The sequence below is a fragment of the Taudactylus pleione genome, unplaced genomic scaffold, assembly GCF_031769625.1.
Source record: "Taudactylus pleione unplaced genomic scaffold, aTauple2 ptg000041l, whole genome shotgun sequence".
Taxonomy (NCBI): domain Eukaryota; kingdom Metazoa; phylum Chordata; class Amphibia; order Anura; family Myobatrachidae; genus Taudactylus; species Taudactylus pleione.
The window spans coordinates 12,397,685-12,469,773 of NW_028284443.1; the positions used below are offsets into that span (position 1 = coordinate 12,397,685).

The following is a 72,089-nucleotide window of genomic DNA, read 5'->3' on the forward strand; positions in this document are numbered from 1 at the left end:
CCTCATTCATAGCTTTCTGTAGAATTTCCTTAGGGTATCCCTGTTCTAAAACGGACTCAAACAATGCCTCTGTCTGTCTGTTATATGACTCTCTGGTGGTGCAATTTCTTTTTATTCTAATGAATTTTCCCTTCTGAATATTTATTTCCATGTTTTGGCATGTGAACTTTTAAAATGAAGATAACTATTTTGATAGCGCTTTCTATTTTTCCATTTTGTAGTCTATATTTACGGGGACCGAGTAATCCCCCTGTTTTTGAAAGCAGCAAACACTTCAGTTCTGTGTAAATTATATATTGGCGCCATTACTACACATGTTGTATTTTTTTTGTTATTCTCAGTAATAAGAGCCTGATGACGGCCTATTGGATTTTTAGTCTCTGTGAGCACAAAAGCATCTTTCAGGGGATCGGGACCCACTGAGACCTGACTGTGAGGGGAATTACGGAGTGCAGCTGCCGCCATTTGTATAGAAACTAAACAATAATCGTCTCCAAGGAAGATACATACCAGGAACACAGACGTAATGTACCAGCAATCAGTGTGGGCACTGGCACCATGCTACAAGTCTCTCTCCCGTGTCTGAGTCCCGAGGATAAGAGATGTTCTCAATACACGTCTACCTGCTGAGAAGACCATCTGGCAGCAGGTTTTTCTGTAACCTGGGTGATCTCACTGTAGCCCCATAGGGTCTTATTTAGAGATGATTGGTTCAGTTCTACTCAGAGCCATAACTAGACTTTTTGGTCCCCTGTGCCAGAGAGAGCATTGGCACCCCCCATCCCAATTTTTTAATAGGGACATAAGATAGTGCACCTGAAAAAGGGCCATAGCCTCATGGGGAAGGGCCAGGGAAGAGATAGGGGAGGCCAGGAGATGCTGGGGATAACAGAAGAGGAAGCTACAAGTAAGAATGATAATGAACAGTAAAATTGACAGGCCCAAACAGCACCCTCTGCCCTGCGGTGCCTTGTGCCATGGCACAGATTGCACCACCCTAGTTATGGCCCTGGTTCTACTCAATTACGTTCGTATCTGAAAACCGGCATTTTATGGGCTATTTGTCTCTCAAGTGTTTTGGATAGCCAATCAAATAAATCTGAACTTGTGCTAATTTGGAAAAAATAACCAAGTAGAACCGAACTGCTAATCTCTAATTTAATTCCTAACTCACCAAGAAAGTGAGTAGTTTCAAGTATGAAGCATTCTTTGCTGTTGCATCGATATTTTACGTTGCTCTCATGTTTCCCTAATTTGTTTACTGAATATGATTATTAATATAAGATTTCATCCAGAATTTATATAAAAAAGAAAGTTTTCAAGGGACACCATTTCTTCAATTTGCCCTGGGCGCCATCAACCCTATTTAGTCCTCTGCTCAACATTTGATCATTGAAGTCTGTACCACTTATACTGCTGCAGTTCTCATACTGGTCACTAATCTGAGGTCTGTTCAAACTGAGGAAAGCAACACTCCATTGCCATGTATGCATTTGTCTGTGAGTACATACTGCTTAGGTGTGAGCTACCTTCCACGGTGTTACACTCACTGCTGGGCCAACAATGTGCAGAGATGGGCAGCCGCAAAAATCTTGTTGGAAAAAGAGCCTCACATCAAAAAACAGTCAGGAGCATTTTTCTAATGTCATTCCTAATGTTGCTTATAGAGCCATGCTATAATTGCTATTTATATTATTTATAATCTTTTAAAGGAGCTCTAAATTATTTGTAGAAATAAAAGTTGGCAATTACTGTATAATTGTGTTACACTTTATATTAGCAAGATTAATTTGGGGCAAAAACAAACTGCTATTTTTTTGCGAGGGCACAATGCAAAGGTTGAAGTGGAACTGAAGAAAGCCTATGATGCGTTCATCTGTAGAGTAAATTGCCAGAAAGATTACAGTGCTCTGTTTGGTAATCTTCTGTGCAAAGATATTGGCCTACTTTCATCAGAGTAAGCTGTAACATTCCTTATTTCCCCAAAGGGAGAGCAATGAGTGCCTAGCTTTAGCATGATTTAATGAATCTAGGCCACTGCTCTCGCACACCAGAAAATGGAAAACAAACAATACATTGGCTGTTATTGTACATATAAGAGTATGAAGGCAATTTATCCAATACCACATATACAAAATATAATACTGAATTACAATGTGTGGGTTATTTGATGAATAATTTGCATTAAAATGACAACATAATAAAGTGAAATACTTAAAGAAGATAAAATATACACGTAATACTATTGGTTGCACATAACAGATTGGTATATATTCAGGATCGCCTAACTATTTATCACATCTGTGTAAGATCAGAACTATGGGGTCTAGGTTTCATGTCATATATGGAGAAAGGAGCAATGTATTTCCACTTGTTCCTCCGTATTTGTCTCTTGATGCCTACTGCACCTTGTCCGCTATCCATCCTGTGACATAGCAGGAGGAGGATGCTGATAACTACCATGCAGTGTGTTATACAGCTTTCTTACCTTCTTATAAAGCTGAAAAGGGTATACCAAATCTCATGTAATAACTGTATATTACATATGGCACTGCTCTGCTACAGCACAGAGCACTGGGGCTCTATGTCCACTAGTACATACTACTGGTACTAGTAGTAGTAATACACTGTGTGTCAGCCTGCAATATGTCTTTATAGCTCACTTCCTCCACCCCCCTGATAAAGTGAATATTTCTAATGTCAAGTATCACTGCCTATTTCAACCTGATACTTATAGTAGTAACCAAGTTATGTAAGGGAATAAAGTTTCTGAACTGGTTAAACCCTTTAGTTACATGTGTGCATAATTATCCTTCATTTACTTTTCCCTCATGCACATTCACATATTCCACTGAGACCTTAGTGAATTCAGCTGCTTTCCTATTAAGGGATGTACAATACCTTTACATCAGACTAAAAGTTAAAGGGAGAGGGAGAAATGTATTAGGGTAAGTGCAGATTTTGCAGCTAGACACTTTAGTAAATATACCCCCTAGTGTCTATAAGCCATATGGCATGCGACGTTCAAGGCGACTGAGATGCTCCCATAGCAGTGTGCTGTATTTTTCTTTCAATTATTTGCATTGCAGACACAGCGAAACACCACTCACAAGGTCTATTTATCAAGCAGTGAAAAGTGTGGAGAAGTGGCCCAGTAGAGAAGTTGCCCATAGCAACCAATCAGCTCCTACCTATTACTTTATAGACTGTACTTTATAAATGCTACTTCAAAACTGATTGGTTGCTATGGGCAACTTCTCCACTGGTTCACTTCTCCTCACTTTTCATTGCTTGATAAATAGACCCCACAGTGTGCTAGAAACAACTTTAACCACACAGGAATTAGTTTTAAACATGTAAAGTGTCACAGATGAAGCTGTGGCCACCCACAGCTATGCGAGCGGCCAGGAGGCCGCTCCATTTTCATGGAGGAGGGCCCTGATTCAGAGCGAGCGCTCTGGTCACAGCGTTCGGCTCTGAATCAGGCCCAGAGCACTAAGGCATGGGCGTAACTACCATAGGTGCAAGGGGTGCAGCTGCTATGGGGCCCAGAGCTGAGGAGGGCCCGTCTTCCTTGTCAAAGTTACATGTGTTATATACATGTTTCACCACTGGGTTGTACATAGAGCCCCTTACAAGCAAATACCTAGGTACGCCGCTGCACTAAGGATCCCATTTATTAATAAATATTTATGGCTTATTTCCTGAAAACACCCATTTTCAAGGAGAAATGCAAATAATTAGAATCCCCCGAATGTATGACAGAGGGAGAGCGCAGCAGATATCTCCGATACCTGCTGCAATCCCTCCTTTCCCGCCAGCAGCTACAACCCCCATAGGTTTTTATGGTGACGCAGTCACTTCACTCCCTACACATTGAGGGACGGGCACCTTTCGGAGCCCCTGTCCCTGCAGGTACTCAGTAATACATTCGGCCAATATGATCACATACTGCAATGCAATCATGGGTGCTAACCCAGATCACATTACAAATGCGATCATTAATAAATGGGCCCCTTAGTGCTCTGTCCAGAATTCCCCTTATATTTCTGTTCTGTCTTGACTTCTCTCTTATATCACATCCACAGCACAGAGCAGACTTGACACATTTAGCGTCCAGCTCTATTAATAGACTGCAAATTATGCAAAGTAAAGAATGTGGAATTTACAAATACAGAGCTGAATGTATATTCCACAGAATGGCAAAGGAAACACAGAACATACAACTGTAAAACATTGCATCTCTGCTGAACTTGCCACAGCTTCGCTTACCTTAGGCACTGACTGACCATTACTGTACACACTACACACTTGAACATTGACATATACTGTCTGCATACTGTAAGTGTTTTAAGAAAATTCCAAGATGATTATTGTCTTATTGCCATGAGACCACTGAACTTGCTCATCATCACAGTGTAATTTTCATTTACTGTCAGTATCTGTAATGTCATATATGTTTTCCCTAAACTTTTATTTTGTTTTAGTTGCGGTCTTCGCCTGGCAATCTTGCCGATGGTCGGAGCGATTCACCTTCGCCCCAAACCATGCAAGAATGCTGATACACACTAGAAGATTTAATGAACAACGGAACAATCACTTGTTCCCTCCTTCATTAAACTACAGCCCAGCATGTGATATCCTGTGATTGCTGGTGCAAGCACGGCCAATCACACAATGTCGCATGCGACCTGCGGGAGCAAGCAATCGGGCATACACACTGCACAATATGGGCGATTTTTATTCCAATTTGCCTCAAAATTACAAATCGGCCAATTTATTGTGTACTGTGTACCCAGCCTAACATGTTGTAGTGTTACCGCTAGGCTGTTTTAGCGGGGCGTGGCGCACTGCCCTCCTTCTGGAGGGCAAAAAGCACCCTGCCCTCCAGAAGGAGGGCAAAAAGCGCCCTGCCCTCACAGCCTGCGGGTGCCGAAAAGGGGGCGTGGGCATTGAAAAGGGGGCGTGTCTATAAGACACATCCCTTTTTCATCACTCTTGGTGGCGTGCCCGGCACTTACGGACATGCTGGACACCTCCCAGGCGCTGCCGACAGGGAGGATAGATGCTGGGCTCATGCGTCCGGCCTCTATTCTCCGGCGGTGACCGGGTCACCGCACATTTCCCCACCCGCGGGACACTGCGACTCGCGGGTGGGGAAATGTTTGGTGACCCGGTCACCGCCGGAGAATAGGGGCAGGGCGCATGCGCCCGGCATCTATTCTCCCTGTCAGCAAAGCTTGGGGGCTGCCCGGCGTGTCCGTAAGTGCCGGGCATGCCCCCAAGAGTAACGAAAAGGGGATGCGTCTTATAGACACGCCCCCTTTTCAATGCCCATGCGCCCTTTTTGGCGTGCCCACGGAAGTGCCCTCTCTAGCTCCAGTGCCCTGCCTGCCGCCGGAGCTAGAGTGAACACTAATGTTGTTACTATTTTCCAGCCTTGTTTTACTTATAGCAGCATCATTGCACATTAGGGTTGTATTTGCTATCATTGTCACTTTGCATGCACATGATTATCAAATTCTTGTCTGTGGCACTGCCTCTAACAAGGGAATTTATTAAAGGCTTCTTTGATGTCACGTTAGATATGATGTCTTAACCTATGACACCAAATCATCCCCACTCTTTATGTGCAAAGGACATGTTTTGGAAACAGAAAGATATATCACATTTATATTTATAAAAAATTACTTTATTTTGACATAGTGGAAAGACATTTACATTGTATTTTAAAGTCAAAGTGAAGTGGAAGACGTCTTTGACTGAAAGGAAATTCTTGATTTTGTTGTCAGTTAACCAAGTCAATACATATTTCTAAATATTTTCTTGAGGGAATGAAGTCAGGATCCCCATGGTGAGAATGCCGAAGGTCACAATACCGACTGCAGCATCCCAATGGTCACAATCCCGACAGATTCAGACGGTATCAGGGTTAGGTTTAAGCACTAGGGGGAGGGGTAGGGTTAGGCTGGGGGAGGGGATGGTTAGGGTAAGGCTATTGGAGGGGCGATTAGGGTTAGGCTGCAGGAGGGGATGGTTAGAGTTAGGCTGCGGGAGGGGTGGGTTAGGGTTAGGATTGGGGTTAGATACTTACCAAAATCCGTCTGGATTTTGACCATCAGGGTGCCGCTGTAGGTGTTCTGAACGTCGGTATTGTGACCGTGAGGATCCTGTACCCAACCCTTGCTTGAGTGATATTATCATATAAAACAGTGATAGACAATCTGATTCACATTAAGTGCTGCATGCGTGGCCCCCTAGCTTTTAAGGAGCTGCACACTTCTCTTAATCACAGTGACATAAATGAAAGAACAAAAATACATGCGTTACTGTTACAAACAATTTTTTACCCACTCCACCATTTCTTTCATACTCCACTCCCTTCTTTCTCCCTCTTCTCAATGCACATTTCCCAAAATGCCTCTCAGACCTTCCACATCTGACTCAGTAGCCTGAATATGCCCAAACATGCCCTTATAATAAATATATTACAAAAAATTCAGATTTGCCAAAATGCCATTTAAACATCCTACCCCCCCCCACCCTCCAACCGAAAATGTTCTGGCGCCTCTGGTCACAGGTGAAGTCTTCCCCTTGTTTCCATCACTGCTTGAAAGTGTGTGATGCTAGCATTGAGGAGATTGAGCAGTGTCCACAGAGCATTGTAGTGACACAGATAAAATGGTAGGGCTGTGTAAGAAACTCAGGAGTTATTATAAAGGCACTGACAGATGTGTCTTCCCTCACGCAAGAAGATAGAGTGAGAGAGAAACCGTTACTTGGTACTTTACTTGGTTTTTCATGTAAATAGCTTTTACTGTAATTGGTTTGATTCAGGAGGTGTTTTCTAGTCATTGAATCATGTCTGGATCATGCTGATCTGGGAGTTGATCCTATTTCTACAAACCTATACACATACCAGCTGCATACAGCCAAATCACTCATGTCTAGCCTCAAATGATCAATTTCTGACACCACTTAATTAACAGATCCCCACCAGTGAGTGACCCATATTTCAGACCATTATACTGCATCCCACATTCTCCCTATAGATGTATAAAGCTTTATCTCTTACCCAATGACTGTGAGTTCTAAAACAGAAAAGATGTCATGCATTACAGCACACTAACATAATATTCCTTAGCTATACCACGGTAACACATTAATATTCCTTAGCTACAGTATACCCAGAAATCATCAAATATACATCCAAGTAGGATCTGTAGCCCTCTGGTATATCTTGGTTGTAAAGCAAACTCTTTGGACAAAATGTAATTTTATCTTTCAATTTATATTTGTATGTGAAGCACATACACCCTGCGACCGCCGGCTTCCTAAACGAATCCCCTACAGTACCCCTACAAATGTACTTGGTCATATATGTTTTTCAAATTGCCAAACTTCTTGTGTTCCTCTATGGCACTGTGTACGATTTCAATGTCAATGACAGCAGAATAGATGAGACACCATCGGTATATAGGTCTTGTGTATAAAGCGAGATGAGATGCTTGAGGTGACTGGGGTGGGGGCTTCCTATGACAAGCACAGAGCACGGTACACACAAGGAGGGGCACTGGATGCGCTGCCAGCCGCCTGCTCCCGTTTTGCACCAGAACACAGATTACTACTATGCGGCTCTAGCACCTGGCAGCCCGGCAACATGGGCAGGAACCAGGGTGCCTGGCGGCGTCAGGTGGTCAAAGCCCGGGTGAAGGCTCCGTCAGTGGGCTCCTCGCAGCCCCTGCCCGTCTGGATGAGGCTATATTTCTATGGCATGCACGGCCGGCCTGACCCTGGATGTGCTGAGCTCCTGCGCCCGTCGCTTCCCTCATAGTCAGGACTACAGCCTTGTGGGCTTCTCCTCCCCATCCCGGTGCCTGCTGCACGCCGCTGCCCAACTCGCCCTGGAGAAGATCTATCTGCAGAGGAAGAGCTTCCCCGCCAACCACCTGGCTTTCCACTTCGTCTTCTACCCCTCCGTCTTCGTGGGCCTGCAGATCCTGCTGCGGAGGACGCTGCTGCATTGCTGCCCCCAGGAGCGGGTGCTGAGTGCGGCAGAGCTGGCGCTGCAGTACGGGCTGGCCGTCTACTACTCGCAGGTGTTTCTCCGGAGCTTCCTGAGACTGCAGTATCAGAGCTGGGAGGGGTCGGGAGCTGCCTGTGCTAGTGCCGGCCGCCGGCTGCCACTGCTGCTGCGCTTTCTCTTCTTCGGCATGCACGGCTTCATGGACGAGGTCTTCTTCACATCTGCCTTCAACGCGCTGGAGAAGCCGGGCAGCCCGCTGAGCGGACACACGTCGCTGTGGTCCTTTCTGATGTACGGCAGCTGCAGCCTGGTGGTGGAGAGGCTGTACTTATACTTGTGCTATAGGCGGGGATGGAGCGTCTGGCAGCGGCTACCTGTCTACATCCTCTTCGTGTACACTTGGGAGTTCTGCTGGGGATTGGGGCTCCGCACATGCAACGCTTGCTCCTGGGACTATTCCCACTATCCTCTGAATTTCATGGGGCTAGTGACCCTCATGTACTTACCAGGTTGGGTGTTTCTCAGTTTCTACCAAGACCTGCTGTCCAAGGTGCTGCTGCGGGTGCGCTATGTGTAGGGAGTGTATGACCCGCAGCCAGAGCGACATAAGGGATAGATGTATCAAAACATCCAGAGAGTGAAGAAGTTGCCCAAAGCAACCAATCAGTTTCTAGCTATCATTTAACTGGATACAGTTAATTGCAAAACGTTTCATCACGAGTAACGGCAGTGACTGTGGGGTTTATTCAGCAATTACTTTTTTACATATAAAATGCAGACCCTATGATTTCTGTATTTTTTATGCAAATCCCCTATTCAGCAATGGGATAATGGAGAAGATAACGCAATTATCTTCTCCAATGATTCCCATCTCACTGAATACCGCACTGTAGGGATCAGCCATTGATCTCTACAGTGCTTTAACGCTTTTTGCTATTCAGCAAATCAAAAAGTGTTAATTCAATCTATAAATCATTACTTTATATAACACCATCTCAGAATGTCATTATACGAAGAAAATACTTAAACATCCGTGAAAAACTGCAGGGACAGAGGGAAATTTTCCCCTAAGTCCCTGCAGCATCTTGTAAGCCCGCTCAGTCTCCGTCCCTGCTTTCCAGTGATCGGTGGCAGGTAAGTCCACATAGAGCCTTTTAAATCTGCCGAAATTGATTGACATGTGTATACAGGCTTTATACTAGCCTGTATACATGTATATTTATGTGAGATTATATTTAACATATATAAATGTTAAATATAAAAGCACATAAATATACAGGGCAGTATAAATCCTGTATACACATATCAATCAATTTCGGGAGGCTGGAGATGTACTTACCCCGTCGGCGGTCACCGCAAGCAGGGACGGAGACTGTTCCCGAATGCATTACTGAGCATGCGCAGAGGAACAAACAGAAGGGTTTGTTTTTGCAATCCCGAAAACACTCCCTTCTGTGACATCGCAGGGACAGCATGTTACCGCAACCGCTGTCCCTGCTCAAAATATTGCTGCAAAGCTTCCATATTTTATCATAATTGATAAAATCTCGTGACGATGTTGCCCGATAACATCGTCACTCTTGCTGAATAGACCCCTGTGGCATCGGACACTAGTCTGTTGGAAACGTCTCCACGAATTTTGATGCCAAGGCTATAGTAGCGCAACTCAGATCTTTGGGTCTGTGCCGTATTCAGTGGAGTCCTTTTATCCCCATCATAACAAAGGTTGATACTGTGTATGAACAGTAAGTAGTTCACCAAAACCTGGCACCATGTATTGGACGGACTAAGGTGGTTTACAATTTACCAGCTTGTGATCTACCAAATCATATTTTTCTACATGAACAATCATTAAAATGCTTTGTAAAACATATATAAATATTTTGCTTATGCATTAAAAGTGAGTCAATTCTACAGTTTGTTTTAATCCTCATGCATTAACCACTTAACTGGCTAATAAAAAAAAATGTCCCCAAAATTATCCAATTTTTTTATTAGCAAATCATATAAATAAGAGCTATTTAAACCGGATTCAATATAATGTTTGTTTTTATTTCAAAAAAGTGTGAAATCACTTTTAAATAGCTATTAATTACATAATGTGATATTAAAAAAATTACCTTTTTGGGTAAGTTTTTGGGAAAAACTATTTAGTTTAAAAAAAAAAAACTATATGTGTGTGTTTGTGTTTATATATAAATGTATTTGCTATATATATATATATATATATATATATATATATATACATATATACATATACATACATGTGGCCAGCAGTGATCGGGACACAGCAGCAGCCATGGCTACAAGGAGCCGCAGCTGCTGCTTCTACTGATCGGGACACACTGGAGAGGCCGTCACGGGTTCAGGGGGCTGAGCAGGTCCCTCTAATGTAGGCAGCTGCTGAAAGACTAGCTTTCCGCAGTCACCTAGTGGGCATTTCTGACTGGTCGCATCAGACACGACCATGTCAGGGAAAGCCCAGTCTGGTGTGGTTGCATCTGATGTGACCAAGCCACGCAAGTGGTTAAATGAAGGTATTATGACACTTTGGTAATAAGAGGTGAAACATTGAATTTACTTGAGTAAATGGGTGAATAATAGGCCATATTCAATCATACTGGGCTATGAACCTCTGTCCACCATAATCTTTTGCTGAATATACATTTTTTTCTTTTAGTCCCTCATCACTTTATCTTGTACTATGGCTCAGTATTTAAAATATTTATATTTATTCTTTTTTTCCCACCTATGGTCTATAGTTACAATTCTAAAGTGTATTGTTAATATACAATATAGCCAATAAATTATCATTTGTTCATATTATTATTATTATTATTATTATTATCAGCCTTTATTTATATGCAGCTGCAATACTACACATTAATGCATTAATGGAGCTTATAGTTGATAATTTGTTCCCATACAAAAATAATAACATTCACCTACCAGTGTGTATTTTGGATTGTGGGTGAAAAGACCACCTGGAGAAAACCCACACAACATGAGGAGGACATAGAAACTACACACATATTGGGGCGAAGTAGAGTTGTATGTAAGCGTCTTTTTCAATTAAAAAAATATATTTTCATACTGCACATGCACAAAATTGTTATGCTTACATCCATATGTAGATTCAGTAGTATTTGTGGGAGGTACGGAATGTGCAAGTATTGCCAAGTACAGTACGAGTTTCGCACAGAAGTGCCTCATGCAGATCACAACAAAGATGAATATAAGCTATCAGAAGGTGTATAATTTGCAGGTGCTCGAGCACTGGTGCAAAACATCAGCCGCTTCTGATTGGCTGAGTGCATCTTTATCCTCCTAATGATACTGTTACTTTTACCAATGTGGTTATTGCAATCTTTTTTATTTTTTAATTTATTTATTAAATATTTGCATTCAGTTTTGCAGCAGTAAAGCAGATTCCCTTTTGAGTTCTTTTATTTTAAGTGAGTGTTTTGGACCCATCATTCACAGGGTTGCTAGTTATTGTAGCTGCTATAGTGTTTCATCCCCTTGTGTCTCTCCAGCCTTAAGCCGCCCCCCATGTTCTCCAGCCCCATCCCTCAATATTCTAACAGGCCTAAAGCCTCCTTGTGTCTCTCCAGCTTTATGCCGTGAACTGTGCTGCACTGACTTCTGCTTGTATGATGCGTGCACCACCACATGTGCACGCTGTAGTGAGTGCATTGCGCATTCCTGTCAATACTGCATCTGGCAGATGTAGGCCATGGCAGGTCTACAGGTAGGTGGGTGCATCCTGACCATTGGGACCTGCAGTGAGAGGTACACCTCCATTTGGCTCTTACTGTTGCCATTCACTGACGGGGCAGGCCCACCAGATATGTCAGTCTAGCATTCACTAAGAGCTCTGAAGGGAGAGCCTTCCCCAACTCTAGTGTGCCACCCCACTCATATCTAGAGTGCAGCTGCTAGACTTGACATTAGGCTTATTTTAAAATAAATTTGTCTGTATTTAATTGTGTTTTACATGGTAAATGCGACTTTATTATTTATTAATAACATTGTCCAGACAGAGACTGTGTAATTTCCACTATCAGCACCGGAATCGCGTACCCAATTCTTCATATCATACCCATTTTTCTCTTTTAATTCCTCATCACTTTATCTTGTACTACGGCTCAGTATTTAAAATATGCTATCACACAAACACATGCCCTCGGTACTCATAAGGAAGGGGCATGGATGGAATATGGGAGTACGTTAAGTGATAAACTGAATTACTCAACATACAAACACCCTGATAACATGCACCCTCCTGTCAGTCATCTCCTCTCAGTGATCTACTCATATAGGGATGTCAGCATCCCGGTGCACAAAATACCGGCGGTCAGAATTCCGGCTCCAGAATCCTGCCAGTATTAGGTTTGGTCAGGGTTAGGCTGTGGGAGGGAAGCGTTAGGATTAGGCTGCGGGGAAGGGTGGGTTAAGTTTAGGCTGTGGGAGGGGAAAGTTAGGGTAAGGCTGCGGGGAAGGCAGGGTTAGGCTGCAGGATAGGTGGGTGAGGGGAAGGGTTAGAATACTTACCTGCATGTGTCAAGATTTCCACCATAGGGATTATGCTGCCGGAATTCGGGCCGCCGGCATTATCAGCATTGGCATCACAAACCCAACCCCTTATATCATACCCTTCCATGCATTGTGCACAATGCCACCTCCTGCACACATAAGTCACCCATTGACACACCCACAGCAGTCACTATTTTTCTTACGCACACACTGCACCCACCCCATGACCCCACAGCAGTACTCTAACCTAGTGCCACCTCCCCTCACATGCTTTGTGCAGCTGGCTGTGATGGCCTCTCTTCCTATCCTCAGGATCTTCTCCAGGGCTCTGTGGCTGATGCTGAGTTTGCTTCCCAGGGAACATTATTAGAATGAATGCTCAGGGAAGCCCGGCTCTACTGGCTATGATTAAACTTAGGAATGACGAGCAGAGGTCAGGGGGAGGAGCCTTGGTGAGTTCAAGGGGACAGCATGTACAAAAGAAGAGCTGTGCCCTCGTGTTAATAGTAGGCAGACACTTCTCTCACAATGTCATGCCCGCCGCCTATTACTATCAACAAGTAAAAAAAATACAGATGGCCCCATTTTGGCGCTCCCACCAGTCGCTGGTGTCCAGAGCACTTGTCAACTGGCTCCACTCACATTAAACCCCTGAGTGTAACTATTTTTGTTTCTACATATAAATATAAGAGAGGTGTTTGACCAGCAATACAACAAATGCACATTTATACTTCTAAGTGTGTTGTAATGATTTTCACTTCCACATTGGTCAGTTTCTTCTTCAACATTCTTACCTTCATGCCTGTTAAAGATGCTACATCACTGTATGAGCTATTTCACACACTCCGGTTCTGGCCGGCCAGGCAAGAACCGGACGGTAGCTGGCCGGGGTATTTCAGGCACTCAGTGCCTTTCACAAGCAGCAGCTTTGAGCCGCTTTTATTTATTTATTTATTTTATCCTATTGGGCATGCGCAGCAGCAGCTGCTGCACAAGCCCGGCCGGCAGAAGCCAGTGTGTGTGCAAGGAAACATTGTTTCCTTCACACTACTGGCATGCAGTGACAGCACGGCACCGTCCTGCATAGTAGTTTTTTACGGCTATAACACGGTGACCGTGCCATGGCCGTGCCCTGTGAAAGGACCCGCTGAATTCCTGCATGTACTAGATTTTACACCAGGCTGAAAACCGGGCCGCCCGGTCAAAACCAGAGTGTGTGAAATAGCTCTATGGGAGACCGTGCCTGAAAGAATTGCTTACTGCATACAACCACCTCCTCAGCAGGGGATGTAGTTATGAGACTCAATCCCAATAGTGTCATCCCGGCAAGGGATTTAACATAGGTGTCGAAATACCAATGCCTATGTTAATCCCGACGCCGGAATGCCGAAGGATGCCAGGCCGATCGTTCTCCTGCCAGGTAAGTATGCACTTAGCCTGGGGATGGGGGGTTAGGTTTAGGGACCCCCGGGGGGACTTAGGGTTAGGCACCCCCCGAAGAAGGTTAGGGTTAGGCTAGGGAAAGGGGGTGAGGGTTAGGCACTAGGGTGGGGGGTGAGGGATTAGGCACCCCCCTTGGGAGATTTAGGTTTAGGGTTCGGGGGGGGGGGGTTAGGTTTAGGCACCCTAAGGAGGGTTAGGTTTAGAGGGGGGAGAGGGGAGGCTTAGTATACTCACGGGTGCCCGTTGGGATCTTCATCCGTCGGTCTCTCACTGTCAGGATTAGAACCGGCGGCTATTAAGGTGTCGGTATTTCAATCTCTGTGGGACACTAATGATATCATAAATTATGCAAATTGACTCATTCGTGTTATGTTTGTAGGCAATATATATTATATCTGTTTCAATTCAGTAGTTTTATTGTCAGTTAGAGCACAGATCAAAGAACAGACAGTGGTGCCAACAATCCGTAAATATGTAACTATATGGCATAGAAAATGACAGCCAATGATTCTGATATATTATAACCTTGTAAACCACTTTCTCTAATAAGCCTTTATCTAAAGTTGTTACAGCATCAACGTTTAGAGACTGTTTGGCCTAATGTAAGTGTGTCAATATATTTAAGTTAATTTGACTAGAATCAGAAAACGATATTATATTCAATCTCCAGGATGTCACTCATTTATTATGTAATCCGATCATCTAAATATTCACAGAAGAACCAAGTATTTAAGGAAAGTGAAGACAGTGCTACATGTGACAAATGAAGGGTCATAATGTTAGGAAGATCCTGGAGGTAGTAGATATAAATACACTGTACCACTGTGGATCCTATGTCAGGTGTATGTACAATTGAATATACAGGTAAATAGATAAAAAGTAAAGATACAGTAAGCTTTGTGTTATGGGCAATGTTAGCAATTTTTGTTCTGACCACATCATCTTCATATTCAGCAAATCTTGTCCTCTGCTCATTAGAAGATAAAGAGGATGGTGTATTAATAATAGCGAGAACTTCTGTGATCATTAAGGTTTCTGTATTGTGACTGTCCCTACAAGTTATATCCCCAGCATTTTATTGAAAGTTAAAGACTTCTCTAAGGGAATCTGACACTGCGTTGGCTGGAGGCTGCGGGAGAGAGATTGGAAGAAACCATTAATTGCCTTGTCCAACATTAATCCATCTAATGCGGGGTACACACTTGGTCGACAGATCGGCCATCCGGCCGAACAACCTACCAATTTGATAAGTATGTGCCTCTGCTTACATACTGACCAATCAGCCAACCAATATGTCTGGCCAAAGGAAACAGTGTTGACGTAATTTAACTGCTTCCTGTGGCCATCATAAGGGTGGGTCGGTCATGTGTACACACTGTTAAATGTAAGCGACAGATCTGCAAGATATATTGCACCTGCCATGTTGCACAGCCGACGCAATATATCTGTGAACGTTGTTCACAGATATATCGGGTGTACACACGAGCCGACAGGCTGGACAATATATCGTTCGTTGGCTGTACGAATGATATAATGTCCTGTGTGTACCCAACATAAGGCCCACAGCTTGTGTGTGAATGTGCGTGGAGTCCATCTTTTTTAATGTAATAATTCTTTGAAAAACATCAGACACATTTTGCAAAAATAATGAAGGAAACGTTATCAATCCAAACTAAAATGGTTTAAGTTAGTTATCTATGATTACATGTTTGAGGCAAAAGATAGAATGGCACAATGGGCCTGATTCAGAGACTAGCGTTAATGCGTTCGCAGCTGTGATTTCATACGCATCGTAGCTGCGAAAAGAAGCTAATGCTTGCAAAGCTTACCCAAGCATAAGGATGCCCACTGCTGCCTTCTTACATGCGTACGAAATCGCTTATGTACATGTACATAAATATTGGTAACATTGACGCACATCGAGCAGCCATCTTGCCCTTGTGGCAGGTCTGACCTGCTGAAGCTTTGGGAGCTTTCCTGACATGCAGAGCTGCATAGGAGATCGCATGGGCTATTTATGCACGCCCATGAAACAGCGTTCAAACAGACAACCACACCTGTGTTTCAGGCCACCAGCCAAACGTTAACAGCCTGTCACCCACAGTGCAGTTTATACACATGCAAGATGGTAAACAATTGCTCGATCTGCGTTCGTAATCGCCATTGCGTCCAGCTCTGAATCAGGCCCAATGTTCATTATTTGATATTTATAAGTTCTTCTAATTAACCTATTCTATTAAATTAAAACCTTGCGACTGAAGTAATTCAGGATCACATACTCTCTGAAAATAATCTATGCAGCAAAGAGGGCGAAAGCTTAATTTTGACATCATCTGCCTCCTGAACAGCAATCTCGATAACCTCTGCAAAATACCCCTCATTCCATTTTGTGATGTTATGAATTACTACACAACAAGTACACTTAAAAAAAACAAAAAAAAAACCTAGGTATAGAGCAGTGTTGGCTAACCTTGACACTCCAGCTGTTGTGGAACTATATATCCCAGCATGCCCTGCCACAGTTTTAGCATGCCCTAATAGCAAAACTGTAGCAGTGCATGCTGGGTTATGTAGTTCCATAACAGCTGGAGTGTCAAGGTTAGCCAACACTGGTATAGAGCTTTCAAATTATTTCAATTGCACATTCATTTCAATGGAGGTTCCTAAATGTAGCATTAGGCACTGGCAACCTCATGAAAGTTAATGGGGAAAAAAAAATTGTAGCACTCATGTTAAAATGTATCAGGCTTCGATCAAGTGTTTTACATGACTTTTCACCCCCCAAATACCGTAAATAAATGTGTAGGTGCTACAATGGCTCAATAACAAAGGGTAGATTTTTACTTTTATCTTTAAATCTAGAGGAATGACTTAATGTAGTTGTCTCATTCAACTTTGGCAATTTGGAAGGGATTGAAATTATAATTGCATTAAGATAACACATATTACAGTGTACGAATTCCCGTATATAATATGTGAAAGATTGGTATGTGTGACTAATAAATAGCTAAGTGTGTAAATGATCTCTTTCTCTCTGTGCAATTTAACTGTTGGTTGATATATGTACTGGCAAATGAGAAAATTAAACCTCAAGACAGATTGGCTTTTATTATTACTTTCAACTGGATTGAAAATAAGATGCATTGGTGAAATATAGTAAGAGACTGATAGCGGTGAGTTAAAGAAGCAGGAATGCACGTGATTAATTACCTATTTATGATTAGCGATCAACATTTTATATACATATGCTATCAACTTTTAAACTCTGCTACACATATAGAGAATCAAGAAGAAAAGGAAACTAGATTAATAAAAGCAGATTCAAATTATTTATGATGAATATAAGTGCTGTAGACATGGACATGTTATGTACTGTGCATGTGTGAGATAGGTAAAAGTTTTGTCCTGGCAGTTGCTGCATGTTAAGATAGGGTTAATGTTGCACTCAAGTTATGCAGGCCATACACCAGAATGATATAGTTCCAACCAGCCAACTGTGAGCCTGATTCAAAGATGAATGCAGCAGCACAGCCGCTACGTCTTCGTACAAAACCTGCAGGAGGCGTCAAAAGTAAAATATGCCCACTGCTGCATTCTGATTCTACGACGTGATCATCGGACATCCGTTACTCAGGATGTCCAGGAAAATCATGCTGCTGGGACCAGTGAAGCTGCATCCATGGACAAAGCCACTGGCTACGGCACGGCCAGAGAATGGGGCAGACATAGAACCAAAAGCATATCGCTCCATGTCGCTGCCCCCCAAACACTAGCAGCAGGTCAATCGTGCTGCATTTGGGGCACTGCGAACAAAATTGCAGCCTAAACTCTGCACATGCACGGGATTATAATCATTTTAGTATTATAAGTATTTAGTATTATAATAAAAAACAGAAATTACCTTCAGTACTTTCCTAATGCCCACAAACAACCTTCTATATGGTCCAGTTAATGAAATGATCAATTTTGGTGTGTCCAGGATGGTCTCCCCACTTTTTAATGCACTTCTCACATCACATTTGGCAGTCAATTCACAAACCTACACCGCAAGGACCGCCAATAGACATTTTTAATTGGATTGGAGAATTCTTGATTGTTTCATGAACCTTGATGACGAATGTGCGCAAACTAGTTACTCGCAATTCGCTATCAATCTCTATATGAAGAACAGATTTAATTTTATGAAGTGTAAATTTATATATACTGTACACATCTTACATAAACGGTGTATTGGCTATGCCAATCCTGCTTAGGGTTTCACTTCTGCCATATTAGTTTCATATATAGAGCAGATTATAAGTCTAATGGTACATATCAAGGGCGTGATTCAGAGCTGGAAGCAAATTCAAAAAAAAAAAAAGGAACAGTTTGCTCCTGAAACAAACCATGTTGCAAAGCATTTTTTTTTATGCATGGAGTGAAAAAATAGGCTGCTTTTGCATGTAGCATCACAAATAGTGGGCAGCTTGTTTACACACTGGGGAAAAAAGCACATCCCAAGCCATTTCCAACTGGATTTTAAATCCCCCACTCCTGCGGATTAAACACACACTTTAAGCAACTTCAGTGGTTAGACGGGCATAAAAAGTACAATTATTATTATTTTTATTTTTTTTCAGTAACCATTGGGCTCAATTCACCACGAATTGAGTAGCGCCGGAAGGAAGCTCCTGAAGCTATTCAATTCAGAGCCCTGTTAACCCCGGTGTGAGCAGAAATCCAACAAAACTACTGGTGCGATGCCACGGAAACAGCATCTCGCCGGGCAGTTTAGTCAGAGAATGCCGGTTCTCGCGACTAAACACCATGTTTAAAGGCGTGAGAACCGGCATTCTCCGACAAGACAGCACGCTGAATTGAATAGCCCCGGGAGCTCCCTCGCGTTGAATAGAACAGAGTCCACTGGCTGCATTGATCAAAATGGTTTGATGTAATGCACAACTGTACTTTGCAGAAAATTGGATAAGCTAATTAAAATACATTTATTCGAGATGCTCCAAATGAAAACACAATACATTTTTATTCCATTTTATTACAATGTTTTACATATACTTATGCATACAGGGTCAAAAAGAAAAATCACAAAATGTGTAACTTACAATGTCACCTCTCCAGAAGTTTAGCAATCATACTATTTATTTTCCTCAAAATTTTATACAATTAAATAAAAAAATGTGTAAGCAATTGGACAATGAATACACACTTTGCTATTCAATTGATGGAAAGAACGTTTGTCAATCATATACTACAAAGGTTGTATTTAAAATGATTACTTTGTGTCAAGTGCCAAGCTTCAAGAGAAAGGTGACAGTTCAACATAACACTAAAGCAGACAAGAGGATTATTCATATTAAAGCAGTTAAGTCATGAAAATAATCCGATAGCCAACTCCAAATGCCTGGAAAATTCACAATTTGCCTCCCACAGATTTGATGATGCCACTTTCCAAATTAATAAAAAAAAAAAAAAACATGATTTATCCCCAAGCCCCTCCCAACAGTTTCCAATATCTGTAATCAAGAGTTCCTGCGGCATTTCAAGGATAAACATTTAGACAAAATAGTACTTAAAAAAAAAGAAACAAAAAAACTGGATAGAAAACATGTATCACCTTTAATTTCTCAGTATCTGGTTAATATAATATAGAGAATATGGAAGGGAATATGGAAGTGCCATTTGGGATTACAGAAAACTGCTCCACCTTTTTATTGAAAAAGTTCAACCAAATGTAACAATTGATAGACCTTGACATGCACAATACAAACAGTACTTTAGAGATTCTCCATAATTTATTACAATGGTATAATGGAGTTAACTTGTGTGCCTTGTGGCAGTTTGTTTACAGCAGCAAGTTATTATAGGCAGACAATCAGTTTCCACTACATTCACATACTGTACTACTACAGCAATACAACAAACAAAAGATTGCATTGTACTGTATGTCTATTATGGATGTGAATTACTGCCTTGAAAAGAATGCATAAAGAAAAAATTAAATAAAACGAGGTGGGTCCTTAAAATGCTTTTTTCATTTTTCATTCTTGTAGCATGTCTGTTGAACCAATACAAATAAATGTCACCTTGTGCAGTAAAAGTGTCTCTGAAGGCCTTAAAATTGCTCGCTACAAATTGATGCAAAATATTTTATGGACACCCCATTACTAAGAAAGCCACACCAGGTGTAGAGTATTTTCCAATACCAGTAAAGAAAGGAAAAACAGATTTTCATGGGGGGACAGCTATCAGGATTACAGAAATACATTTTCATAGGATATAAACAGAATGGGGAACCGGAATATAGGAGAGGAGGTGGACGGGAATCTGTAAACTCAATTTGTAATTACTACCAAAGTTGAATTTGAAATCTTAAAGAAAACATCTTTGGCAGACACACACCATTATGCATTAACACATTTAAGGCAACCCTGATGTTAGAATACTATTTACAGCAACTCAATTAAAAAGTATACAAGGCAAACATATACACATTCAAGTTCATCTCACCATTGGTTTTCGCTGCAAAATTTCTTTTAAAAAGAAGAAGAAAAAAAAATAGAAGAAATATGGATTTCGGATGGAACCATGTCACATTGTAGGTTATATAAATATAGTAAAGTGTTTGAACCATGGTTTTTATAGAGTAGTAATTGCCCAAATGGCAAAAAAAAAAAAAAAAAAGTTTGTATTGGCCGGAAAAAAAAAAAAAAAGTGTACTTCAACATTATTCCATATAGCACAGCGGCCCTTCAACCATCTGTACAATATAGAGCAAATAATATATCGCAGACTTTAAATGTACCTCAAGTATAGCTAAAAATATTTCAATTAATTTGAATGTCATCCTGTACTTCCTTAAGTGCTTAAAAGGGTCGGAAATGTTGAAAATAAACGTTCAAACCACATTTCTGATTTCATAAGAGGGGAAAAAAAAAAAAAGGGAAATCTAATTGAAGCTTGCATAAAACTGCTCCAAATGATGCATGAATTCCGGTAGCAGCTGTTTTGGTTCAATCTTCTGCCACTATATAATGGGCAATACAGAGGGGACAAAAGAAAGACAATTCGGTGATGGAACTTTAGTAATGCCTGGACTTGGAATGTTGAATAAGCCACTGCAATGTAATGTCTGAAATATTAAGAGCAGATAAAAGCACTTGTGATTATATGCAGGAAACAGACATGTATTACAGTTGTACATTTCTAACATTTAAATAAGGAAGTTTCAGTAACATCACAATTCAAGCACTGAATGAGACATTTTACAAGAAAAAATAAAAATAAAATGTGCAAAGTAAACCACCCTTTCCAAGTAAAATCTGGCAATGTAACTGTACAGTACAGATGTGTCCTCAAATACCTAGCATCAATATGCTATGCGGTGTGAAATGCCTGGCGCGAGTGAGCCGATCGGACCCATGCGACTGCTTGTGCAGAGTGTCTTTTTTCGCCTGAAAATATGTTTGAGTCACAAACTGATGAGACAACCAACTTTATGAGACAGCACTAATTTAATATGAGAGATGTATATCTGTATGCAACTGCATCTATATACACTAAGCACCACGTAACTTGGCGTGGCAAGAAGTCGCGGCATCATAGCACTTTGTATGCAGATTCAGTCACAGAGATTTACAAAAGTGTCACATATCAGTGCAGTCTCAGGTAGCGGTTTGTTGCATCAGTTTGCGACTAGGAGCAGTATTCAATTAGAGGTGAAAAGTCAGAATCCGCGGAAAAAGCATCGTGGATGACGTCATTTCGTCAAGTGAGTTCCCCATGTTTGACAGGACTTTTCGGGGTGCAGTTTTCGCGTCCTTTCTAATTGAATACGGGGAATAGCGGGAGAGCGCCAGATACTTTTCCACATGCAAAACACGCGATGTAGGCGAAAAGTCCGGCATGCGAAAAAGTATCGCAGGTGCGAAACTAATTGATTACGGCCCTAGGATGCATTTTTGGGTGACAGATGCTCGGTGCGAGTTGAGCTGCACGGAACCTGGCGCGCTGGGAAGGGCTGTTTGGGGCGACTGCAGCAATAGTTTGTGAGGACACATATGTAGACTTTTAGTTACCTGCTGTACACCCCATCAACAGCCCTCCAGATGGTCTTGGGCTTTTAAGTTAAAGCACTGCCAATGGTTACAGTGTCTAGAAAATGTCCCAAATAACAGAAAAGAAAGGCATTGGACAGTTCAGTTACATGTAAGGGTATTATGAAAAATATATGTAAAAGTATAGGTAAAAGTATAGGTCTATCCCTACTGAGACGGGTCTTAAGGTGCCCATACACATACCGATCTGCACACGATGTGTGAGATTTCCCCTGAACTCTCCCCCGGTAGCTCCTACACACGATTTGGAGTAAAAAGCATAAGATCTATCGTGCTTAACTTTTTTTTTTTTTTCCCCAGTGCATTTTGGCCCAGATTGTCAGATCTGCCCTACTGCACGGCAGATCTGACGATGCGATGTGCGACCAGCGGGGACGCGCATCGCATCGTGATCGTGACTTAGGACTCACGATTTGGCCATATTTTACACGATCTGTCGTCACGATTCGTCGGAATCGGCCAGATCGTGTAAAATATCGCTATGTGTGTGGGCACCTTTAACCTTAGCAGTGCTACTGAGATGAAATTAAAGAACATGTTTATATTTGTAGAGTGGTTATGAGCTAAAGGATTTTTTCCATTTTTAGTGTATAAAGTCCGAGGTCTTCAAGAAATATAGAGGTTCAGATTGGCCAGTGTTTAAAATTGCATTTTTATATTGCCATGTACAGATCATACAATAAACAGTAAGAAGCCCTAATTCACAGAGCTGCTAAATTGAAAACAGGGCAGATTTTAATACATACATACTAAAAAAAAGCCTTTTATTCAAATTAACCGATAATTGGTCAGGAAAAAAAAAAAAAAAAGAAGGGTTGTTAACCTTGGATAAAAGGCCATTTGGTAGTATGCATTTACAGGATTTCTTCCCCCTCCCATACCGATGTGTACTGCAGCTTAACTAGTAGAAAGTGCTCCCGATGCTTTTGGCGAATCCCCTCGCTCTACTAGAGCAAGCAGCTTCCGCCTATAAAATATGCTGTGCAGAAATATTCAGTAAACCAAGCAACTGTATAAAACATTAACAAAGTGAGCAGGAGGAACACACCGAATTGTAATGACAAAAGTAAGCAAACAATAAATCCAGCAATACATTTTACTTTACCTATATTATCTTTCTCTTTACAGGAAATAGAATAACAACATATTTCTCGATCTTGAATAGCTGTAAGGTTTCTACAGAGTAAATACAAATTAGAACACAATATAAGTAAAACATGCTATGGAAGATGATCAACAGATATCAATACATCAAAGAAAGGGACTAAGATAATAGAATGTGGAAAAGTTTCTATAAAAATAATGTACTTTATTCATAAGGAAGAATGCAAAATAATTAGCCTGTGATATTTTAGACCCCTCAGGAAATAATTTCAGTGTCAAAGAAACATTCACGATACGATGGGAAGGTTAATGATACAAAGCATAAAAATAGAATGATAAAAGGGTATTTAGTGTTAAAAATTGCACTGATGCGTATTTAATCTATTGTCACAAGTCTTAAAATAATCAAAAAGGAATTGGACACTTATAGGGGAATTCAATATGGAGCGATAAGTCAGTTTTTTGCGTTAATATCGTCTTTGAAAAAAAAAAACGGGGATAACTTTTCACCACTGAAGAGGTGGCGAAAAAAAAGTGCAGAATTGGGGTTTAGGGGTGCAGGCTTAAAAAAAATAGCCTGCACCCCTGGGAATGACATTTTAAAAAGAACTGTGTTAAAAAAAAAAAAAAAAAAATGGGATAAAACTGTTTAAAAATGGGGAAATAGGTTCAGGGCTATTCTGCAAGTATGCGGCAGATGTTTTTTAGAATAGGCTATTAGCGGCAGGTGCAAATATGCAGAATTTTTAAAAACTTACATTAGGGACATAAAAATATGCTAGTACCCATTTTCATGTACCCCAAATTTGATGGGACCGCTTAAAAAAAAAATGAAAAAAATAACCTAAGTGCTCTTCTGCATCACTTCTTCAATGTCGGGAAAAAAAAACACCTGCTGTGGCTATTTTAATCCCTGACTTCCAGTTGCAGGCTAAAATGAGGGTACCCATAGTGATCCCCCATGTTTTTACAGCTTTATGGGGGTCCTACAATTTTTTTAAGGAAAATTTCGTAATTTAACGCAAATCCCACTTTGCAGGCTCCCGTTTTCGTAGGTATCATATTGAATACGGGGAAAAGCGGGCGCGCGCCCAATACTTTATCCCAGGTAAAACCTCAGATATGAAACGTAAACTTCGACAGCGAAGTTTACGTTTCATATTGAATACCCCTCTTAGTGGCATATTAAAAATTGTGGGCGTAAAAGTAAAAAAAAAATCCTGCGGCACAGGGTCTTTCCCACAGGTGACTGAAAATGGGTTTTCTATAGAAATCACTGAGTCTTTTTTCCTCGCACTCCAGAGCAAGTCTGATGTTTGCTAAAATCGTTCATTTTAGGAAAAATCAGCGGAACTTGCTCTGGGCACCCTGGCGGCACCCCCATGAGGACTAATTAAGCTATTGGAAGTTTCCAATTCGCTTAATTACTCACCTTCCAAAGCGGTGTCTTCTGCAGCAGAGTATGTATGCGAGTGTTTGTAAGAGTGTGTGCGCGCGCATGAGTGACCCTGTGTGTGTGCGACTTTGAATTTTTTTTTTATTGGATACCACGGGTATCGGGACTGCGCATACCCTCAGTAATAAAAATTTGGGCGCACGGTTGGTTATGCCCCTTAGTCAAAGTCTTTCCTTAATGCTCAATCTTTGCACAGATTAGTTCATAGATCAATGCAATTACGAGTGTGGAGGTCACTTAACATCTATTTTAAAAATAGCTAAATATAGATGCACAAGACCAACTTCATTCTAGTGCAAACATACTGAAACACAGCTATAATAATTTTAAGATTACATAATAAAAAAATAAAAAAATGGACAAGACTATTTTCTAGTATTGTATATACGAAATGCGGTCACAAGAGTACATAAAAGAAACAGTTTAGATTATATAACCAGCATCATCCAAGATTCTCACTGTAGTTTGTTTTAAAAAAAAAATTAGTGCAAAATTTAACCGGAACTCTTAGAAAATTAGGGGTTTACTTACAGTTTTTCAATAAGCTGTTTTTCATCCAAGGCACCTGCCAGGTCTCTTTTGTTTCCAAGAACTAAAACCTAATATAAGAAGTGAATTATAAATGTTCAGCTTTTACAGTAAATTAATTTAAAGCTTTACAGACCAGAAAGTTAACACTGGCGAACACATTTACTTTACACAATACAAAAAAATTCAAACACCAAGGGTGGAATTCAATTACCCATGGTAAATTACCTTGGGCAATAACGGGAGGTAACCTGGGGCTATTCAATTAGCCTCCCGAATTCCCCTGGTAACTGTTAACGTCCGTTAAAATGTTCATTTAACGGGCGTTAACACACAATTTGTGTGAAGTACACATATTCATTCGTTAACTAGCTGTTATCATCAACTGCAGGGTTCACAGATTTGTTTTCGGGTCTCAGGAGACCAGAAAAGAAATCCCTGATAAGCGGGCAAATTGAATAGGGGGTCGTCATTTAATTAGCACCCGCTAACTTAAAGGGGATAGTTGAATTCCCCCCTTGGTCATTAAACACCATCAGTGTACCTCCTTATTGAGAAGAAAACCATTTTAGATGTTGGGCTATAATGTAACGTTATTTCCTGCACAATGCAGAATGTTCAATTACATCTCAGCAGAAGATTGCACAGAAAAAGATATATCATAGGTTTCAAAATACCTTCACAGAAAGCCAGACAAAGAGCCCGATTCAGATATGAACGCAGTGTTGATTACAGTCTCAAGAAGCCGGTTTACAGTCTGCACGCACATTCCGAGTAATACTGCGCATGCGTAACGCAGAACAAATTTGGACGCAATGAGGAGACAATTTCAATGGAAGTTCCTGGGTGGTAACAGGGGGCTGGATAGCTGGAATCGATATGATTTACCGCCGGACCCATGCCCAGCGGTTGGAATCCCGACAGCGGCATCCCAGCAGAGGGGGAAATCCCGCTCGTTTTAACGTAAGTATTGACTAACCTATTTCTACCCCCTAACCCTCCCTTAGGGGTGCCTAACCCTAATCCCCCCTTCCCCGCCGCCTAATCCCAAGTCCCCCGGGGGGGTGCCTAACGCTAACCCCCCCTTCCCCTAGCCTAAACCTAACCTCCCAGGGGGGGTGCCAAACCCCAAGTCCCCCCGAGAACCCTAAACCTAACCCTCCCCCCCCCTGCGGCTATCCTTGCCCGGTGTCCCTTCGATCAGGAGGCCGGGCGTCGGGCTCCCGGCGTATGTCTAATGACAGGCGTCGGCATATCGATGTACGTCTTTAGACCCTCCCTTGCCAGGATATGACAGTTGGGAAGCCAGCTGTTGGGATTAAGTCCGCCGGCTTCCCGACTGCATACTAGATGGCATGTTACAGCCAGAGACTGCATCATTTTCACAATTGCACTGGAGGCATTGTTCCAACAGACATTCTGAGCAACCATAGAGCTGCTCTAATGACCGATGTGCGTCTGATGGTGCAACTTATTACGCAGAGCGGCAATTTTGAGTAGCAGCTGGTGGGCATCTCTGTACGAATCCTAATCGGCATTAACATTAAGACACAGTTGCGCTGTGTAAGAAGACACAGTCACAGCTGTATTACCGTTCACCTCTGGAACAGGCACAATGTGTCGATCAAACTTTAATAAGATATCTTTAGGTAGCACTTTTTTCATGTCTAACACTGTCCTGTACTTGTCCCATCTTATTAGAAAGATTTGTTTACACTTACAGGAGACAAGGTGAGCATTTACTGATCACAGAAGGCATAATTAGGATGACAGAGACTGGGTTGTTACCTGGTGTCACAGTCCCCCCGGCAACAACAAAATAAAATCCACAACCAGCAAGGGGTAAAGATATATTTAGCTCAAAAGACAGACCAGAGAAGAAATTCTCAACTAGTGGTATTTTTTATAAAGTCTTAAAGAGGATTGTCCAAGTGGCACTATGCGTTAGGGGAAAAGCAATAAAAAGCTTAGTTTTGTCGCTTAGTAAGTGCCCCATCAGGCTTCATCACCATAGCTGGCTCTGGTGGCGATGTTATTTACACAAACCAAAGTCACTGCTGGAGAATTCACTAATTTATCCAAGGTCAGCCAATTAATAACTCTTCGAGAAGCAATTAAAGAGAAAAAAAACAGAAAAAAAAAAAAAAACATAGCCTTTTATGGTGGTGACAATATAGAAAACAGTTCTCACCGCTTCATATATGTACCCCTATATCTTTAATGTTAAACTCCCATCCACCAACCAGCAGAATGGAAGGAGTCCAAAATCTAGAACCCTTGACATTCTGGAGACACACAGTTGGAGCAGGACAGGAGATCATAAAAGAGTTCATTCTACTTCCCCCTCCACTGACAGAAGAATTCTGAACATCAGATTTCAACACATGAAACCTAACATTTGGACAGAATACATGTCAAAGACAGCAATTCGAAAAGGTACATAAACAGGAGCATATTCTAATTACATAGAACACAAAAAAAAAAAAAAAATAGACTGAAGTGATGAATACATAAAATGTACTGATTTTTAGTAGCACAATTAATAATGTATATTTTATTTCAATGACTTTAATAAACAAAATTGAGGGTATTGTACAGAGAATAGGTAGCGTTTGATGCAACTAAAGCATGCACAGCAAATCGGAATATTAATCAATCACATTTGTAGCATTGTATTCAGTAAGATTCGTTACATTTGGATTTATAGACTCTTTTCATGCAGTCATTAATTAGGAAAACCTGGTAGTGCATAAGAAAAAAAAAACAAACAAAAAAACCCAAACAAAACACTATTTAGAAGAATTAATGGCGAACAAATTTCACCACTCACAGCACAAGATCAAATCAATTAAGGGCCGGATTCAATTAGAGGCGAAGTGTGCCGTTTGGAGAAAAGTTTCCGTGGGTTCGGACTTTCCGCCTGTTTTCAAAGTATCTCCATATTAAATTCCAGGACAATTTCACCTGAGCGGTAAACTCAATGTATTGTAATAGGCGGAAAAGTATCTCCTCTGAAAAGCTGGTGAAAAAAAAAAAAAAAAAGTGCAAAATCTATATTTTGGGATACACACATGGGGAAACAACTCAGAACCCATGGGACAGCCCCCAATAGGACAAAATCAACAAAAAATGTTTAAAAAAATTACCTCAGAACATCCCAAAAAAGTACTTTGTTTTGGGGGCAAAAAACTGAAAAGTGGGATGACAAGTATAAAAACTAGCGAAATAGACTTCTTGGGGGTCTGCAAGGATGGGCAGGTGAGCTTTTGAAGTTTTTTTTAAAAAGTACACTTTAGAGACATAAAAATATGCTAGCACCCATTTTCAAAGTACCCCAAATTTGACTGGACTACTTATTTTCAACAAAAAAAAAAAAAAAATACTGCTTTATGCCATTCTTCACCACATTCACAAAGATGCTAATACGAAGCAATTTAAACTACTTATGTACCCCAAACACTTTTATTAGGGCTATTAGTACACATCTACATTGATTCCCTATGTAACTGCATCTTTTTTTGGGGGGTACAGACAGATTTCCCGCCTGTTCCGCATTTGCCGCTTTCTGTTTTCGCCTGTTTAGGAATTGAATAGGGCGAAAAGCGGGGACGCGCACGGAAAGTTTTTGCCTCTGAAACCAATGAAGTAAGCGGAAAGTCATAGAGGCAAAAAACTTTTCAGACTTTCCGCCTCGAATTAAAAATGGGCCCAAGTCTGTTAAATACCCCATTAAAAGTAATGGGTAGACAATGTTATTTCTGACTATGCTGGAAAACTAGCACCCCACATGAAAATTTAAAATTACCACAGTTTTATGGCATGTAAATACAGTGCCTTGCAAAATTATTCACCCCCTTTGGCTTTTTACCTTTGTTACATTACAACCTGTAAAAAAAAATATATTTTTTTTTAATCTGAATTTTAGGTGATGGATCTGCACAAAATAGTCTAATTTGGTGAAGTGAAATGAGAAAAATATATATAAAAAAGAATCTTTATAAATAAAATTCTGTAAAAGTGGCATGTGCATATGTAATCACCCCCTTTGCTATGAAGCCCCTCAAAAGTGCTGGTGCAACCAATTACCTTCAGAAGTCACATAATTAGTGAAATGAAGTCCAGCTGTGTGAAATCTAAGTGTCACATGATCTGTCAGTATAAACACACCTTTTCTGAAAGGCCCCAGAGGCTGCAACACCACTAAACAAGAGACATCACACCATGAAGACCAAGGAGCTCTCCAAACAAGTCAGGGACAAAGTTGTTGAGAAGTGCAATTCTGGGTTGGGTTATATAAAAAAATATTATATATATATATATATATATATATATATATATATATACACATACATACACACAAATCTTTGATGATCCCCCGAAGCACCATCAAATCAATCATCATCAAATGGAAAGAACATAGTGCCACAACAAACCTGCCAAGAGAGCCGCCCACCAAAACTCAGACCGGGCAAGGAGGGCATTAATTAGAGAGGCAGCACAGAGACCAAAGGTAACCCTGAAGGAGCTGCAGAGCTCCATAGCAGAGACTGGTGTATCTGTGCATGTGACCACAATAAGCCGTACACTCCATAGAGCTGGGCTTTATGGAAGAGTAGCCAGAAAAAAAAAAACATTACTTAGTGATAAAAATAAGAAGACCACATTTGAGTTTGCCAAAAAGAATGTGGGCGACTCCCCAAATGTATGGAGGAAGGTGCTCTGGTCAGATAAGACTAAAACAACTTTTCGGACACCAAGGAAAAGTGTGTTCTGACAACCATGTATTCTGTCCAAATGTTAGATTTCTATGTCTGGCGTAAACCCAACACATCCCATCACCCCAAGAACACCATCCCCACAGTGAAACATGATGGTGGCAGCATCATGCTGTGGGGATGTTTTTCAGCAGCAGGGACTGGGAAACTGATTTGAGTCGAGGGAAAGATGGATGGTGCTAAATACAGGGATATTCTTGAGCAAAACCTGTTTCAGTCTGCCTGTGATTTGAGACTGGGACGGAGGATCACCTTCCAGCAGGACAATGACCCGCAGCATACTGCTAAAGCATTACTCAAGTGGTTTAAGGGGAAACATTTAAAATGTGTTGGAATGGCCTAGTCGAAACCCAGATCTCAATCCAATTGAGAACCTGTGGTCAGACTTGAAGATTGCTGTTCACAAGCAGAAACCATCCAACATGAAGGAGCTGGAGCAGTTTTGCTTTGAGGAATGGGCAAAAATCCCAGGGGCAAGATGTGGCAAGCTCAGAGACTTATCCAAAGCGACTTGCAGCTGTAATTGCAGCAAAAGGTGGCTCGACAAAGTACTGACTTTATGGGTGTGACTAGTTATGCACGCTGAAGTTTTCTGTTGTCTGTCTTAAATGTTTGATTCACAATATATAAAAACACCTTCACAGTTGTAGGCATGTTCTGTGAATGAAATGATGCACAACTTCAAACAATCCATTTTAATTCCAGGTTGTGAGGCAACAAAACATGAAAACTTAAAAATGAGTTTGGGAGCAAATTGCTGATTGTCATTTGCTTTCGTACCTTACCAGATTTTCATTCCATCCAATCAGCAATTTGCTCCCAAACGCTGGAAAATGGACAAAAACCTGTTTGAACAAATTGTTTAGTTGAAACATTTAATAAAAACTTGTCTGAACGACCATTTTCATCTGTTTTCTGGCATTTAGGAGCAAATTGCTGATCAGTTACTCCCATACGTTACCAGATTTTCATTCCAACCAATCAACTAGTTGGATGGTTGGACATAAAATCTTTACGTGTGTATGCAGCATGAGGACTGACTTGTGTAGTGAATTACCTGATCACTGTTGTTTCTGGAGTGTTGGGAATAAAAGCCTGACTGTGGATCCCTGGCAGGGGAAGAGCATACTATTTCAATTTGGATTTAATCAATCTTATATATGAAATAGGACACAAGATCTTGTGCACGGATTGTAGTTGGTGAGTTGGGTGTGGGGAGGCTAAGAAGGGATTTAAATGTATTAAATTATGTTAGGGTTAGAAGCTTGAGCAGATATGAGAGATTGAAAATGGGTTTCAGGAACACGCAGAGAGAAGGGGGTAAAAAGAACAAACAAAAAAAAAAACACACATGATAGTATGAACGTCGTCACTCACATTTACATTGTTTGAAGCCCCTGTTAGAACGGTGTATGTGAAAAATTGGGACAATAATATTCCAACCTCCCCTCATTTACGGTTTCTAGACTTGGAGGTTTGTGTAAAGTGGAGACCACAGTGTGAAAGTGCTGCAGGGAAGGCACTGTCCAATTGTGTGAGCCATGTTTTTGTTATTGCCAAACAATATAGGAACACTGCAAATCCTGTATGAATAATGCAAATTAATAAAGCCGTGGAAAGTGCAACCAGAATGCTAGGTGTCTTTGGCTGGTTCCCAAGAGGAATTTGGGGTTTGATAATGTGGTGCACCTGGGTGGTTTATTTATGTAAGGGGTGCCCTCCTTAATTTTATGATATTAATTTAGAAAATATACTGTACATAGAGTTATAAGGTTATTGTATTCACTCCCTTGGGCTTTTCACATTTTGTTTTGTTACAGGATGTAACCATAATGGATTTAATTGAAAAGGTACTCCTAGTAAGGCAAAGTACTCAAAGTGCCAAAACAGTGTAAACCATCCATTTGTAAAAACCCCTTGCTGTATTCATATAAAAATTCATTTAGAGCACGGGTGTCAAACTCGCGGCCATCCAGCTGCTGTGGGCCTACATACCCAGCCACAACTTTAGCATGCCCCAAGAGCAAAACTGTGGCAGTGCATGTGGGGATGTGTAGTTCCACTGCAACTGGATGGCCAGAGTTTGACACTATTGCTCTAGAATAACCAACTTTTCTCAGAAGTCATAGTTTAATGGGAGCCAACCTGCGTGCTTGTGCAGTAAAGGTGTCAAATGACTGCAACATAAATACACCTCTACGCACATCAATGCTCGGCTACAGTTTGCCTGAGGGAAACATGACCATGTGGAGGAAAATTAGATGGTCTAATGCAGTGGTTCTCAAACTCACTCCTCAGGACCCCACACAGGTCACATTTTCCAGATCACCTAGAAGGTACACAGGTGTATTCATTACTCATTAACACATTGTAAAAAGATCCACACGTGGAGCCAATTATTGCACTTGTGATTCTGCAAGGAGACCTGGAAAACATGCACTGTGAGGGGTCCTGAGAACAGAGTTTGAGAACCTGTTGTCTAATGAGACCACAATGCTAAGCGCCATAACTGAATGATAAGCACATCACAGGGAAAACACCATTCCTATAGTGAAGCATGGTGGTGGCATGTTATTATGAGGCTTTTCTGCGGCAAGAACTGGAAAGTGCATAAAAAAGGAAATGGAAGGAGCAAATACAGAGAAATACTGGGAGGAAGAAAACCTGCTGTACTCTACATAAGCGCTTTGACTTGGAAGATAATTTCTCTTCCAACAAAACAATGACCGAGAGCATAAAGCAAAAGCCATACTAGAGTGGCTTAACAAAAAAGTTACTCCCCTGAAGTGACTCATGGATTCTTTGTCTATGTACACCCCCCGGCGTTTTTGGTTTTAAAATTAACATCTGTGCGAGCAAAAGCAATACATAAATGTGAAAAAAAAAATAGTTGTAAAAGAAGCTCACTGCTCCCACCACCCATGATGAGGTCAAAGGTGGGAGGGAGGTGATTGCTCACAAAACCACTGGGCAACACATGGGAGTCTAGCGCCTCTGCAGTATGTTAGAATTACGGTGATTATGGAGTTTTAAGCTGCTTTCACAAAATAACCATTGTCATAAGAACTCTGTAGATTGTAGGTCATTTACTGTAGTCTAAAGGACGGGACTAGGTGTTAAAGTGTTAATATCATGGTGGTGATTAAACCAGACTACCTAGGAAATGCATGATCTAATCCACTCCATTTTCTTTTTACAATCCCAATTGAAGAAAGGGGTTTATTTTAACCACAAATTATCAATCAAGGTTTGGAAACAGACACTTAGCATGTATAATAACTCCTAGATTTTCTATGCAACCTAGTTGAGTTTAACAATTATATATCATAATATTATATTAAAATAGCTCCCCTCCCCTTTCTTCAATCTTACAAACTCATTGAGGATGTACAATAATATGAGATATGGTAAGAACTTACCCTTGTTATCTCTATTTCTACGAAGTCCATAGGGTTCCACAGGATACCTTGGGGTATAGGTGTGACGTCAGTCATCGGCACCCATAGAGTTAAGCTTTCAGCCTCCCAGGATGCACTAGGGTCCCCCTCCTATACCCCGCCCCCGAGCCAAGGCACCTCAGTTAGTTACCAAGCCATAGGCCGGAGGAGGAGAAGGAAGAGAGAGAAAAAAGATCTGGACACACACAAGAATCACAGTCTCACCAGAGGGAGACGGAAAAACCGGTGACCAGAGCAAAGCCCATCTGCAGCACAGGTGCGACAGGGCGGGAGTCCTGTTGAACCCTATGGACTTCGTAGAAATAGAGATAGCAAGGGTAAGTTCTAACCATCTCTCTATTTTCTACTTCAGGGTCCATAGGGTATCCACAGGATACCTTGGGGATGTCCCAAAGCAGTATCCTTTTAAGGGTGGGGACGCTCCTGTGCAGAAAGGAGAATCCGCCGCCCGAAGGAAGCATCCTGAGAGGCGAAGGTGTCAAACCTGTAATACCTCACGAAGGTATGGACAGAGGACCACGTAGCAGCCTTGCAGATCTGGACTGCAGAGGCACCACGTCGAGCTGCCCACGAAGGACCCACAGACCTAGTGGAATGAGCCTTCACAGAAGGAGGAACCGGCAGGCCTTCATGAAGAGAAGCTTCAGAAAATAGCCATACGGATCCAGGCTGCCAAAGTTTGCTTTGAAGCAGGCCAACCCTTTTTACGGAAGCCATAGAGGACAAACAAGGCGTCCGACTTCCTAAACGAAGAAGTGCGGTCAACATAAGTCCTTAAGGCCCGCACAACATCCAAACGAGGCCTCACCCACGGAAAGACCAGGTGAGTTAAAGGCCGGAACAACAATTTCCTCGTTAACATGAAACTGGGAAACAACTTTGGGAAGAAACTCGGGCCGAGTGCGGAGCACTGCCCTGTTCCCATGAAAAACCAAGAAAGGGGGTCTACAAGAAAGAGCCCCTAAATCAGAAACACGTCTGGCCGAAGCAATAGCCAGAAGGAAAACAAACAAACAGTCTTAGCTGTTAGCCATTTAAGATCCACTGAGCCCAGTGGTTCAAACTGCGGTCCCTGGAGAGCCCTCAGGACCACAGCCAAATCCCAAGGCGCCACAGGTGGAACAAAGGGCGGTTGAATGCGGAGAACACCTTGCATAAAGGTGCGCACATCCGGGATTGTAGCAATCCTACGGTGAAACCAGACAGACAGGGCCAAAACCTGTACCTTCAAAGAAGCAAGGCGAAGCCCATGATCTAGTCCCGCCTGTAGGAAGGCTAGTATCCGAGACAGACGAAATTCCTGCGGTGCATAACCTCTCGGTCGACACCACTGGAAGAACGTATGCCACACGCGATGGTATGTCCTCGCGGAAGACGGCTTCCGAGCTCGTAACATGGTACGCACCACAGAGCTGGAAAACCCCCTGGACCTCAGCATGGCTGTCTGAACCTCCGGGGTGAGCACAATCGTCTGGGACTTTAGAGACTGAGGCAGCCCGTTCCACTTGGACAGGATCAGGTGCTGCAGAGGTCTGGAGTGAAACTGGGCATATTCCACCATGTCGAATATCGACACCATGGAGCCCAGTAACCTCATCGCCGAGTGTAGAAACACCCGGCGGCTGTGCAGACAACTGCGCACCCTCGACTGTAAAGCAGAGATCTTTTCCCCCGTCACGAAGATCCTTTGCTGTTCCGAGCCCAATAAGGCTCCGAGGTGCAGAATCCGCCAAGACGGGATTAGAGTGGACTTCTGCCAGTTGATTAGCCAGCCGTGCCGTTGCAGTAGCGCAATGGTCAGGTCCAATTGGCGTAGAAGGAGCTCTGGAGATGCTGCCACCAATAAAAGGTCGCCCAAGTACGGCAACATGCGGACTCCCTGCAGCCGCAGAGAAGCCGCCATGACCGCCATCACCTTGGTGAACACACGTGGTGCTGTCGCCAGGCCTGGTAGACCCGTGGTGAAAAATCGAGCCGGGGTCTGTGCCGGAAAGAGGGCGTACCCGTGGGAGACCACCTCGAGAACCCAAGTGTCTGTCGTAGTGACCGACCAACACTGGGCGAACTGCAGCAGGCGGCCTCCCACTTTGGGATCCCCCAAAGGGAGGCCCGGACCGTCAGGCCGCAGGCTTGTCATCTGGCTTAGGGGCCGGACGTCTGGTACTCCATGCCTGCTTCCGGGGCTTGGCCGATTTCTTAGGGCCAGCCTGTCGAGGAAAAGACTGTGGTTTGGGCCTGCCCTGGGCCCTATAAGACCGAAAGGACGATGGTCCAGAACCAGAAGGAGCAGCGGCCGACGGGAGACAAGCAGATTTGGCTGCCGCCAGCGTGGCCACAATCTTGTCCAGATCCGGACTGAAGAGAACTTCTCCGGTAAATGGCAACGCCTCCAAACCCTTCTTGGAATCTGCGTCCGCCTTCCAGGATCGCAGCCACAAGGTGCGACGAGCAGCCACCGCTGCTGAAGAAATTCTAGATACCAGAGTACTAATGTCCAAGGCCGCCTCGTTGATATAAGTGGCCGAATCACGGAGATTACCAATCAACTCCGCCAGTTCGGCCGGACAGTCGGAATCAAAAGACGCCTCTAATGAATCCGCCCAGCGCTCCATCGCTCTGGCAACCCAGCAAGTAGCCATAGCCGGCCGTGCTGCCCCCCCTGCAAGGGAATAAGCGGACTTCAGGCAGATCTCCACCTTGCGGTCCGTAGATTCCTTAAAGGAGGACATGGATGGCATCGGCAATGTGGCACTACGGACAAGACGGGTCACGTGAGAATCCACCTGTGGAGGGGATTCCCACTTAGCAAAATAATTATCCGCGAACGGATAAGCCACTGCCAGGCGCCTCTGCGGCTGGTATCTTTTGCCAGGCTGTTTCCACGCCTCCTCTAAATGGTCCACTAACTGACCCGAAAGAGGAAAGACTGTGGCATCGCCCTTCACATCTTTAAAAAAGGCATACTTGGATTTAGCCGCTGGGGGAACTTCGTCCTCAATCACCAAGGGTGTGCGGACTGCCCGAATAAGTCCAGGAATATATACCTTGGACTTTGCGTCAGCGTCCTTAATATGGAGAGGTTCCTGATCGTAAGGATCCAGAATCTCCCCATCATCAGACGTCCCCTCGTCATCCTCATAAGGAGCCGACAGAGACGCCACCGGCCGTTTATGTGGCCGCATCAGAGACTCCCCTTGCAACACATCCGACAAGTGCTGTACAGAACTCGTAAGGGAGTTAACCCACGCCGGCTCCTGAGAAACCGGGAGCGGGGAAATAGGGAGACTGTGGGGTACCACCAATTGTCGTGGGAAACCCTGCATGGGTGACGACACCACTGACTGCTGGGACAAACCCATGGGCGTAAACGCGGACTGCGGAGCTAACTGGCCCACTAAGGTTGTAAGCGCCTGAGCGAAACAAGCCCAGGGCGGCTCCTGTACCGGTGCTGTAACCGTAATAGGCCGCGCCATAGACAAACACTGCCGGCAGAGGCCCTCCGCGCTACCCTCCCCCTCTGCTAACGGTACTTTACACGTAGTACACTGTAGGCGGAGAGGAAAATCACTTAGACATGATGGCACCAAGTATGTGACCCCTCTCACCAATTATATATTAAATAGGCGAGAGACCACCCTGCAGCACCGCACCGCAAGGGCTTAGCAGAAAGGACAGGGACAGTAATAAAGCTGACAGTTAGAAGAAAAGTTACAGGCAGCAGCGCTAGCATAGTCGCATACAATGCAAAGAAAAATCAATTCCTGCACTAACAGCGCTGATCACTCAACTACGCAGACACAGGGCCTGTTAGGACACAGCGCAGCATACACAGACCTGACCCAAATCGGAGGAGAGGTATGCGGGGGGACCCAGACCACGATGCTTCCGTCCAGCGCTTCCAGCAGCGTTCACCATGCGTTGGAAAGATGGCCGCCGAGGAGCAGAGAGGAGGCTGGCCTGGGGGAGGAGCGCTGCTACAGGACCAGTCGGCAGTGTGCAGAGAGGGCTGTGTGCAGCGGGGGAGGCGCCGGCTGTGAGACAGGGAAGGCGCGCTCCCCTGGCATGCATTTAACCCCCGGGACCCCGCAGCGCTACCGCTCTGCTGCGGTCCGCTGTCCCAGGGGGTAGTGGAAGCGCAGGTTCAGTACCTGGCTCCACGCTGCAGCCAGTCCCCAGGGAGCCCCCTGCCTGGGGACTCTGGACCATGTAACAGCGGGGACCCACCGCGGGACCCCGCTGCTTACCTGCTGTCCCCCTTGAATCCGGCCATGGTCTGGAACATCTGGGGTCACCGCTAGCTGTGACCCCAGATGCTCACCAGCATCCCCGGATCGGTACCGGCGTTCTGGTACCGGCGGGGGTGTAGGGAAGACAGCATGGACGTCAGGACTGACTGTCCATGCTGTTCATCCAGATGTGCAGCCACAGCTGCATGAAGAAAAAGCTTCAGGGGCTCTTCTAGCCCCCACTCCAACAGGTGCACCCGACTCCGGCCGGGCACCAAACGAAACTGAGGTGTCTTGGCTCGGGGGCGTGGTATAGGAGGGGGACCCTAGTGCATCCTGGGAGGCTGAAAGCTTAACTCTATGGTGCCCGATGACTGACGTCACACCTATACCCCAAGGTATCCTGTGGATACCCTATGGACCCTGAAGTAGAAAGTACATTTTGCTATGTAGCATAGGTTTACTATAGGATACATGGGCCAGACAGCAGTCTCCATGCAATGAGTTAGGAAGCCCAGATAAAATTATGGTGTGACTACAGCCCACTTCCCTATTCTTGTCAGGCTCAACTTGTCATGTAAGAGAAAGTGTTCTCTTGTTCGAAGCAAAACCTCCTGCTGCTCTAATCATTCAGTTTAACCATTCGACACACAGAACATGTGGCTTCCCAGTTTGTGGATGAAGAAGAAGATTTTGTATACAAAACAGGCAGTCTGATATTTGTAGTTCCACAACAGTAGAACAGCCAGTCTGCCAACAGTTCTAGGTTATACAATCGGGACTATTTGTTAACTTAATTTGTTATATATCGGGGGAGAACACCCAGTTTCTCAATGTAGTGATAATTAGTCAAGGCTGCCTAGCTCTGGGGCTGGTAATAACATTTCTAGCCGACCAATCAGGGGCCAAATGTAATAGGTTGAGATTTTAGAAAATGTGAGTTTAGCAGTATTATTTTTTTTACCCGAAGAAAACAAATAAATCATTGCCAATTCTATGGGGGCAGTCCAATTGTACATGATGTACCCGTAGGTGCAACGGCAGATTGCATTCGCCTAAAAGTGCTTGCAGCCCCATAGGGCTCAGAGCAAAATTCAGGCTCGGAGTGGGACGTGAAGGGTGTGACGTGAGGTGCAGTTACCGGCGTTATAACGCTGTTGCAATGATAATTCGCAGCCTTCGCATGGAATAGAATTAACCCGTGTCTCTTTCATAAAGAAATCCTAGTTGGACAACATTCTAGTTTATTTCAAGAGTGAGTAGGGTGACCTTATGCTAATGGACTTACTGCAGCCCAGAAGTGAGGCTTGCTTTATTAAGCAAAACAGTAAAAATGTGTGGAAAGTGAGATGTACCGCTTGTAGGTGGTTCTGGCCACAGGATTTAAAACAGCCTTATTAAAAACATTGTAAAATACACCCATTAGCCAGCTATGGGATGGGTATGAAGTCCCAGGGGCTGAATAGCCGCCAGCTCATATCCCGACGCCAGCAACCCGAAGGGATAAGATCCCGACAGCGTCATCCGGTGTTCTGGCGTCGGGATTAAGATAGGCGTCTGTATTTCGACGTCTATTATCCCTGTCGGTATTGAGAATAACGGCATAACAGCAGTCGGTCTCATAACTACATCCCACCACCTATCATCTGTACAAAATATTTACAATGATAATAGTGTGGTGTTAAATTCTATACTTTGGTGACTATAGAGTTTACACACAAGAAATCGACAAAACACACAACCATCCTATACTTACTGGGATTCCATGCAATTGTGGCTTGTCTAGCAAACTGTGCAATTCATATTTAGATGCTTCCACTTTATCCAAGTCTGCTGCATCTACCATGTACCTGGAAAGAGAAACAAATCATTTCATTGCAAAGTCAGTTTCCTCATGCATTTGAATACCAATGTAAATTTAATCATTAAGGGGGCCTATTTAACAAATAATTCTGCCCTTAAAAAATTAATATAATGAGTAAGCTGCTGTTTCCGTATATTTAAGAGCATAATTGGTGTTGATTGATTGTAACAGCTGTTCCCATTCTTTTCTAGGGGGGACGGTATTTAACAAAATCTGCTAAGTGTAGCTTTCCAGGTCTTGCATGAATGGGCCAATGCTATCTTCAGATGGCATTAGCCCATTACCTTCAATGAGTCAGCCACGCGACAGAGGAATTTTGCATTTGCTCTCCAGTGGGCTGGAGGGAATCCCAATGTTCATTACGTTGTTTTTGCATTGTACATGCGCTGATGAAAAGCAAAAAAAAATAAATAAAAAAATTTAAAAAAAAATGCAGAGTAGCCACCCATATGCGACCACTTTATTTCTTACTAATCGGCGGAATGGGCTCTCATCGGAGCCAGTGTCCTGGCAACTTCGGTTGGTAAATTCCAACAAAACAAACACAACCTTTAAGATTTTTGTGGGGAAAATACAGCAAAGAACAATTGTGCCTCTATATATGAAGCCTGAGGATACAAATTAATAATTGCAGGCACTATGAACTTACACAACTGCATTAACACCTCTACAGTAGCGTTCCCACATACTACGAAATCTTGGCTGCCCACCAATATCCCAAACCTGCATTGGAGAGAGAGAGAGAAAAAAAAAAAAATTAAAAAAAGATTGTTAAATTAACAAGCATCCATTCTGGAAGTTATTTTATAGACTATTACAATTTTAGATGGTACTTCCAATACTTCGGAAGCATTATCCAAGTTCAGCCTATTGCGTAACTTCATTACTATTAGAAAGAAGTCATACTACTTCTTAGATCCTCCTTTTCGTTGGCCATGACCTTTGTTAAAAACCCTTCATATAGTCATTAATGTAGGTTTCTAGATTTGTAATTTGTCCTTTATGCCCTCCTCCCTGCTTATCCTCTTTTCCAGTGATCCTGGCCTCTGCTGTTACCACAATTGTTTCCCAATTCAGTTACTACATATATTATTAGCAGTACACGATCATATGTAGTTACTGAATTGAGATACAATTGTGGTAATGATCAATTGATACTCCACTCCCCCCCCCCCCTTAATTGTGTGCAAGTGCATTCATCAATAAGAGGAAACACCCTCATCCCACAATATAAGGTAATATTTACCTACAATATTATAGCATATCAGAAATTAAAATCTGTTTACTTTACAAATTATATTACCATGTTATCTTTAATATGAATTACTGCTTTTCATATTTCACTGGAACAGTACACAATTTTAATTAATAAAAGGTTATATTTTATATATCAAATTTCTATAGTGCGCCTAACAAAGACAATCCTTTTCCTTTTTTTTTTTCTTTTTCTTTCCACAAAGAACCCCCTGCAAGAGGTCTGAACTTCAGAAATGGAGGCCAATTTTCTCTGAAACAGGATCTATAGGGAGGGAATCTGTCCCTTAAGAGAGGACAAACTAAGACCATTAACCAACTCCTCTTGCAGAAAAGACTAGACAAGATACTCGGAACCTTTCCAGGTTTGAACTTGTGTAATTCACACCAAGAAATATGTATCTTCCATATCCTATAATAAATCTGGGAAGTAACTGGTTTGCGAGCCTGTATCATCGTTTTCACCACTGATTCTGAAGACACTTTGGCCCTCAAAATATTGGCTTCAAGAACCATGCCGTCAAAGCCAAACAGGGCAACGGTATGGACCCTTAGGTAACAGATCTGGACGGAGGGGCAAACGATACGGAACGTCTACCAACATGGTCCGAAGAATTGCATACCAATGACGTGGCCAGTCTGGAGCCACCAGAATGACCAGCCATGCAACCGATTGAATCCACTAAAGTACCCTTGGTAACATTACCAGAGGAGGAAAGATGTAACCCAGGTGGAACACCCAAGGTGCTGTCATGGCATCCACCAGAGATGCCTGAGGATCCCAGGATAGAAATCCGCACCTTGGAAGATTCTTGTTGAGACGAGAAGCCATTAGATCCATGTCTGGAGATCCCCATCTGGAAACTATTTCTGCAAAAACTTCCTGGTGTCATTCTCATTCCCCTGGATGCACACTGTGGCGACTTATGTCCGCCCCCTAGTTGTCCACTCCTGGAATGTAAATTGCCGAAATAGCTGGAACCCAGTTTTCTGCCCAATGAAGGATGTGAGAAACCTCCCTCAATGCTTGCCAGCTGGGTGTGCCACCCTGCTGGTTTATATAAGCAACTGCCGTGGCAATGTCTGACTGTATTCGCACTGGTAGGCTCCTTAGAACTGGACCTGAACCTATGCATACTGAATTGCCATTAACTCTAGTACATTGATGTAAAGAGAAGCTTCCTGGATGGACCAAAGACCCTGTACGTGCCTGTCTAGAACCACCGCCCCCCAATCTGTTAGGCTGGTATCTGTGGTGACAATGGTCTAATTACTGACAATTGGCAACCCCTATTTAGATTTGCATCCTGTAGCCACCACCGGAGCGACTGCTGGGTCTAAACATCTGCCTGTTTAAATCAAACGTCTGGCTTCACCCATCAATGAAGCAATTGGTTTTGCAGTGGACAAGCATGAAATCTGGGGAAAGGAACGGCTTCGAATGAAGCCACCATTTTTCCCAGTAGCTGCATAGCCCTGAGGTCAGATATGATCCATAAAGAAAAAAAACAAAAAAACAAAACTGCACAAGGTATAGATTATATCTATATAGCCCCTAATGCCTTCTTATAGGAAATAAGTGTGTGTGTGTGTGTGTGTATGTGTATGTGTATGTGTATGTATGTGGCAAGGGGGTGCTACCACTTCACAATAAATTCAAATATAGAAAATGGAAAGACAAATAATTGTATATGGTGGTGCACAAAGACCAAATAAAATATAACTTATTGTTTATATTAAAATATAGTCTAAGAATGACTGCGAAATACCAATAAATGTGAATAAGGAAAGAGTGATTAAAAACTGCTGTGTGCAGGGATATCGCTGTCTGTCTCAATTATTATATATTGTATCCAAGATTAATATTGCACCTTCTAATAGGGATGACGTATGTTACAGAGGATGTTCACAATGTAATATTCTATCCACTAATACTGGGATACTATCAAAGTGGATGGTAATTAAATTACCAACATAGGATTTTATATAACAGATCTCTCTATGTTGGTAATTTAATTACCATCCACTTTGATAGTATCCCAGTATTAGTGGATAGAATATTACATTGTGAACATCCTCTGTAACATACGTCACCCCTATTAGAAGGTGCAATATTAATCTCAGATACAATAAATAATAATTGAGACAGACAGCGGCATCCCTGCACAGCAGTTTTTAATCACCATTTCCTTCTTTATTCACATAATTTTTTAGTATTATTTCGCAGTCATTCTTAGACTATATTTTAATATAAACAATAAGTTATATTTTATTTGGTCTTTGTGCACCACAATATACAATTCTTTGCCTTTCCATTTTCTGGACTGAGATATGAGACATCTGTGAAATGGTCCTTATTTTGGATTGAAGATCCTGAATCTTTGCCTGCGGAAGAAAAATTCTGACACTGTGTCGAAGAGAAGACCCAAAAATACCATCCCCTGAGATGGATTATCAACTTTCCCAAATCAAATTAAATTCCATCTGAATCTCTGGAGCATGCTTAAGGTAATCTGAAGATGTTGTTGTTGCAATAGGGTTATTGAGGATGCACTTAGCAACAAATCGTTCAGATAAGCCAACAAATTTATCCGCCCACTCCTGAGTAGTTTGCCATAACCTTTGTAAAGACTCTGGGAGCGGTGGCCAAACTGAATAGCAGAGGTTGGAACTAAAAATGCCAATGCCCCACTGCATGGGGGGCCAGAAGCTATGAAGGCCAGAAATTCCTCTTCCTCCATGGAACAAATGACTGACCTTATGGACTCCATCTTGAATTGTTCCAAATGGAGATAAGCATTTAACCCCCTGGGGTTGAGAATGGGATGAAACGACCAGGTCTGTATTATCTACCAAGAATAGACTGGAGTAGAACCCCAGGCCTTGCTGTAGTACCAGAACAATTACTCCGGAAACGGAAAGCACAGAAATTGCCTGTATGAGAGCTGCCTTTGTGCCACCATGCATGGGGGAGAGAAGTGGAAATTTATCTTTCTGGAACAGAACCCTCCAAATCTAAACTGTAACCCCTGGTTACTATTTGATTTGCCCAAAAGTCCAGATTGGACTGAATCCAAGTTTCCATTTGAGTAAGTGGCCCCCCACCAGCGGACAGGTCCTAGTCCTGTGACAGTCATGTGGATTGACATGCTGGCCAAGCAGCATGGAGACTGGTGACGGGGACAGCACGTCCCCTAAATGTCCCTCTTCAGGGACCCCTAGGTACACCCCGGAAGGCCTGAATGCTTCCCTGCCTGGAGTTCGAAAGGACCAAGACCTATGGGGATTTTGGTTTTGGTGTTGTTACAGGAAGGTAAGGACTTTTTCCTCCTGCGACTGGAGAAATAATTTTCGTTAATTCTGGACTGAATAAAAAAAACCTCCCTCAAAATACAGTGCCTCTAAAGCATGCTTCGATTCCATGTCTGCCTTCCATGTTATAAGCCATAGATATCGCCTGGTGGAAATGGCCAAAGCCGAAATATGAGACTGTACCCGAATAGTATCTATTACAGCATCACCTATATAGGTTTGAGCTTCCAAAATCTGATCAGCTAAAGAGCTAGCATCAGACAAATCCCCTGATTGAAATCCAGTAATCATCTTGTTCATCCAGGGTCTGATAGCCTTTATCATCCAGGCACTGGCCAGAATTGGGTGCACGAGACTCCTGACAAAGTGAATATAGATTTAAGTACAGCCTCATTCTTCTTATCCATAGGATCTTTAGGAGTTACAGACTTTTGTGGGAATAACAGTATTCCTGACCTACCTAGCAATAGGAGCATCCACCATGGGTGGAATTTCCCAAAGCTTAGTATCCTCTTCTGAAAAAGGATAAAGATGCTTACATTTTTTTCATAACATGACATTTGTCATCAGGTTTTATCCAGGCTTCTTTTAATAGTTCCACAAAATTAGAAAATTCATGGAAAACCGATACTTGTTTCTTCTTACGTTTTAAAGAAGCTGAACTAGTTATTGTATATTGTGGTGCACAAAGACCAAATAAAATATAACTTATTGTATATAGTTAAAATATCTTTTAATTATGACTGCGAAATACTAAAAAATTAGAACTCCTGAATCAGAATGGGAGTCACCCTCCCAGTCATAAGCAAATTCCCCTTCTCCGTGGGAAGAGGTAGCTGAAGCCTCTTTTCCAGAAAAATTCACTGAGGAATGACCCGAACATCTTAGTGGCTGTGGCCCCTGCTGATGCTACGATTTTATTTAAGGACGTTGCCATCTGAACGAGACATCGTGCCATATCCTATGCCCGTCTGGCCTCTACCGAGAGATCAGCCAAATTAGGAGTTTGAACACAGGGTATCATATAATTTGCCCGAGAGTGGTATAATTCACCTATGGCCTCAACCATAGACCTGGCCCAATCAGCCATCACCGGCTGTTCAGCCGAACCTCCCAGTAATTAATCCCCCTGTTAAAAACCAGCACAGAGCGACCCTGGGTCAGTACCTTTTGGCAATTTTTTCTCACATTTCATACAAAGTATAAAAAGGTGACTGATCTAGTTTTTTTATTTTTTGGAACCCTTGTCTTGTCTGGTCTTTCTCTTTCTGTATGGATAAGCCAGACAAGTCTAACCAATACAGATTGCTATCTAAATTCCTCTGGGAAAAAAAAAAAAAAAAGGAGTACCACTGATTGAATAGAAAAATCCAAAGAGGGGCTAATTAAGACTAATTCACCCATCTGTTAAATGCAAAAACCCTGGACTCCTAGAAGTCCATAGTCTTTGGAAAAAACAAAGACAAAAAAAATCTTTAATATACACCTGTATGTTACTGCCTACGTTCCTGAGAAACAGTGCAGTAAATACAGAAGCACAGACACACACATATATATCACACAATATTAAAAACCCAACATAGATCACCAAGTTAATACCCTAAAAGTAATAATCCCAGTTAACTGTTAATCTGTTAGTACAAGCCATCCCCCTGTATCTGCAGTGAGTCTCCTCCAAGCAGAACTCCAGCCGCTCTCAACAGCTGTTTGTGCGTGGCTATGAAGCCACATGAGCTGCAGAAAATCAAAATACCTGGGGGAGGTGTGGTCAGGCATGTAGTCAGCATTCTGCTTCACTTAGGACACCTGGCGTTATACTAGCCTCAGGTGTTTCCATCAGGAGACTAGTATGTTAACCACTGCCCAAAATGATGTCTTCACCAACGACACGCCCGCACGTGCAGCCTCTCTCCCACAAAGCCGCTCTGTAATCCCCTCTGGCAATCCTCCAATAGAACCGGCGGGGTCCTGAAAGCGGCGGGTGATGTGCAAGCAGCCGGCCCTACAGTGCAGTGATGTGAAAAAAATAACATACCCGGCCACCCTGCTTAAAAGTGTTGTGCCGGGAAGCAGTACATACAGGCAACAAGATCTTTTACATATAACATGTATAAAGCTTACCTTCTCTTTTGCCAGCTGCCCCCTCAGGACGTGTGTCTGGTATGGAGAAATACCCACTATGTAGTTTGGTGATTCTCCCAGGGGCTCTCTTTAAAGTGGGATACAGGGTTCACAGAAACCTCTATTCTAACGCCCACTCTGCTAGTGCATGTCGCCAGGAACTAAGCACCCAAACCACAACAGCAAAATAAACAAATTAAACCCAACTAAAAGTTAGGACCTAGCTAGTGCTTTACTCTGAGGCAGTAAAAACAGACTGAGCTTATGGTGGAAGGGGAGGGGTTATATAGGGGGTGGGAGCCAGTTTCAAATAGTTAGTGCCAACACCTCACTATGCATAACCCAGAAGTAATGGCATTCCCCAGATGGATGAAAAAAGAACAGACTTGTGCACAGACGTTTGCTTTACAGAGTCTGAGTAAAACATACAGGCTGGGAGGGTTGGGTATATGTTCCCGGCAGTCGGGATGCCGCTGGTTAGAATACCGACAGTGGCAGGTAAGTATACTACCACTAACCCCTACCCTAAGCCTTCCCAGGATATGGTGCTGGAATCCAGACGCTGTTGTGATCCCGGCACTGGTATTTAGACAGACGGCATCCTGTGCGCCAGGATGCTGACTACATCCGAGCTGGGAAGTCCAAGTGCTTGCTAAGGTTTGAAAATGGATTATACTTTGTTTATTACTCTTTCTCCGATACAATGAAACACTGGGCCAGATTTCAAGAAGGAACATAAAAAATATATGCCTCTCTTTACTGTTTGATCAGCCTGATGTAAAAAGAAGTCAGTTTCCTACTGTCTAACATCACCAAAGACCTTCTGCACAATGGAATCCATATTAAATTAAATTAATTGGGTTTCATTTGTAAAAATCACTTAAAAAAAAAGGGATTTTCTTCCTAGCTGTCTTGTTGAAACACACCTATAGTTATATAGGATTATTTAACCATTATGTGACATCTCCATTTTTTGCATTAACATGTATACACAATGTGTTGCTTAATGTAAGATTATCTAGGGTGCTTGATTCCTTTACAGAATTTTACATGATTAGCTATTGTCCTGTGCGAGCCCACTTTTCGTAACCATACACAAACATACACTTGGATTATTTAAAGGGGGGTAGGTAGGGTTCGGGGGGGGGGGGGGGGAATACTTCTAACCATAACTTACTTAGGTACAAACAGGTCAAAAGCAAATATATTACTACAGTGTGCAGTTAGCATAATTAGGGAAGGGAGAGGGGTTGTACAATAAATCCCCAGTTTGTTTTAGAATATTTTATTCTCATTAATTTGGCAATTCCATGTCACGTACAGGACAAAAAGAAAACTTCTATTTCATAATTCAGCTCAACTATTTGTATTAAGAGCCTGTGTATGTTTGTTTGTTTTTTTTTAAGAAAACAAATGAGAAAAGGTTAACAAGATAAGATTTTCTATGTTGAAAACGTGAGATACACAGCTACAAATTTTGTTACAGTGTCACGTATGGGACATGTCATGGAATGGCCCAATTCTACTTTTTGATTAAGTCAGCAGTATGTTCAAACTACAAGTCATAGTTGTAGGTTTTGCAGAGGACTTAAATAGATAAAGAGACAGACAGAAGATTAACAAAGCTAGACACCATAAAATAAAGTACAGATAATTCCTTAAAATCTAGCATACATTTCTGAGATAATATCTTGACCAATCATATATGCTATAACATTTGGAGAATTGCAAAGAGAATTTTTAGCATGAGATGTTAGTAAAAAGTGCGTTAGTTCTTCAGTCCATCAAGCACCCTGTATGATGAACCCATTCTAACTACAGTTGAAGTGCTTGAAATATTATGCTGTAAAAAAATATTTTTCACACAAGAACAAGTTTGAATACAGTTGTAATTTCCAAGTCAATAGAAGGGCAAAGAAAAAACAGAAATAAGGAGGTGGGGGCTAGGAAAACTGCAAAAACATTATCCTATTTGAGCCCTACTGTAGCTTCTTCTTGCCTGAAGAGACATTGATTTTTCAATTGGAAATATCAATTGAATGTGTTGTCCAAGCAAGGAATAAACTATTTTTATACAAGGGACTGGAACATCTAGAAAGATGACGTGTGCTATTCTGTACGATTTGCAGTTTTTTTTGTTTCAACGCTACACCAAGGCATCTATCTCGCATAGAAGACATCAGTGTTAAGCGCCTGAAGCCAGGACATGATGGCTTGCTGTAGTTCACCATTGGTTGTGAATAACCTTCCACCCAGGTGGCACCATAACAAATCACATGTGCTCTTGACCAAGTGTGGCCTGGTGTTATCGCACGGCAATACGGTGCCTGTTAGCAGCAACCCAGGACGTATTCGACAAATTGCCTTCCGCAACCGGCTCAATATTTCACAATAGCGGCCAGCATTCACAGTATCGTGGTGAGGAAATCAACAAGAAGTACTCCCTTGTGGTCCTAAAACACAGTAACCAAGAACTTCTTTGCTGATAGAGTGGTTTTGAATTTCCTTGAAGGTGGGAACGATGCGCATCACAAGATGATGGATGCTTGCTCGGTCTCCAGTGTCACATAATACACCAAAGTTTAATTGACTGCATTAGTGCTCATCTTGCAACAAACCCAAACCTGTTACCATGACATTACGTTTTTACCATACACCTCGACAAGTTGCCAATGAATTTCAGCTGCTGATGTGCCCTTTAGAGGAAGAAATCTGATCACACTACGCACCTCAACGTGTGCCTGCGTTTCCGCCAGCCCCACCATCTTACAACTGATGTTGGGACAGTATGACTGATATGAGGTGCAGTCTAATGGCCATGAAGGGAAGCAGTGGTCTACCTGCTCTGGCCTGTCAGGAAATTAGAATGAAAGAACATTACACATGCGAGATGTATTGTTACCTTACTTATTGAACCACCCTTGTATGTTGTAAACGCTATTAGGGGCAGGGATTAATGCGAATGACTAAAATAGTCTCTGTACAGCGCAGCAAAATGTGTGTGCACTATATAAATAACAGGCATTCACAACTTCTAGGTTAAATCCTTAGATTGTACAGTGGGAAAGAAGGACAGAGGGAATAAACACACACACACACACTTAATATGGCTGAAGCAAGGCAACATGTAAAAAAAACACTTTGGTAAACACCAGACATAAAAGGGCTATTTCACACACACCGGTTTTGACCGGCTGGCAGGCAAAAAAACAGCCAAAGCCAGCAGGTTTTTTGCTGGCAATCAGTGCCTTTCACATGCAACGGCTGTGAGATGTTTTTAATGTTGCTGTTGGTTTACTTAATGTAGTAGGCATGTGCTGCAACTTTATTCAAAGAGAATACTAGTTTATGCATCATAGTGAGAACAGTACTCCAAATAAAAGTGCTAACCATATACATCTTTATGGTTGCCTCCAAAACATTGAAATCTTCTTTCAATTCAAAGCAAACCTCTTGCGATGCCTTTCGAGTGGCATTTCTATCTTTATAAAATATCTTGTGTTTTGTCCCATAAAACTGGTCTGGTTTCTACTAATGATAGCCTCTCAGTATCTATGTCAAAGTTGCCACTCAGGTACCACAACACTTGGGAAAGATGGAGATGTGGGAGAGTACAAGCTCAGAATATCCGGTGTGTGAAAGCAAACATAACAATATGTACTTCACAGACTTGCAGCAACGGCACGGACATGGCAGTCGTCCTTGTCAGTGGATATTCCCGGCTTTAACACAGCGACCGTGCCGTGCAGTATGAAAAGACCCATCTATTTACATAGTTCACTGAAATTAGTACACTCTTTTTGCCGGCCGGTCAAAACCGGTGTGTGTGAAATAGACCAGATGCAATAGCAGGACTACCAGCTCAGCATAGAAGGATGCTATAATGACCATTTTCTATGCCTCTTGCTCCCCATCAATTGAAGCCAGGATGTGAAGGATAGCTATTTTTTCTGTGACTTTAAAAGAAATTAGTCCCAATTCTCCTCAGAAAATGTAATTCACAGCCTTGCTCCTTCTGTCTTCAGAAATGGCACATTTGTACAAAATTTCTCAAATAAACTATCAAAAGAGTTTACAATGGACAGGTAAATTCTCAAGGAATACTCTAGTTATATTGGAACTGCTGTTTAAATGTTTTAATTGAGCAGTCACCTTAGCCATATAGTATCATAGGGCTAGATGTTTTAAGCCTTGGAGAGGGAAAGAAAGAGAAAGAGGGGTATCCAATTAGCAGCACTAAAGTAGCGCTGCTAATTGATTGTGGCGGGGTTATCCTTTTAGCCCCGACGTGCCGCCCAACACCGGCACTTACCTGATGTATCCTGAAAAATAATCCATAATAAGTGCCGTTTTTTCACCACCTAAACGGCGAAAACACATAGGGCCCGCGATAAGCTCGCAGACCTGTATGTTTTCGGGAAAATTATTTTATTATTTTGACCAAAATCAGCTCAAAGTATCAACCAATCAGCTCTTAACTGTCATTTTACAGGCTGTGTTTGAACAACAATTAAGAGCTGATTGGGTGGTACTTTATCTCGCTCTCCAAGGCTTGATATATATGCCCCATAATCCTCTAAAACCCAATTGTATGTTTAGGAAAAGGGTATTGGTGATTAAACCTTATATTAGATGAACTAGATGCTGCAGCAGACATCTATTAAGCAATACACATGACTCAAGATTACAATCATATGACTAAGTACTGAAAGATTACTCAGAGCTCTGAAAATGTGCACACTGAATAGGGAGGAAACAAGTCATGTAGGACTGAATCCACAGAAAATACTAGTTGATAAACTGTGAAATATCCCCCCCCAAAAAAACTTTTTAAAACCTAAACTTCTAAATTTCTTGTAAAAACTGGAAATAGATGAAGTGCTTACAAAATAAATTTTATATATATTTTTTCTTTTTTTTAAAACTACCCCCTCCAGAGCTCCATGCCAGAGTCCACAGCGCATCAGCAGCTGTGTCTTACCTCAGGCCGGCTCCACTGGGCATGCTGTCCCTGCTGTGGTGATAGGGCAACAACAGCTGCAGGTACGGTCAGTGCCACTGACCATTCATACATTGCTGGGCACATTGGCGTAGTATCATAGCGCCCTGCTACTTTACACCCAACCCCACATTAATACATAGGGAGAAGCAGTATCAGCGCACATAACAATGCCAGTCTTCCCTTATAAATCACCAGATGATACATCTTTTGGCCTGTGAGAAGAAACTTGAACACCTGACGAAATCCTATGCAAACACCTGACACATATGGCCCTGGTCAGAATCAGAATAATGACTGCAGCACTGAGAAGCAGTAGTGGAGGAAACTATTAATCCTAGTTTGAACAGGTTTCGTCAACTGAAGTGACAATTAGTGATGCAATGTAGTATTAGTCCAAATTAACTCTAAACATATCAAGATGCTTGCACCTCTAAAGTATTTTGCTCCATTCAGTCATATATAATGCACTGACTAAAGACTAAGGGCCGTATTCAATTAGAAGCGAAAAGTCCGTTGCCGGACTTTTTGCCGTCATCGCTGGTTTTGCCAGTGAAAAAGTATCGAGCGCATCCCCGCGTATTCAACTGCAAATGTGAATAAACAGGACCCGGGGAATACGAAGAAAAGTTGTGTCAGTTTTGGGGAAAATCAGACTCACACCCCCCAAAAGATGCTCTGACATGGGAGATAACTATGGATACCTCTGAATAGCATTGCTAAGGTATTTGGGGTTTTTAAATGGTCTCAATAGGCGCTATCTAGCGTCTTTCAGCAAGTGGTGAAGAATTGCATTTTGCAACTTTTTGGAGGGAAAAATAAGAGTTATGGTATAACATACCTTTGTTAACTTTTTCTTCGAGGTCCATGGGGTCCACAGCCATTACGTTGGGGTATGAATCCCGGTCACCAAACAGTTAATACAAAAACGCTCTGCTCCCAGGATGCACCGGGTTTCCTCCTCATATACCCCACCTCCTGCCTCAGGTAGCCAGTTCGTTACCAAGGTCAAGCAGGCAGAGACAAACAAAGGGTAAGAAAGAAAAGACCCATACTTACGAGTCCAGACTCTCAAGAGAAGAAACTATGGAAAACCTCCCCCAGAACTACAGGTGCGTCTGGGTGGGTGTACTGTGGACCCCGAAGAAAAAAGTTAACAAAAGCTATGTTATACCATAACTCTTATTTTCTTCTTCAGGGTCCATGGGGTCCACAGCCATTACGTTGGGGATATCCCAAAGCACTAACCCTACTAGCGGGGATGCTCCTGACTCTCGGAAGAGAGGAGAATCCTACGCCCGAAGGAGGCATCCTGAGAGGCAAAAGTGTCAAAGGCATAAAATTTGACAAAAGGTATGGATGGAAGACCAGGTGGCTGCTTTACATAATTGCTCAGCAGAAGCACCCCGGCGGGCCGCCCATGATGGACCCACCGCCCTAGTAGAATGTGCCGTCACTGAATCCGGCACACGCATACCAGCCTGTGTATAAGCCAATGACATTGCCATGCGAATCCACCTGGCCAGTGTCTGTTTATTGGCTGGCCAGCCATGCTTATGACAACCATAAAGCACAAAAAGTGAATTGGACTTCCTCCATTTGCTCGTGCGTTTAACAAATTCTCAACACACGGACCAAATCCAGGGAAGCCTCACCTTGTGAGAGACTTGTGCCCTGAAATGCTGGAACTACTATTTCTTCATTAAATATGAAATTTTAACACCACTTTCAGAAGGTAACCCTCCCTTAGTACGTAGTACTGCTCTATCTTGATGAAATATCAAGAACGGCTCCCGGAAGGAAAGCGCAGCTAAATCCGACACTCTACGTGCAGATGCCATAGCAAGGAGGAATACAGTCTTTGCTGTTAGCCACTTGATATCTATTGAATTCAAAGGCTCGAATGGAGGAGCCTGTAAAACCTTCAGAACTAGAGTCAAGTCCCACGGAACAACCGGGGAAACGAAGGGAGGCTGAATCCTCAACATCCCCTGAAAAAAGGTCTTTATATCCGGTCTCAGAGCAATTTTATGTTGGAACCAGACTGAAAGAGCTGACACCTGTACCCTTAAAGAGGCCAGGCATAGCCCTTTTTCCAGACCGCTTTGAAGAAAATCCAGCACTCTGGTTATCAGGAATTTATGTGGATCATACCCTTTCAGTTCATACCACTGAAAGAAAGTATGCCAAACCCTATAATATATACGGACTGAGGATGGTTTCCGTGCCTTCAGCATCGACCGTATAACAGACTCGGAAAACCCCTTTTCCCTCAAGACGGAGGCCTCAAGAGCCATGCCGTCAAAGATAGCCAATGAAGATCCAGGTACCAGCAGGGACCCTGTAGCAACAGATCCGGTCTCAATGGCAGAGGCCATGGAGTGTCTATGGAGAGAGACCGTAGATCTGTGAACCAGTGCAGTCTCGGCCACGCCGGAGCTATTAATATGATGGTGCTGCCCTCTTGTTTGATCTTTCTGACCACTCGGGCAGAAGAGCAAATGGGGGAAACATATACCAGCTTGTAATGCAACTTTACTGTCAGTGCGTCTACAAACTCGGCTCTCGGATCTCTTGTCCAGGATCCGTACCTGGGAACCTTGTTGTTCCTTCTTGATGCCATCAGATCTATTTCTGGTAGACCCCACCTGTCCACAAGGTTCCGAAAACCTGTGGATGTAGGGCCCATTCCCCTGCATTTATCATCTCTTGCCGACTGAGAAAATCGGCCTCCCAATTCAGGATTCTTGGAATGAACACGGCAGATATCGTGGGCAGATGAGTCTCTGCCCATACCAGGATTCTTGATACCTCTGCCAAGGCGACCCGACTCCTTGTGCCCCCTTGATTATATAGGTAGGCGACCGCGGTGTGATTGTCCTACTGTATCTGCACCGACCTGCCCTTTAAGATTTCCTGAGCCTGCACTAAAGCTTTGAATATAGCTCTTAGTTCCAGGATATTTATCGGTAGCCGGCTTTCCGTCCCTGACCACTTTCCTTGGAAAGTGTGTGACCCCGTCATCGCCCCCCAACCTTGAAGACTGACGTCGGTTTTGACTAATGTCCAATCCGACACCCAAAAGGGGCGACCCTGTCTGAGATGCTTTGTCTGCAACCACCAGGTCAGGGACAATCGTACCTCTGGATAGAGATGCAGCAGCTGGGACCTGATCGTGCGATGATCCTTGTTCCAGCGAGACAGAATGAATTGCTGCAGTGGTCTGGAGTGGAACTGAGCGTATTCCACCATCCTGAAGGTGGCCACCATCGACCCCAGGACCTGCATGGCTACTAGAAAGGATATTTGCCTGTTGCGAAGCAACCTGCGTATTCGTGATTGTAGAGCAAGAATCTTCTCCTCCAGCAGATATATTCTCTGCACCACGGAGTCCAATCTCGCTCCCAAATGACACATCTGTTGTACCGGACAGGGTGACGACTTTTACCAGTTTATGATCCAGCCGTGACTGTACAGACATGATACTGTCAGCCTCAAATGATCCTGTAACTGCTGTGGGGACTGACCCAGCAACAGGAAATCGTCCAAGTAAGGCAAAATCCTGACGCCTTGGCGCCTGAGGCATGCCATCACCTTGGTGAATACCTGAGGGGCTGTGGACAGGCCAAACGGCAGGGCCTGGAACTGAAAATGTTCCTCCCCTACCGCAAAACGAAGAAACTTTTGATGAGCCTGTGTGATTGGGATGTGAAGGTAGGCATCTTGTATGTCTAGGGACACCATATAGTCCCCCTGTTCCATTGCCAACACAATCGATCACAATGTTTCCATCCTGAACCCGGGGGCTCGAACAAATTTGTTGAGCTCTCTCAGATTTAGAGTAGGCCGGTATGAACCATTCGGTTTCAGAACCAAGAACAGATTGGAGTAAAACCCCTCTCAGAACTGGTTCTCTGGCACCGGAATCACTACTTCTGATGCTAGTAAGGCAAGAATAGCCTTCTGAAAGGTCAAAGCTCTTTCTGAACCCACCTGCGGGTTTACACAAAAGAACCTTAGAGGAGTAGTCCTCCAAAACGTCAGGGCGTACCCTCGGGAAACAACTCCCCGAACCCAGGCATCCTCCGTCGTGAGGTGCCAGGGCTCTGAGAACCGAAGCAGTCGACCCCCCACCCTGGGATCCCCCAGGGGGAGGCCCGTCCCATCAGGCCACTGGTTTATCCTGGACGTTTGTTCTGCCAGGGCTTCCTGGGTCCTGCCTTTCTTGGTGGAAATCTCGCTGAAGGCTGACCTTTGGCCTTGCCCTGTGGGCGAAACCCCCAAAAGGACGCCCTCCTCAATTTAGACGAGGTTGCTGATGGTAAACCTGCAGTCTTTGAGGCTGCCATGGAGGATACAAATTTGTCCAGTTCTGGACCAAAGAGCACACCTCCTGTGAATGGAAGGAATTCTAGGGCCTTTTTGGACCAGACATCTGCCCTCCAATCCTTCAACCAGAGGATCCTACGTGCCACCACGGACTCAGCTGAAACTTTAGAGGAAAGGATCCCTGCATCTAAGTCGGCATCACACAAATAAGAGGCCCCTTCTCTAATAAAGGAGATCATATCCAGTTGCTCCTTAGAGGCAAAGACTCCGTTAGAGTTTTGGCCCACTCCTCAACAGCTCTTGCTACCCAGGCATTGGCCATAGCTGGGCGGGTGGCCGTTCCTGCCAGCGAAAAAATTGATTTGAGACAAGTCTCCTATCCGTGGTTTCCTTCAGCAAAACTGCTGGGATTAGCAAAGTGGTACGTTTAATCAGCTGTGCCACATGCGCATCAACTGATGGTGGATTCTCCCACTTGGCACAGTCCTCTGCTGGAAAAGGATATAGAAGCGCCATCCTTTTAGAAGAATGGCTTATCTTATCTGGACGGACCCAGGCTTCCTCCATAAGTTCTGATAAATGTTCAGACTTTGGGAATTCTGCCTTAACCACTTTTTGGCGCTTGAACAGGGGGGCTTTCCCAAGCGGAAGATCCCCTTCCTCGATATTTAACACCGATTTTACAGCCCTTATCAGAAAAGGGACATCGGCTACTGGGAAATGATCATCACCCTCCTCGGAGCTAGACTCCTGCAAAAAGTCCTGTGCCTGTTCCTCCTCGGAGGAGGCACTCGAGTACTCACCCATGTAAGGCGGTACATGGCGCCTAGATTTAGGCTGCTTTCGCTTGACAGCCTGAGGCTGAAAAACCCCGAGGATTATGCCATAACCTTACCAGCACCAGGGTCCATCCAAGGCGGCCACATCATGGGCATAGGATGCATCTGCTGAGGCAAACCCCAAACCGGTGATACCGGGGCAGCCAGCCGTTCCACCACCTGAGCCATAACCTGAGAAAATGATGCCCAAGGAGGCTCAGGGCCTGAAATAGGCAAACTTAATTGGTGTGGTGGCTGTCTGAAACAGTTCCCACAAAGCCCATTTTGTAGAAAGTCCTGTGGGGACAAACCTGCCTTGCAGGCTACACAGGATATCAGCAACAGGGCTCCCGCCACCTGACCCTCAGACTCCTTAGACATAACACTATGCCACTAGTTCTGAGTGTATATGTGCTGCTTTCTACGCTCAACCCACACACTTGTAGCAAGGGAAGGGGAGAGACAGTGACAGTATACAGGAATTACAGTATCCATAAACAACAATCACATGTCATGCATAAATACTCTGCGAGCCGTATGCATATAAGCTCTCACTACCATAATCAGCCTCAGCTTAGGTAGGATAGAGCCCTGTAAAAACCTAGACCAGCAGTAGGCAAGGTATACAGGGAGACTGCCCAGCATCCTCTCTTGTAGGAGCAGCGTTCAGAGAGCAACTGACAAACACTCTGGCTGCCCTATATGGAGGCTGGGAGGAACAATCCACAATCAACTGTGCCAGAGGACTGAACTAGCGTGTGGATTGGAGGAGGGGCCGCCGGGGAAGCGTACCTCCTCTATGCTGCTTGGACCTGACCGGTAAACTGACCTGGTCGCCACCACCACAAGGCCCGGCTGGTCAGGAACATCAAATCCCGGCAGTCTAGGCTAGGAGAACAAGCCGTATGCCTCCTGACTGCAGCACGCCTCCGGCCAGTCTCACCGCCGGAGGCCGGACCGCCACGTGGTCCCGGCGTCAGTGGCCGCCGCGACCACCTGCTTACTTGCCATCCTCTTGATCCGGTTGCGGTCCAGGGCCAGAAAGCCCCTGCCAAATCCCCTGCCAAGGACCTGCCGTGGCTAGCGGTGCGGCGCCGGAGGAGGTAGTTGCAGCGCGTGGCCGGTGCGCCTCCAATCAGGCGCGAGGCTGCTTCCAGGACAGCTCAGACCACCCGCTGAGATAGAGAGTAAAACTCTTTTTTTTTTACTCGTCTGCAGGACTGCTAAAGCAGTGTCACTGTCTATGTGGTGAACACACCAAACAGAAAGCACTGGCTACCTGAGTCAGGAGGTGGAGTATATGAGGAGGAAACCCGGTGCATCCTGGGAGCAGAGAGCTCGTTTGTATTAACTGTTTGGTGACTGGGATTCATACCCCAACGTAATGGCTGTGGACCCCAAAGAAGAAATAAGTATTCCCATCAAATTTGGGGTACATGAAAATGGGTGCAAGCATATTTTAAAGTTGCTAAAGTATAGCATTAAAAAGCACCAAAAATGCACCTGCAATCAAAAATACACCTCCCCCATACTTCGACACCCCCAAAGGCTATTTCACTTGTTTTTTATTTTGTACCCCCACTTTGATTTTTTCGCCCATTTTTTCAAAGTTCTTTTTTTGCGTTTGACGTAGTTAGCATCAGGGTACAGGGTGGTTCCCGAAACATTGCTCCCCAAAACCCCAATTCTGCAGTTTTTTCCGCCGGGTATTCATAGGCAAAACTTTTTCACCTATTACATTGCATTATCGCACCGGCTAAAAAATGCTGAAATTGAATACGGGGATAAATTAAAATAGCAAAAAATGACATCAGCAGCGAAAAGGTATCGCCGAAACGGACTTTTCGCTTTTAATTGAATACACCCCTAAGTGTTTTGCACAGAAGTCAGTTGTCTGCATTTCACAATTGTCATGTATCATGACATCACCAAGGCAATCATGATGCAAGACCTGCTTAGTCTGAGAAGATTAGGAGCCATCAAATACCCTTGGTAAAATGTATTTTTGTCAGTAATGTCAATCACATTTCTAAACGCACACATTTTACACAAACACACTGTCACACAGAAAGATATAAATTATGGACGGTCAAGTATAAAGCCGAAACACCACTATGCACCTGCCCCATATATGACTTTTCAACACTATAGACACCCAAACAACCAGTACTTCCAGGACTGACACATACGGGTGCAAATGAGTCAGTTGCATACAGTTATAAATATGAATAATCATACAAAATTTCGAAAATATGCTACAAATGTCAGTTATTTAGTTTTATAATTTTATTTATACAAAACAAAAAAAGACACACGCACACCAATACAAACACTGGAAACAGATTTTAACACTGAAACATGAAAGTAGACCATGATAAAATTCATTACCTTAATAGTAACATTGCCTTTTGTAACTTTTCTCATGTTGAAGCCAACAGTAGGTATCATGTCTTCTGTGAACTGCCCAGACTACAAGAGAGGAGCAAAATTATTTACATGACCAAAAGCTCATTAAATCGCAGATGTTTTCTCCAGGAGCAAAAGCACAAAAAAGTAAATTTAAGGTCTGGCATGAAAGCAGTTTAAGAAACATTCCATACAACATAGTAAATCAAAATACAGGTGGTGAACTACAAAAACCACACATAAGGTAATAAAAAAAATATATATTATCGATAGGGGCTGGCAGAGAACCAGCTTGGCAGAGGGGGCTGGGAGGGGGGGGATTTGCTGACACAGACCTAGCTGGGCACACAACAGGGGTGTTTTGGATGGCAGACCACCGGCTGGGCACACAGGAAGGGGGGGGGATGGCAGAGCACCAGCTGGGCACACAGGAAGGGGGGGGGGGTGGCAGAGCACCAGCTGGGCACACAGGAAGGGGGGGGGGGAAGAAGGGGTGGCAGAGCACCGGCTGGTCACACAGTGAGGGGGGGGGGGGGGGAAGAGGGGGTGGCAGAGCACCGGCTGGTCACAGTGAGGGGGGGGGGAAGAGGGGGTGGCAGAGCACCGGCTGGTCACACAGTGAGGGGGGAAGAGGGGGTGGCAGAGCACCGGCTGGTCACACAGTGAGGGGGGAAGAGGGGGTGGCAGAGCACCGGCTGGTCACACAGTGAGGGGGAAGAGGGGGAGGCAGAGCACCAAGTGGGTACATCTGGGCGTAAGCACGCTGTCAGTGCAGGTATAAGGGGATTATATGTATAATAGGTAGAGACTAGTGTGAGGCAGACAGCCCACGGCAGCTGACGAGGTGACAGGTTTAGAATTATTTGTATTATTACCGCTATGACGTTGACGAAAGTGGTTTTCCCGGAGTACTGCAGACCGACCAGCGTCAGTTCCATCTCTTCCTTCCAGAAGAGAGACTTGAACCAGTCCAGCAGCTTATTGATGAGGGCCAGCATGGTGCAGCCGTGGGTGGGACGCGGAATACGGAGCTGTGCGGGGAAACGAGCCCTCTCTATCACCCGGAACCCAGCGGCTACTGCACACAGTCCCGGGCGGCCGCCAGTCATATGACCCGTGTGACGTCACGCACCGACACCACTGGCTGCAGCGAAATGGGAGCTGGGAGCTCGGGGAGGCACGAGACTCTGTCACGTGATTGCCGGATCACATGATGTGAAGTTTTCCGTCTGGCGCTGGCAGTGGGCGGGGCTCTGCAGGCAATGTGGCTGCGGCAAGTAGCAACCGGGCGGGGAGGAGGTGGTGGAGGTTCTCGTTCCTGTGCGTCCTCCTAGTTCCCACCTGTTCTCTGTGTGGCTGTTAGCAGGGTCCCAAGTTATCCTTTATTTACTCTGTGCAAGGCTATAGGATCACAAGTCACCGTATGTCAGCGCTGATATGTACAGTGTGGGGGAGGTGTGAGGTCCGATTGCCACTATAGCACCCCAATAGGTTACAGCTAAATCTCCTTCAGTTTCTGTACTCTGATGTCATCAATTACTGTCAAACTTCATTCCCTACTATCCACGTGGGCATAGAGGGGGAATATAACCTTGTGAGGGGGTGATCCCTTCTCATTCCTGTACTCAAGATCATGCAAAATATTCTCATTTGCTCAAGCATCAAACATGCAGGGAAAGATTGTGAGATAACCAGTGACCAGTAAATATAATATTCACAACATGGATGAGTTACAATTTTGCTTTTGGCTGGACAGAGGCAAAGGGCCTCACTCACTGTCCTCCTTTCATAATTAACAACGGTAATCTAGGATTACAGCTGTCACCTTATTGCTTATGCCATCTATAAATGGCGAGAACAATACAGACCCATTGCTGGCAATGGGGACCGGCAGCAGTTTTTCCGGCTTCAGCAAAGCCATCTAGGCACTGATGGGTCTCTGCCAGGTGAAAGTGTCGTGCGAGAAACCGGTTACTGGCAGAGATAAGCTGCCAACAACAGAGCAGAAGACACAGCTAAAGAGGGAGATTGTCGCTGGACCACACTGGAGAGGTAAGTAATGAACACCAGTGGCATATTCTTTAGTATTACTGTGATACTAAACAAAATATGCCGCTGGTAATTAGGCATGTCCTTAAATGGGGCCCTTAATCACAGATTTTTTTTTGTGAGCAACTCTATGGGCGAAAATGTGCGCTGTAGTTGTGATCTGTAATTACATTCCTGAATGCATTTTGAACCTATATGGATTGATCCTATAGGAATGGCTGTATTGCAGTCTGTGACAAGTTCTGTTGTAGCTGGAGATTGATGTTTGCTGGACCAAAGCATTGCTGCTTATTTATAAAGTGTTGAATTTAGACTGAGTTTCTGGCAACAGGTGAGTCTTATGTAGTAGGCTTCTCATTTTTGAGCTGCTTAACATTTTAGGCTATGCCCCATTTCACCATGCCAAGATATTGGTATATAATTTTACTGTGCAATATACATTTTTTTCTATTTCTAATATTTTTTTTACAAAGAGCGGCTATCGAGGCAACATGAGAGAAGGGGCCTGTCTGGTGCACACATCAGTCCAGGGGCATATTGGAAATTTAAACTGATCTTGGAAAGTGATCAAATCGTCAGTACCAGGGTCAAAACACTAGAAGGAAGGGTTTCTGTGTGGGTGCCACCATGCACCTGGATAGGTGAGTGCCCAGCACACATCCTCCAAATACTTCCCCTTTAAAAACACTGGTAGCAGCATGTGCTTTCCCATGAAAGAAGCGTAAAAAATAGGAGCGCTGCCCACATAATATCCCACAATTATAATAATAATAAAAAAAATAGATTTTTAATTGATAATCACAACAGTGACGTTAAACTGATTAAAATTATAAATACAATATTAAAAATGATTCCACACAATTAGAGTATAAAGTAACAATTGAAAAACCAAAACTTGATCTCAAATAGGAACCAGCTGTGAATTGTCAGTGGGCGAGTGTTGGTTTGGCCCAGAACCTCAGAAGAGCTTCCTGCAGTAAAATATATTGGTATGCATAATGTAAATAGAAGAAAACAATTCTGATTATAAGATGTAGTAAACTGCTATTGTGAAATCCCGGCAAACAGCTTGTTAGGCTTGGTTAACACACAAATTATCCAAAAGTCAATGTGTAATTAGGTGTAGCAAAGTCACTCAAATAAAGGAAACAATGTTGGAGGATTTCCTCACTCTGGGGCTGATTCAGACCTGCTCGCGAGCGCAGGACGCTCGCAAGCGGGTCGATGGTGCCGAATTGCGCATGCTCACGACGGAGGGAGCTCCGTCGTGCGCATGCGCGAGACCCGAATAACGACGGCCAAGCCGTCGTTATGGGTCTCGCACCAAAGGGGGCGTGCTGTCTTTGGTGAGTCACAGCACACCCCCTTTGGTGGGCGTGCTGGAGGCGTGGCTGCCAGACGGAGGCGTTCCCATGGGAACGCCTACCGTCTGAGTCCGGCCCCACTGACATCACTAGTGATGTCAGTGGGAGTGATTTTGGCTCTGATAGAGCCAAAATCACTACAGGGCTTGCAGTCACCGAGACGCAGGGTCTCGTCGCAAGCCCGATTGTCGCGATGGTCTTGACCATCGCGACCATCATCATGGACGTTCGCTATAGCTTTGGGTGGTAACCCACAGCTATGCGAGCGTCCATGAGGCCACTCCATTTTCAGGGAGGAGGGCCCTGATTCAGAGCGAGCGCTCTGGTCAGAGCGTCCGGCTCTGAATCAGGCCCTCTGTAAGTGAGTTGGGTGTAGAGTATCCGGGATATTAGGATAAATGATCACAATGAACGTAGACAATATAAAGCTGCGAATCCCGCAGCCCAGCCTGTGTGTAGGGAGATATAGAATCTAGCCGTGCACGGCATACATAGAAAGTTAATTGTTTCTCCGTACACAGTGTCCGCTGGGATGGTAACAATACCCAAATTGAATGGGGCCCCCATATTACTTATCTGCTCCTGATGTCTTTGTAATGAGCCAGCACTGATATAAAGCGCTCTCCGTCTGTCTTTCCTGGACTGTATTATGCAGACTGCCGGGTCAGTGTCTGTGTGGTGCTCTTGCATCTCACACACTGGCGTCGTTGTAGGTAGAGGCACACGTGGTAGACTTAGACAGCTACAGCTGACAATGCTGTTACTGGATGTACACGCCGATAGCTAGGAGAAGTGCAGCTGGTGAGCTCATTTGGGAGCAGCTAAGTTGTAGAGATCAGGTTCTTACAGCTGGTATCCCTCAAGGAGTGTGTCTTATAATTGTGGGATATTATGTGGGCAGCGCTCCTATTTTTTATGTTTTTGTCTGATTGCTCCAGTGATATATAGCACCTCACTTTAGATAGCTGCAGTCCCCATTTTTAGTTCTACTAACATTTTAAAACATTATATGATGGGACATTGGTCACACTAAGCGCTATAGTGTGTGTGTGCTTTCCCATGAAAGCCTGAAAAGGAACATACATCTCTGCAGTGGGCAAAAATTGATGAGTTGCTAAGGCAATCCTACCAAATGAAAAAGTTGGCAGATGGTCATTCACCTGTTCTTGCAGATTTTACTGCCTGCTGGTTTCTTGAGCTCAGTTGCTAAGCCAGATCTTGGAACTTCGTACACTTTTTGGAAAAGGGATGTATACTATACTCCCAAACCAACTCCAGTATTAAATCTGTAACATTCACATTTAACCAAAATACCTATTGACCACCAACATTACATTATTAGCATTTCTATTACATCAATAAATCCCCCTCACACACTACAACACCTCGGCATTACAGCACTATCCCTCTTCCAACACATTACATCAATACCACCCCTACTTCTCTTTTTACACATTGCAACAATATCACTATTCTCATCACACATACAATATCATCTCACTTTTTCACACAGTAGTACGACCCCACCCGTCTCATACGCTACATCAGGACCACCGACATCCTTCTCGCATATTACATCAATACCGCCCCCACCTCTGTCCTCACACATTACTCCACTACCATCCCGCCCAACTTCACACATTACACTACTACCACCCTTACCCCTGTACTTACCCCACATCCAGCCCCACCCCTCTTCCCTCACATAACACAATTACCACCCAACCCTGTTTTTCACATAATACATCAACACAACTCCTCTCGTCACACATACACCAATAACAACCCTCTTCTACACCATCAATATCACAGCCACTCTTATCCTCACACATTGCATCAATACCTCCTCCACCCCTCTCCTCACACATTAGATGACTACCACTCCTACCCATCTCTTCACTCATTACATCACTACACCCTCACCCATATCCTCATATTTTATACCTCCAGCATCCTTACCCTTGTACTCACACATTATACCACAACCAGCTCCACCTCTTCTCTCACATTACAACTCTACCACCCCATTCGCTCTCTTCACAGATTTCATCAATATCACCCCCTCTTCACAAAGTACACCAATACTACCTCCAGCCTTCTCTCCACACATTACACCAAAACCACCTCCACCGTTCTCCCCACTCATTACACCAATACCACCTCCACCGTTCTCCCCACTCATTACACCAATACCACCTCCACCCTTCTCCCCACACATTACACCAATACCTCCTCCACCCTTCTCCCCACACATTACGCCAATACCTCCTTCACCCTTCTCCCCACACATTACACCATACTTCCTCCACCCTTCTCCCCACACATTACACCAACACCTCCTCCACCCTTCTCCCCACACATTACACCAATACCTTCTCCAGCCTTCTCCCCACACAGTACACCAATACCTCCTCCACCCTTCTCCCCACACATTACACCAATACCTTCTCCACCCTTCTCCCCACACATTACACCAATACCTCCTCCACCCTTCTCCCCACACATTACACCAATGCCTTCTCCGCTCCTTCTACCCACACATTACACCAATACCTCATCCACCCTTCTACCCACACAGTACACCAATACTACCTCATGCCTTCTCCCCACACATTACACCAAGATCATCTCTACCCTTCTCCCCACACATTACAAAAATACCTTCACCCTTCTCTCCACACATTACACTAATACCTCCTCCACCCTTCTCCTCACACATTACACCATTACTTCCTCCACCCTTCTCCCCACACATTACACCAACACTAAACCTAACTCTCCCAGGGGGATGCCTAACCCCAACCTCCCCCTGTTGGTGCCGAACCCTAACCCATCATTTCCCTAGCCTAAACCTAACCCTCCGCCTATCCCTAAGTCTCCCGGGGGTGCCTAAACCTAACCTCCCCCCCCCCCCCATGGCTAACATGCCGGGCATCAGGATTTCGTTGGGCTAATGATAGGCGTCGGTATTTAGACGCCTATATTTAGTCCCATGCCGGGCTTTCAGTGTCGGATTCTGGCGGTCGGCATACTGACTACATTCCCACAAATACAATCTCCACCCTTCTCCCCACACATTACACCAATACCTCCTCCATCCTTCACCCCACACATTACACCAATACCACCTCCACCCTTCCCCCCACACATATCACCTTTACCACCCTCATCCTACACATTACATCAAAACACCATCTCACCTCTCAAGCACACACACTTACAAAATTACTGCCCTGGCCCTTACCTGCTATATCTGCCGCTCAACTGTACATCACTCTGTACTTTCTGCTCAGAGATGCAGGGAGCATCAGAGTTATCTTCCCCTCTGAGCATGTTCCATGATGTGTCAGTGGTCACCGAGCAGGACAACCCTGCTGCCAAGAACATGTGCTGCACACACTTCTGGTTCCAAGCGGCTGAGAAGATGGTGCGGTGGGGAAGGCTGAGCTGAAGGATATCCACAGCCTTTAAAACACTGCAATTTAATATAAAGTACCCTCCAAAAATATAACACTCAGACTTAGGCCCCATATATACATAATATAGTCTATATCAGAGGTTCCCAAACTCCGTCATTACAGTCCAGGTTTTAAGGATGTCCATGCTTGAGCACAGGTGACTTAATTAGCATCTCAGTCAAATTGCTTTAACCATCTGGGCTCAAGCATAGATATCCTTAAAACCTGGACTAATGGCAGAGTTTGGGAACCTCTGGTCTTTATTATTCTTGTTAATCACCAAAACTTCTACAAATTAATTTAAGTTCTTAAATAAAAAAAAATCCAGATGTTTTCTCTATATCACTGTATATCATTTAGTCAGCTATGTAACTGTACTGTAATGCAAACTAAAATAGGCCGTTTTCTTGGCATATATGCAAAACAGAATTATTTATAAGAGCAAGTATAATGTCACTTCTTTCTAATTTTAAAACTTCCCTAAATACAATTCTACCTGTGTTACTACTGAAAACATAACTAAGGGGTCTATTTACTAAGCAGTGTTAGGAGACAGAGTGAAAATTGATAAGGTGCCAGCCAATCAGCTCCCAACTGTCATTTTGAAACACAGCCTGTGAGATGACAGTTGGGAGCTGATTGGCACTTTCTTATTTCTTATCACTTTTCACTCTGTCGCCTAACACTGCTTAGTAAATAGACCCCATAGTTACTAAGCAGGATTCTTCCCAGGATGCACCCGGCTTCTCCTCTATACCCCGCCTCCCAGCCAGAAGCTCCTCAGTTTAGTGTGGTGCCTAGCCAGAGTCCGGTCACCTCTCGCCATGGGGGCTGTTTAGAACAGCCCCTGAAGTTTTGCAGTATCTTCTGAGCGGTGAGTGTGGACAGTCCAGCGGACGTTGTGCTGCTGCTCCATCACCCCACCAGTGCCGTGACGCTGGTACTGATCCGGGGATCCTGGCGGGGTCTTTGCTAGCTAAACCCCGCACGCACCCCAGGACTGCGGCCAGATGACACGGGGACAAGGTAAGTGTTGGCCACTGCGCTCAGTGACTGTCAGGCTGCAGTCCTATTCCCAGGGCTGGGGGACACCCTGGGAGGTTGGCGCGTGGAGCCAGGCCTCCCATACCCTGCGCTACCACTAAACCTCCAGGAAAATATGTTGCTGCGCTTTGGAGGACTGCAGCGGCATCCTGGGGGTTAATAGCCGACCAGGGGAGAGAGCCTTCCCTGCTACAGCAGTGAGGTGGCTCCTCCTCTCTGCACAGCGCGCCTTTCCACTGCGGTCTGGCCATGCTGAGGCAGCTTTCCTCCTCTGGGTACGCCCCCTCTGAGGTCTCTGGCGGCCATTTTATGGCACAAGTCACTGATCACCGCGAGCGGTGCGAGGCCCGGGTCCCCCTGCATACATCTCTCACTGTGGGTCAACGTATGTAGCACTGTAGCCTCTACAGACCTTAGAGTATGGATTGAGGTCTATTGGGTTGAGGTCTGGAGACTGGCTACGCCAATCCAGGACCTTGAAATGCTTCTTACGGAGCCACTCCTTAGTTGCCTGGGCTGTGGGTTTGGGGTCATTGCCATGCTGGAAGACCCAGCCACGTTGCATCTTCAATGCTCTTACTGAGGGAAGGAGGTTTTTCCCCAAAATGTCACGATACATGTCCCCATTTATCCTCTCCGTAATACGGATCAGTAGTCCTGTCCCCTTTGCAGAAAAGCATCTCCAAAGCATGATGTTTCCACCCATTGCTTCACAGTGGGTATGGTGTTTTTGGGATGCCACTCATCATTCTTCTCCCTCCAAACATGGCGTGTGGAGTTTATACCAAAAAGTTCTATTTTGGTCTCATCTGACCACGTGACATTCTCCCAATCATCCTCTGGATCATCCAGATGGTCACAGGCAAACTTTAGATGGGCCTGGACATGTGCTGGTTTAAGCAGGGGGACCTTTCGGGCGCTGCAGGATTTGAATCCATGACGACGTAGTGTGTTACTAATGGTAACCTTTGTGACTGTGGTCCCAGCTCTCTTGAGGTCATTGACCAGGTCCCCCCGTGTAGTTCTGGGATGATCCCTCACCGTTCTCAAGATCATTGATACCCCACGAGGGGAGATCTAGCATGGAGCCCCTTGGTCGAGGGAGATTGTCAGTGATCTTGTATTTCTTCCATTTTTTAATAATTGTGCCAACAGTTGATCTCTTCTCACCAAGCTGCTTGCCTATTGTCGAGTAGCTCATCCCAGCCTTGTACAGGTCTACAATTTTGTCCCTGGTGTCCTTAGACAGCTCTCTGGTCTTGGCCATGGTGGAGAGGTTGCAGACTGACTGTCAGGTGTCTTTTATACAGTTAACCAGTTCAAACAGGTGCCATTAATACAGGTAACGAGTGGAGGATAGATGAGCTTCCTAAAGAAGAAGTAACAGGTCTGTGAAAGCCAGAATTCTTGCTGGTTGGTAGGTGTCCAAATATTTATTTTCCGCAAGAATGTACAAATAAATTGTTCAAAAATCATACAATGTGATTTCCGGAATTTTTTGTTCTGATTCTGTCTCTCACAGTTAAAGTGTACCTATAATGGAAATTACAGACCTCTCTCATCTTTTAAAGTGCAACAACTTGCACAATCGGTGGCTGTCCAAATACTTTTTTTCCCCACTATATATCCGAGCAGAATTACTGCTACCATTTTTCCTTTACCTGATCAATTAGTGGATCATTTGGAGGTAGAATGGGAAACTCCCAGAAAGCAATCCAGCCGCAAAGACGCCTGGCTCACGCGTATCCGTTTGCAGGGGAGTATTTCGCCACGTGGAAATCTCCATCTGTGGTGGATTTGCATGTCAAGCGCTTCGGTCAAGAGCGCGACTTTGCCTATGCCTTCCATATCGTCCTTAACCACTTGCCTGGCATGGTCGTATCAGATACGACCACACCAGGTTGGGCTTTCCCTGACATGGTCGTATCTGATACGACGAGTCAGGAATGGCCACTACGTGGCTATGGGAAGTTAATCTTCCCACTGCCGCCTATATCAGAGGGACCTTCTGGTCACTCTACACCCGCGGCTCCCCCTCCTTTGTGTCCCGATCACTGCTGGCCACAGTGATCGGGCACCTGGCGGCACCCCCCTCCTGGCGCGGCTGCAGGCTCCAGTATATCCCGATCACTGTGGCCAGCAGTGATTGGGCATCCCAGCCTCCCCCCCCCCCTTCAGTGAGAAGCAGCAGCGGCGGCTCTGGTAGCCGCCGCTGCTGCTATGTATCGGAACCGCCAGCGGAACACCCTTCCGCTGCGGCTCCGGGAACATACAGTGATCAGCCTGATCACTGTGTAGAAGCAGCAGCAGCGCGGCTCTGGTAGCCGCCGCTGCTGCTGAGTAGCCGGGCCGCTAGCGGGACACCCTCCCGCTGTGGCTCCGGCACAGCAGTGATCACATAGTGATCACTGGCTGAGTAGAAGCAGCAGCGGCGGCTCTGGCAGCCGCCGCTGCTGCTATGTATCGGAGCCGCCAGCGGGACACCCTTCCGCTGCGGCTCCGGGAACACACAGTGATCAGCATGATCACTGTGTAGAAGCAGTAGCGTGGCTCTGGTAGCCGCTGCTGCTGAGTAGCCGGGCCGCCAGCGGGACACCCTCCCGCTGTGGCTCCGGCACAGCAGTGATCACATAGTGATCACTGGCTGAGCAGCAGCGGCGGCTCTGGTTGCTGCCGCTGTGCTGTGGGTCTGGGCCGCCAGCGGGACACCCTCCCGCTGCGGCTCCGGCAGTGATCACACAGTGATCACTGGCCATGTATAGACAGCAGCGGCGGCTCTGGTAGCCGCCTCTGTTCTAAGTATCCGGGCCACCCCCTCCAGCCTCAGCTGCTCCTCCTCCCCCATAATGCCCACTTTTATAAGGGGCCTGGCCATAATAAAATATATATATATATGTATATATATATATATATATATATATATATACACATATATGTTCTATATATATATATGTTCTATATATATACTGTGACACAGTTAGGTTAGGGGGTCCCTCTCCTGGGTAGAGGACTCCTTCCACACACACAGGACTCCTTCCACACACACAGCAGCAGGGAAGCAGCACACCAGTCTGGATGCAAGTACAAGCTGGTCGGCGCCAGTCTTTATTGTACAATGTCAGAAATAACATAAAGAAAACATAAACATAAATCCTAGCCCTGTCGGGGCACTAACTTCACAGGTAGTTCCCTCACTACCAGAACCTGGCAGAGCCTAATGCCCTCGCCAGCAACAAAAGCACAGCATAACACTCACAGTTAGGTTTCCAAGTGTCTCTGAGCAAACTCCCTGCCTGCTCTCCCAGGTGAGACAATCAGCCCTCAACACACTAGGCTTATATTGGCCACTCTCAGGTGGAAACCCTAACAAGCCTGTTACCAGGCTGCGAGAACCAAAACCTGGAGTGGCCGTGGGTGGAGCCCTCCCTCTTCTCTCACCCACAACCCCCAGGTCCCAAACCGGCTTTTCAAAAAACCGAAACTCAAGCCTGCTATACTGCAGACTTTCTCCTCAGGGTTTAAAACACATAAGACAGGAATCTGGGACAAATGTACCTGCCGCAGACCACTTTACCAATGATCCTATCACATATCCCCCCCCTTTGTTTCGACCTGTGGGGCGGAACAACTGAAGCCCCCAAACAATGAACGAGTGACAACGCGTCAGCATTGGCCAGCTGGCTTCCTGGCCTGTGTTCCACTGAAAATTTAAAAGTTTGTAACGCCAAGAACCATCTCGTAATTCTCGCATTACTGTCCTTATTTTCAGACATCCACTTCAAAGGGGCATGGTCAGTGATCAATTTGAACTTTCTTCCGACCAAGTAGTACCTGAGAGCCTCTAACGCCCACTTTATGGCCAATGCCTGCATTCTCCACCATATTGTGACACAGTTAGGTTAGGGGGTCCCTCTCCTGGGTAGAGGACTCCTTCCTTACACACACACACAGCAGCAGGGAAGCAGCACACCAGTCTGGATGCAAGTACAAGCTGGTCGGCGCCAGTCTTTATTGTACAATGTCAGAAATAACATAAAGAAAACATAAACATAAATCCTAGCCCTGTCGGGGCACTAACTTCACAGGTAGTTCCCTCACTACCAGAACCTGGCAGGGCCTAATGCCCTCGCCAGCAACAAAAGCACAGCACAACACTCACAGTTAGGTTTCCAAGTGTCTCTGAGCAAACTCCCTGCCTGCTCTCCCAGGTGAGACAATCAGCCCTCAACACACTAGGCTTATATTGGCCACTCTCAGGTGGAAACCCTAACAAGCCTGTTACCAGGCTGCGAGAACCAAAACCTGGAGTGGCCGTGGGTGGAGCCCTCCCTCTCCTCTCACCCACAACCCCCAGGTCCCAAACCGGCTTTTCAAAAAACCGAAACTCAAGCCTGCTATACTGCAGACTTTCTCCTGGGGGTTTAAAACACATAAGACAGGAATCTGGGACAAATGTACCTGCCACAGACCACTTTACCAATGATCCTATCACAATACATACATATATGTTCGATAGATATCGCAGAGCCTCTGTTTAGGGATGTCAACCAACCATCGATGGTTTGCAAACATCGATGTCTGACTGAAAACAAGTGGTTTGCCATTGCTGGTGGCCATCAATGTTGCACCATCGATGGTAGCCATCAATCGATGTTTAGGAAACATCAACAATTGTGGTCTACACAGATCTTGCCCAATCGCTAAACAATTGATGGCTTCTAACGATGGTTGAACCATCAATGGTACAGCTGTCAATGGCCATCACTACAGTATAACATAAAATTTGCTATTTTTATGGTATACTGGGTTTTAAAAAAAAAAAATTTCAAATAAAATAGTGATGGATAAGTTTAAAATTATGTTCTTGACCTAATTCAATCATAAAAGAAACCGACAATTTTGGAGTGGTTTTTGGAAAAAATTCATCAGTTAAGTGGTTAAAGGACACTACAGGTAGGAAGGTGGAAAATTGCCTGAAGTCCATTTATTCCCAGTCGGGTGCGGTGGCCAGGTGGGCTATGGCTATCTGCTAGGTAGCCAGAGCTATGGAGTCCTGGGCAGACTCCCTGGAGGAGTCCCTGTCTTCAGATGCTAATAGTGACCATGTGACTCTGGTGAGCAATCTCCGTGATTCAGCCGCATATATTAATGAGGCTGATGTGGATGTTAGTCTCCTATCCTCAAGGGGGTCGGCGGCCGCAATTGCGGCTAACCATACTTTGTGGCTCTGCTACAGGAGAGCAGACGCAAACTCTAAGGAGGTTTTGAGGATTTGCCTTATAATGGTAAAGTCCAGTTCGACGGCATGCCTGCTTTCTGCGTCCATTCCTGCCGGGTCACAAACTGTGTCCTTTAGGGCCCAAGGTAAGGTTTAAAAGAGTCAGTCACTTCCTAGGCTATCGCCCCCC

At 44.2% G+C, this 72,089-nt stretch overlaps 2 protein-coding genes across 2 annotated transcripts; one reads left to right on the forward strand and one right to left on the reverse strand.

Annotated features, from left to right (window-relative positions):
* Window positions 1-7,507: 7,507 nt before the first annotated feature.
* On the forward strand, window positions 7,508-10,004 carry TMEM229A (transmembrane protein 229A). The gene is given in 2 exon segments (XM_088455969.1): window positions 7,508-7,780; window positions 7,782-10,004. Coding segments are annotated over 2 exon segments (942 nt in total). The 5' UTR covers window positions 7,508-7,660; the 3' UTR covers window positions 8,604-10,004.
* Window positions 10,005-19,019: 9,015 nt separating this feature from the next.
* On the reverse strand, window positions 19,020-59,928 carry LOC148537975 (ADP-ribosylation factor-like protein 8B-A). Its single transcript, XM_088455980.1, has 7 exons — window positions 59,642-59,928; window positions 58,749-58,829; window positions 40,177-40,250; window positions 39,420-39,513; window positions 25,208-25,275; window positions 23,222-23,292; window positions 19,020-21,131 (listed from the first exon to the last, which is right to left on the reverse strand). Exons 1-7 carry the CDS (start codon window positions 59,873-59,875, stop codon window positions 21,082-21,084), a joined length of 672 nt encoding a protein of 223 aa, XP_088312106.1. The 5' UTR covers window positions 59,876-59,928; the 3' UTR covers window positions 19,020-21,081.
* Window positions 59,929-72,089: the final 12,161 nt, after the last annotated feature.

Coding starts and splice junctions, on each gene's coding strand:
- LOC148537975 (XM_088455980.1), bottom strand. CDS start 59,875: ATGACTGGCGGCCGCCCGGGACTGTGTGCAGTAGCCGCTGGGTTCCGG. Junction 39,514..40,176: donor AGAGGTGTTAATGCAGTTGT/GTAAGTTCATAG, acceptor TTCTCTTTCCAG/GTACATGGTAGATGCAGCAG. Junction 23,293..25,207: donor AAACAGCTTATTGAAAAACT/GTAAGTAAACCC, acceptor TTTACTCTGTAG/AAACCTTACAGCTATTCAAG.